At 43.1% G+C, this 62,798-nt stretch overlaps 1 long non-coding RNA gene across 1 annotated transcript; it reads right to left on the minus strand.

The window, feature by feature from the left end:
- Positions 1–17,433: 17,433 nt before the first annotated feature.
- Positions 17,434–37,449, minus strand: LOC119087899. The gene is made up of 3 exons (XR_005091416.1): positions 37,378–37,449; positions 19,707–19,793; positions 17,434–17,522 (listed from the first exon to the last, which is right to left on the minus strand). It is a non-coding gene; the product is annotated as an uncharacterized LOC119087899 (long non-coding RNA).
- Positions 37,450–62,798: the final 25,349 nt, after the last annotated feature.

Raw genomic sequence — 62,798 nt, forward strand, 5'->3', positions numbered from 1 at the left:
TTTTTTTTTTTTCTTGTTTGTTTGTTTTTGATGCATATCATCTTCTCTGAAGTAGATTGGTGCTGCCAGGACCAGACATGTCTCATAGTCATAAAAAAACAGAAAGAATCTATGTTATTAAAACATCTTAAATGCCATATTCTGTAGATCTCTAAAGTGTTTGAAGATGAACTATCTAAAATATATCTGCTTGACCTTAAAAACATACTTAATATGACTACAAGTTCGATTGTAACTACTAACTTGCATTTCTTTATTTCCTAATTAGTTGATAATATTAACTTTCAAGGGCTAGCAGTTTGCATTACATTGTTAAATGAGTTGTATAGGTATAATACCTTGAACAAGATTAGAAATATATGTAGAGTATATTTTAACAAAATTAATCTCAACTTTGTATCAATACACATAATTTGTTTACAACATACAAAAATCCAATCCAATGTAAAATATTTAAAACTAGTATTTGCTTTTCAAAAGTAGATTCAATAATCTACTTTTTTATCTGATCATTTCTATATCTTTTTTTCAGATTCAATGATCCACCTCTTAGCTATATCCTCTTTTTTCTTTTTCTTTTTTTTTCAAACAAGAATCCTGAATCTAATCTCCTTTGTTTAGCTTTTTTCCTGACCATTATCAGCTAACAACTTGTAACCAACCATCCTAAACAATGACAATTATCCACAACGCATTGAAAGGCCAAAAGTCACCTACCCCACCTCTTGGGAATGCGGGTGTTGTGGTCTTAAAATTACTTTCTTCTGTCTAGGGGTGATGGCATCTTTAGGGGATCCTGAAAAGAAAAATTTTGGGTTAATTGTCAAGTCCTGAGGGAGGTAGCTGTATCATTTTTTTGTCCAGTCTTTGCATAATGGGAAAGTGCAGGGCTTGTCTCAAGTCCTGGCTAGAATAGTCTGTGAGGCTGGATCATCTCAGCTAACCATCTTGAAATTGTCCTGAATAGTTTGTAGTCTAGCTTTGAGTGATGTTTATCAGTTTAATGGCATTATCATAGTCCATGTGGAATAGTCATTGTGGGGTCCCATCATCTTTTTGGAGACTTCAAAGTGGCTGTTAGGCATGATCATGGTTCACTGCAGAAAATCTCTTTCATGGGACTTTTTTTTCTGGATGATTTGTCCTTTTTCTTCAGATGTCTCATTTATCCAGTGTCCTATAGATTCCTTAGCCTTCATTCTTCTGAAAGACAAAAACAAAACACTTCCCCAACCCTTTTGGCAAGTTCTATCTGATCAAATGAAAATCATTTGTTAGCTGTATAAGTTAATTTAAATTGAATGGTCACATTGGTTGATGAACTCTCACCTCTTACTAATTAAGAGGTCTCCCTTGTTCTGGTTTCTCTTGAAAATTTTGTTTTTATCTTCTATAGCTATTCTATCATCCAGAGAAGTATTGTTTTCTACAATAGGCATTAGGTTCTTTAATTGTTCTGGGAAGAAGTTTCTTCCATGATGGCAGGAAAGGACTGAACCAAATTTGACATGGAGGTCTATCTGTGAGAGACACCTCAGGGAGTTTCTTGATGGCAAAGGATTACCTTGACTGTCCCTTGTTGATGTACATTCATTAGTCCAGTGTCTGCCTTTACTACACCTTCTGCATAATCCAGAAGGGAGGGGCATTCTATTGGGATTATTCCTAGCAAAAACATTGTTTCTAGGAATGCCCTGTTTACAGTTTCTTTTTAAGTGACCTTGTTTACTGCAATTGAAACATTTGACATTTTGATTTTTCTTCAAACCTCTGGAAATCACCTCTCCTATCCAAGCATTATCATGATCATGAGATTCAATATTTATTGTATCTCAGATCCATTCCTCTAAGGGTACTGATCTTGCCTTTAATGGCCTAATTACCATTTTGCATTGTGCATTAGCATTTTCAAAAGCTAGAGATTCAATTATTATTTGCCTAGCTTCTGAATTTGCTATCATTCTATTTACTGCTGAAGTCAATCTTTGTAAGAAATCAGTGAAGGTTTCTTTTGGACCCTGCATAACTTTTATAAATGACTCAATTTTCTTTCCCACTTCTTCAATTCTGTCCCAAGCATTCAGGGCTGCCATGTGGCATAAAGATAGGGTGTGGGCATCATATAAAGATTGTCTTTGTATATCAGCATAATTGCCTTCTCCAAGAAGTTGATCTTGAGAAATTTCCATACTTCTAGGTCCACTTCATTGTTCAATAGTCTTAGCCTCATCCTTCTACCAGGTCCTCCATTGTAATTGGGGACCAGCCTCTAAGACTGCTGTAACCAAATCTCTCCAGTTAAGGAAAAATTCTATTACAAGTTGACCATGAGTTTAACATCTGCTTCATTAAAGATGAGTGGATGCCATATGAGACTATTGCTTCTTTGAATCTCCTCAAATCTAACATTTGCCCAGGAGTCCAGTCAGCTGGTACACAGCCTTGAGGATATCTATCACTGGGTAGTTCCTGTAAAGTTACTGGATAGATTAAAGTTGGCTGTTTAAAAGCCTTAGGCTGTTTCTCTGTAACCTTATAATGCAATGTTGAGATTGGTTCTCTTTTAAATTATTCTTCTGTCTGGGTCTGAATAGCTCTATGATCTGTTTTAATAAGCTTTTCTAAAACTTTTATCTTGGCACTTGTATTAACCAACCTTTTTAATGATAAAACAAAATGATCAAATAAAACAATATTTATAATTGACATTACATCTATCCCATCAACATTAATTATCCTCTCATTTAATTGTTCCATTTTCAGACCATTTAATGTATAGTTAAACAGAGATCAAATACCTACCATTGTAAAAATGTTTCCCCCTTTTTAATATGGGGGAAAACTTTCTTTTAACTAATTCCTCCCTTTAAGGAATCTTAATTGACTCATCAAATCTGCTGACAGTGACAATTCAGATGATGGTGTGGCGGCAGCCCAAGGAGGGGGCCCGGAGAAAGCCAAAACCCACCAGGAGAGGAAAGCATTGAAAGATCCAGTGGTCTGCATGGGGGAAGTGTGCAAAAGTGACTAACTCCTGTCGTTTCTGGGAGCCCAAAAACTTATGGAGTTTGCTGCAGAGAGGCTGTAACAAAAACTTAACCAGCAGTTTAAGGAGTCTGGCCCAGGTGGGGTGGAGATTCCAGCTGTGTGTAGCTCCAGCCTGAGCCTGTGGCTTTTTCTGGAATTTGTGCCCCACAACTTGGACACCAGATGTAACACTGGGATTAAAAGTGTGTGCCACCACTACCTGGCATCTATGTTTAATCTATTGGTTTTTTCTGTCCTCTGATCTTCAGGCAAAGTTTATTAGGGTACACAATATATCACCACATTACACTAAAGTAAACTCACCTAGAATTATTTTATGTCATTTTTATGACTGTGTTTTTGTCATCCTCGTTGATAGTTGCTGTATTAGTTACTTTTCTTATTGGGGTGACAAAAATCAACTTAAGAATGGAAGGGTTTATTGTGGCTTGCAGTTTAAGATGGGACACAGTTTATCATAGTGAGAAGTCATGATGGTGGAAGCTGAGGCATGGGCACAAGGAGAGGTGCATGCAGGTACTCCATTCATTTCCTTGGTAGTCAGTCTGAGTCCCTAGCCTATGATGAAGTGCCATTCAAGGTAGGTCTTCCCTTCTCAGTCAAACCTTTCTAAAAACACCCTTATAGACACACCCAGAGGTATGTTTCCATAGTGACTCCAAACCCAGTAGAGTTGGTAATTGTGATTACCCATCACAATAGCTAATGTTTTTAACATTATGTTAAAAATAATATTATTATATAATAAAATCATTCATGTTTTAAACACTTTCCATGTGTTAATCATAGATGTTAAATTACTAAGATTGTGGCTCAGCAGTTCTAGCAGGCCTAGGCTCAAGCCCCGGTACTAGAAAAACAAACAGATGTTCACACTCCATCAAATAAAAAATAAATTTTACTATTATCCCATCTGATAGTTGAAGGCAATTGAGGCCACAGAGAGATTAACCTTTCAGTTACACAATGAAGAGGTGGTAGACACTGAGACTTCATACCGTATAGTCTGGTTCTAGAACTTACTGTGTCCTAGGCTCTACTTCTTCACTTAAACCAACAACTTGATGGTAGACATGTTGCTTTCTTGAGTTACCAGCTAGAATGTGGCTCAGGAGAGTTAGCCCAAATTCCAAAGCAGTTCTACACAACCCTGAAGCCCACACTCCTTGTGTTAGACTGGGCTACATCCTGCCTGTCTCCGGTCTCCTAGCTGTATGATACACTCTTCCAGTGCTCTCTGGGCTGCCTTGTCAGGCCTAATATAGTCAATATAAACGTAGGAATACAGAGGGTTCTTTTCTTTCTTTTTTTTCTCATTCAATTTGTAAAGATGTATTTATTATTTTATGTGTATGAGTGTTTTGGCATGTAGGAATGTGCACCATATGGGTGTCTGGTGCCTGAAGAGGTCAGAAGAGGTCAGCAGATCCTCTAGTAATGGAGTTACAGAGGGTGGCAAGCCATCATGTAGGTGATGGGAATCGAACCTGGGTCCTCTGCAAAAGCAACAAATGCTCTTAACCATTGAGCCAACTCTCCAGACCTTTCTTCTCTTTTCTTTTTAATTGCTAGGGGCACAGCTCGGGTCTTCACATGTGCTAGGCAAGGGCTCTGCCACCTTAAACCTATTTTTTTAAGTCCATTTTAACCATGAAAGTTGAGGAGCAATGACCTCACAGGCATTCCTGAAGTCCTCCCACAAGCCGGGCAGCACTGTTCCAGATGTCTTTATAGCTCAAATCCCTGAAGCATCATAGCAACCAGTGAGGTTGGCATTATAGTTGCTTATTATACACTGTCACCAGAGGCAAAAGAAGTGAGGTCAGAAAGGCTGGCAATGACCTCTCTCCATGGCTGTTTCTGCTCAGGAGGATGAACCAAGAATAGACTGTTCTGTGCCCTTCTTCAAACTCACTCAAGTAAAAGCCAGTTCTGATGAGCAGCATGGGAGAGAAACCGAGGGAGGGCAGGCAAGCTGCTCACAGGGGAGTGTGACCCCAGCAATACCCAGAGGTAGAAAAGCAGAGAGAAGACTTTGGTTACTGTTCCCCAGGGGTTACAGAAGAGCTCTAGAAACTGAGCTGGAGACTCCCTGAAGGGTCCCCAGAGCAACTGTACTGATAACTAATAGAGAGTGGCAGGGCCTAAGGCGTGAAGAAGACACCAAGGCACAGATGGTTTCTTGACTGGAAGGGACGCAGGTACAACAATCTCCAGGGACTGGGAAGGGAAACAGATTGCCTCAGTCTTAGTAATACCAGCCCTAGCTGGCCATGGATGCTCCACCCTGCAGTGGCAGGGGTGTCCCAGAACAGAGAGCAAAAATAGGTAGTAATTTCAGGTTACATTTGCATATAAGAGAGTCCTCAGGAACCACAGATGACTTTGGGGATTCATTTCTATGGCTCTCTGAAAGGCCATGGCTCATTAAGGACTGTTAGTTACTGTGAAATACTTAATGGTGCATTATGTCTTAAGTGCCAATTTTGCTGTCACTTAATTGAAATTTATTCTAACATATCTTCATCTAAGTATTTGGAAATAGGATGGGCAAGACTGAGAAAGCAGCAAAGGTGTAAGTTGAAAATTGATAATCCATGTATACTATAAAGAAGATGCATTAAGACTCTTAGAAAGGTCACCAAAGTTCTATTCATGAGCTACAGAACACAGCCCAGACCCCCCAAATGAGGCCATGTACTGTCTCTCCACTGTTAGAAGTGATGATTTCAACAGCTCCCAGCTGCTACCTTCTCTAGAGAATTGCCCTCAGCCAGGAGAAACACTACCCAACCCAGGAGGTTGTGAGCCTGTAGCTTGAGTTTTTCTGCCTTGCCCACAGTCAGGACAAATCTTTGTCTCCCACCAGTCCCACAGCCGCTCAGACCCAACCAAGTAAACACAGAGACTTATATTGCTTACAAACTGTATGGCTGTGGCAGGCTTCTTGTTAACTATTCTTATATCTTAAAGTAACGCATTTCTACAAATCTATACCTCGCCACGTGGCTGGTGGCTTATCGGCGTCTTCACATGCTACTGGTCATGGCGGCGGCTGCACTCCACTGTTAGAAGTGATGATTCCAACAGCTCCCAGCTGCTACCTTCTCTAGAGAATTGCCCTCAGCCAGGAGAAACACTACCCAACCCAGGAGGTTGTGAGCCTGTTCATGGGTACTAATATCTATGAGCACAGCATTCCATGTGTTATAAGATTCACAAATGCCCCAAGGGAGATAAATTACATGATGCAATTCACGTATTGGAGATTTCTCTTAGGACCTGGCTAGAGCTAGACTCTAGACAAGGACCATTGCTTTGTGTAACGTGAGCTATATTGTTGAAGGATCATTGAAAAAAGAAGGTGGGTGAGCTTAATAATCCCATTCACTAGGGTACCACCATCAGGACTCAATTATCTCTCCAAAACCCCACCTCCTGATACTATTACATTGACAACTAAGTTTCAACCAGAGACTTTGGGTGAACATTCAGACCATAGGCATGAGAGGTTTTCTATCCACTGGAGCCAGGCTCTATTGATCATGTATTGTCCTATGGAGTGTGTAACCCACTGCTTCCAGTGAATACCAGCACTGGCTGGCCACAGGTATTCCAACCAGCAACAACAGGGATGTGCCAGGACATGGAGCAAGAGAAAAGTAGTAATTCAAGGTTACACCTGCACATTTGGCAACTATGGCAAGAAATGGAGTAAAATGAGCCAAAGTATTATGGGAATGCATAGAGGTGTACAATCTACTTGGAGAAGCATCAAAAAGAGTATTTACCAACTGGGCTGGAGAGATGGCTCAAAGGTTAAGGGCGCTGGCTACTCTTCCAGAGGTCCTGACTTCAATTCCCAGCAACCACATGGTGGCTCACAACCATCTATAATGAGATCTGGTGCCCTCCTCTGGCCTGCAGGCATACAGGCAGGTAGAACACTCTATACATTAATAAATAAATCAATCTTTTTTTAAATAAAAATAATACTTACCAACATGTTGATGGCAGCCACCCCAGAAAGAAAAATCCTTTATTCTTTTTATTATACTTTCCTGTTTTGTTTTTATTTTTTTAATACACAACTTTAAGAAACTATACCAAATGAATAATAAACCATCTTGTTTGACTTCTTCGTTTTGCAGATGAACGCATGGGGCTAAGAGTGGCTCTCATAGACTCATTTGGAAGCTATGTGCAGTGTGAGTGCAGCACTATGACCTGCCGGCCCTGGGATCTAAGTGATGTTGTCCACAGATGAGCAGCAGAGGCACGGAAGCTCCTGAGAGCGCTTGTGCAGGATTTCATTCTGTTAATTGCCAAATAATGCTGCATCCTGTAGGCAGCATATCACTTTTTGTTTAGCTACTCATCAGTGATGGACACTTGGGGGTTGTCTTCATTTGGGGCTCTTATAATGTCTAACTTTACTCTCTTGAGTATGGCTCTCTAATTGTCCCTGGGTCATTTGTCAAACGGACCACTCCTCTCCACTAACTTGCCTTGGCAGTCTTGTAGAAAACCAGTTGACAATAAACACGTGAGTCTTATTTCTACTCCCCTGTCCTATGTGTCTATCCCGGGTCATCCATTGGCCTATTCTAGCTTGTGTCCGACCATGCTGTTTTGATGACCATTGCTTTGTGATTTTGAAATCAATGTATGAATCGTAACATGTCTTTTTGAAAATACATCTTTTTATTTCTCTCCAGTCTGAGGCTAAAACTGGAATTGCTGGATTTCATATGATTTATTTTAGTAGCAATTACATAATAGTTTAATTGTTGTGGAATATCACTTGGACTATGTGATGTGTTATATTTGTTTATGCTGCAGAATATTACTATAACTGTGTAAAGGTGTGTTACATTTGTTTCTGCTGCCTTTGTTAATGCAAGATACATGATACATGATGTCAAGATGTGTTACATTTGTTTCACCTTGCCTGCCTAAGGCACCTGATTGGTCTAATAAAAAGCTGAACAGCCAATAGCTAGGCAGGAGAGAGATAGGTAGGACTGGTGGGCAGGAGGAGAAATCTAGGCTTGAGAAAAGAGAGAGAAGAAGAGAGAAAGAGGAGACACCCTGTTTCAAAAAAAAAAAAAATCAAAGCAACCAAGATCATATATGCCTGTACTATAGTGCAGCTCTTTTTAAGTTATAAAGTCACCAAATCTTTTGGAGGTAACTGCTATAGTTTTTATCACATGTTGAAATTTGATGCTCATTTTGAGATAGTAAGAGAGTGGAAAGTTAATTCAACCCTAGTACTTAATGATGGAGCCTTGAGAAGTGATTAAGATTAAATAACATTGTCCGGGTGTACCAGCAGAGGTGCATAGCCACACATGCACTCTCCGTCTCTTACCATGTGATGCTCTGTGCTGCCTCAGGATTGTGAGCAGGAAAAGTCATCACCAGAAGCCCCTAGACTTCACACTTTCCAAACTCTGAGCCTCTGTTCTTTATAAAGTAGCCTGCCTGGCATTTCATTGTAGGAGTAAGAAACCAGCTAGTACAATGTGATCTCTGAAATGCAAAGTCCTGGGGAAAGGATTGAAGTTGCCTTAAGGGCTCGCCCTGAGAAGTCAACATCATCTTTCTATAGAAGGCAGCATGTAATTCGTGATCTACCATTTGCCAAGGCTGCTAGACCTAAATAATCTTTGGGCAAATCAGAACCTTGTTTCTATGATGCGATGATTGGCCATGATTAGTAGTGGATGGACCAATCAACGAAGAGCTCGTCTTCTAGTGACCCAGCCCCATGTTCAGAGTTTGGTGGGTAAAGTCAGAGCCAGGCAGGACTGGAGTTCAGCTTCCACAGCTCACTCTTCCAGGTGGACAACTTCACCTGGGAGCCCTGTCAGAAATTGTCCTTCTGGAACCATCCTGGCTGTCAACCAAGGACAAGAACTGATTTCAAACGTGGAAAGAAGTTGTAGACAACCCCAAACATTGGGGTGGGTGCCACAGAAGACTGGCTTGATTTGTTTGTTTTAGAGACTTTTGGATCCAAGATTGGCTTTGAATTCACTAAGTAGCCAAGAATGACCTTGAGCCTCTGATCTTCCTTCCTGTTTCCTCCTCTTGAGTGTCAGGACTATGGCAAACCTCCCACTTGTTCATGTGGTAATGGAGATTGAGCCCAGGTCTCCATGCATGCCAGGTAAACAATCTACCAACAGCTCTATAGCCTATCCACCTCCTCTCTGGCCTGCCTTTGGCAGCTCCTACCACAGTACAGGCTGCCAGACTTAGTATGTGTCTTCTCAAAGTAGAGCCTGAGATGAGGGTTTGAGTTTAGTTGACCAGCTTTGGAGCTGATCCAGGAAGACCATAAGTGATCAAAACCAATCACAAGAGAACCAGCCTACTTCAGTGAATGGGTTACTGCCATGGGCCCCTGGAACTCAGTCCCTCTGAGAGCTTATATGGAACTGTCTTTCTGGGAAGCAAGGATGCTAGGATGTTTTCTCACTAATTATTATCCATCATGGATTGATGCTCATTTCTAGGATTTTAATTCCATAGTATGTCTGCTCTGCCCCGTTTGAGCATTGATAATAACTTCAAACGGAGAGAAGCAAGTTTGCTAGGCAAGGGAACTGTATGCAGGCTGCTTCTGGAGTGAGTTAAGGGAGCGTGGGCCAAGTCCTGGAAGCATGTGTCATATTCTTTAAATTCGGGATGAAGAGTTTCCCCACCCGTGACAGGCCCACTGATTGAACCTTTCCTATTACAGCAGAGGAGCCAGTGGGAACTGTGATTTCTACCCCTCTTCTGTCCCCTGGGAGGGAGGGGGATGGGTTGAGAGAGTGGGAAAACATTGATGCAAAAAATGCAAAAGACCTCGGCCTGGAGCAGATTGACTGGGTTTGAATGAATTGCTTGTTCTCAAACAGAAGGAATTTTATTTGAATAGTTAATCCTCACGTGTTGCAACAGCCCAAAGATCACCCCCAGATGATTATTATTTGCCCAGAGTGCTACAGGCTGGGGAAATCTTCATGTACCTCTTTTCCTTTTAAACACCAGATCCTGTAGCCCGGCCAAGATATTTGAAAACAAATTGTAAGCTCCATCTGCCAGCTGGGGGCATGCTGAGACAAAGGAAAGAATCTTAGTGGCAGCCCTCACAGGCCAGGAGACCCTTAATCCAGGCAGACAGATTTTAACACATTCCTTCCCTGTTAGGCAGACATTCCTCCATCCCTGAAGATGTTACATCCAACAGATGTTGTCTGTGGCTGTCAGTTTTTCAGTTTAGATTTAGCTATAGTGTCTATGTGGTGGAGTCTCCTAGTATCTGTCTGAGGATCAGCTCTAGGACCCCCTTGGATATCCAAATCCATACATGCTTAATCCTTTGAATAAAATGGTGCAGTGTTTGTATAGAACCTAGGAACATCCTCCAGTATACACTAAATCACTTGGAGGTTATTTATAATGCCCAATACAGTAGGAATGCCATTCAAAAAGCTATTGTGCCGTATTGTTAAGGCATAATGACAAGAATAAAGTCTGTATGTGTTCAGAACAGACAGACATTTTTTAGAATTTTTTTTGAGCTGGTGGATACAGAGGGACAACTGTATCAGTCTAAGCCAGCAGAGGAAAAAAGCTCCCCAGGGGTCCATGGTAATTCTAAGCAAACAGGTGCTGAGGCTGGAGGGAGGCGAAGGAGCCCTCTATGAGTCCACTGAATGCTGTGTGCAGGATTTCTTCCAGAAGACAAGGAGAATTTAAGAAACAAGAGCATGTCTGTACCACAGAGAAACCCTCAGGGTTACAACTCATTTTGAAAGAAGCCCTTTACTAGCCAGACAACTTCTTGAGTCTCAGTCAGTGACATCCACTCGGTGTGGTAGAAAATGATGCAACAGTGCTGAACTCACAGCCTACAGGGCTCAAAGGTGGAAAACTCAATGGTGCTGTGTTTTAGATCAAGGTCTGGGGCTTCGGCTGGCATTTTAATCACCTACTTAAATATTACAAAATTGTGAAGGGAAACCTCACACAAGAGATTGTTAAGTGAAATCAGTCAACTATAAAGGATACTGTCATTTTCTAAGGACAGAAAAGTTATGTTTAGCCTGGGACGAAGTTTTAAAGGATGTTTATATGAGATACAGTTTTTTAAAAAAGTTATTACACATTTTCAGACAGACATCCATGTTCACTGTCCATCAGAGTGAAAAGTTGAATTCATTCATTCTGATTTAGTCATTTACCAAAGATCTACATGACTGCTCTATCAGGCACCTTGCCGGACCCTAATGATAGAACTTCTGCCCCTTGAGGTCACTAATCATGGATACTGGTGGTTGGTGAGATATTGCAGATGGCAGATGAATTTCTTGTGTTTGTTTGTTTCTTAAGACAGGGTTTCTTTGTATAGCTCTGGCTGTCCTAGAACTAGCTCTGTAGACCAGGCTGGCCTTGAGCCCACAGAGATTCACTTGTTTCTGCCTCCTGAGTACTGGGATTAAAGGCATGTGCCACTGCCACCCCCCCTCCCCCATACATAAATTTCTTAAAAGCATAAGTTTAAAGAACAATAGTATTTTAATAGCTAAAAATCCAAAAGGTCTAAAGCAAAGATGCTAGAACTGAGTTTGAAGGAGGAGCTGGCAGGTTTGCGAGTGTCTACATTTGGAAAGATATCTCTCCCCCCATACCGGTCTTTGGGTGAATCAAGCTTCTTTCACATGTCAGGGGTAAGGAAGCTAGTATAGTAGTACATGTCTGTAGTCCTACCACTCCAGAGGCAGAGGCAGGAGAATCAGGAGTTAGAGGCCACCAAAGAGTGAGAACATCACTCAAAAGAGAGAGAGAGGGGTGAGTAAGGACTCCTCACTCATCTGGATGCTGCACACAACTTACATAGAAGACTTAGCACCACGATAAATACACCCTGGACACGACCTGAGCTGCTCTGATACTCACAAGAAACTCACACAGCATGGTGTTTGGCACTAGACAATGGCCAGTCAATATTGATTGTCTTCTGCCACCACACAAATACGCATTCATAACAGGAAGTCCAAATCTAAGTGGTGGCAATGCAATGAGTAAGAAAAAAATATTAAGAGACCTATTTGTGAGTTTTTAACAATGAAAAATGGAAATGATTAAGCCTCTGATTTCAATTCATTGACTGTATTACAATAATACCCACCCCTACACACACACATGAATATAATAATCTAAATTTTTCCCTTACAGATACATCTTTACTGATGGATATTTTCACTGTCAAGAATAGTTTTAATTTGAAAACCACTTTTCTTTTGAAAGTTCAAGAGCATTAACCCATTGCTCTTTTGGTTCTAGTGTCTTCTGTACTTTCGACTTCCAGTCACCTCTACAAACCTGCTGTCGCTCTCAGACCCTCTACAGCATCATGTTAATCCAAGGATGTGAGGAGAAAGACCACCAACCCAAATCATCATGGCAATTAAAGCAAGCAATTAATTAAAGCAAGCAATTAATTAAAGCTTTTATTATTCCTATGCATTGACTGCTTCCCTCTAAGGCGGGGTTCAAGAGGTCAGCAATGGACTGGGAAAGATAAGGTTTTTTATAGCTCAGGAATAGGGGATTTCCAAATGGGGGATTTGGCAGACAAGTAGGTTGGGTTACAGAAGCAGGACATAACAAGGGGTCATAGCAACAGGTGGTTATAATAACCTTTTGAAACAAAGATAGGGTTACAAGATGGTCATAAAAACCTCTTAAAAACAAAGGTATGGTTACAAAGTGGTAGTAACAATTTTTTGAAACAAAGACATGGTTACTATTTCTTGGAACAGGCAGTGCAGAACCATTTGTAGTTAAGGTTACAGGTGGGCGGGCGCGGCACTCCATTGTGCTACTTGCATTACATTTTTATTTATTTTGTGTGTGCATGCCCATGTGAGTGTGTCTGTGGGGTGTGTTTATGTATTGGCACATATGTGGAGGTCAGAAGATGACTTTGGGGAGTCCGTTCTCTCTTTCCACCATATGGATCCTGGGGATCAAACTCAGGTCATCAGGATTGGCAGCAAATGTCTTTATCCTCCAAACAATTTATTTTTTCATTTTGAGATGTATGATCCAGATGGAATTTATCTTTATGTGTGATGTAGGGAGGAGCCAATGATTTTTTTTCTCCTATGGGTAATTAGTTAACCTATGTTTGTTTGTAGAAGATACCATCTTTTTCCTATTGAGTTCCAGTGATACTCTTCCACCAAAGTCAAAAGTGTGAGTGTGTATGAGTCTGCTCTGGGCCTTGGGCTCCACTGATCTGTTTGTCCATCTTGCATCTTTTCCATGTGGTCTTAGAACACACCAGTAATTAGGTGAACTTTGTTTTTAACAATTCCCCTGACTATTCTTGATTCTTTGTATTTCCATAGGAATTCTCTCTCTCTCTCTCTCTCTCTCTCTCTCTCTCTCTCTCTCTCTCTCTCTCTCTCTCTCCCCCCTCCTCTCTCTCTCTCTCTCACACACACACACACACACACACACACACACATACACACACTGCTTCTGCTTTTACATTTACATTGAATCTTTGGATGACTAGAAAGAATTAGCATCCTTACAACATTAGGAATTCTCTTAGTTTCCATGGTCCTTTGTGTAGGACTCTTGCATATCCATATTTTATTACTAAATATTTTATATTAAATGGTATTAGAAATAGTACAATTCTTTAAAAGCTCACATCTGTTCCTTGGTATTGCCTTGGGAATAAGGCTGGTTGGTCTTACTAAGCCCATTTATTAACTATAATTACCTGTAAACTGCTTCTGCTTTTCTTTGTATCAGTTGTGTCATCTGTTTTATTAATTCTTCTTGTTTTTTCTCTTCCTTTCCAACATCCATAAACTCCCTTTTTCTCTCCAATTTGCACTGACCAGAACTATCTTACACTACTAAAGAAATGGGGTGCCAGCAGGCATCCTTCTTTGATTCCCAATTACAGAAGGAAAGCTCTCAGGAACTCACCATTAACTGCGAGGCTTTCTGTGGGACATAGATACATACACATTATTAGATTAGAAAAGTTCTCTGCAAAGGTTTTCTGTCGATTGCATAAGCCCACTGACACAGAACGTTCCCATAAATCAGGTGAGGCAGATTTAGTGCAGGAAGCAGATTTAGTACAGCAGATAGACAACAAGGATAAACAGACACTCTCAGGATCCATTGCAAACCAATTCTGCAAGGCCCAGGCACCGTAACTGAGTTTAGCATTATACCATCTGTAAATGTTGGAAGATTTCAACAATGAAGCCCTCTCTTTTGATGTTTATTGAGAAGTTTTCAAAATTATGAATTTGTAGCTCAGTTGGTAGGGTGATCGATTACCTTTCATGCATGAAGCCCTTCATTCAATCTTGAGCACAGTATAAAATAGGTAAGATATGTACTGTATCCCAACGCTCTTGGGGTAGAGGAGGGAAGACAGGAGTTCAAAGTAGTCTCCAGCCGCATAGTGAATTCAGTGCCAGCTTGGGGCAAATGGGACCCTGTGTTAAAAACCAAATTATGAATTCCACTTCTTTAATAGATATAAGAAGATATTTAAAATTTCTGTTTTTCATGTATTCATTTTCATAGTTTTTTTTTTTTTAATTTGTACTATTTCTCTAGATGTATATTGGAATAAGTTGTTCAAAATATTTGCTTCTGGCCTCTTTAAAGGCTCTCTAGTAATAACATTCTGCTTATTTTTTATTAATTCTTTAAGAGCTTTGACTTTTGTACATTTTTTGTTTTTGTTTTTGTTTTTTGGTTTTTGGTTTTTCGAGACAGGGTTTCTCTACATAACTTTGAGCCTTTCCTGGAGCTCACTTGGTAGCCCAAGCTGGCCTCAAACTCACAGAGATCTGCCTGGCTCTGCCTCCCGAGTGCTGGGATTAAAGCCGTGTGCCACCACACGATCATATGCATTCCACCAACTCTTCTCAGATCCAACCTTCATCCCTGCCCCATGCAACTTTGTGTCTTTTTCTTTTTTATGACTTCTAGAGCAATGCCTGCTGTCCAAATATTCTTGGGCATGTGATCTTCCACTGGAGAGTGGTCAGTGTATCCCAGGACTCTTAAGACTCTTAGAGGAAACCGTCTCTCCTATGCCCAGAAGCTAGCAATCGCCATTCCATCCATGCCATGGAATAGGATTGTATGCTGAACTCCCCTCTCCATGCAGGGATTTGGTCTGACTTGGATTTGCACAGGTTTTGTGCATGCTGTTGCAATTGATGTGACATCCTACAACTGCCCTGATGTGGCCAGATGTTTCCATGTACTCATCCACCTCCTCCAGTTCTTACAATCATTCATCCTTCTCTTGCACAATGATCCCTGAGTCTTGGGGGGCAGGGTGTAATATGTATGTTCCCTTTAGGGCTGACCAGTCAGTGGTCTCTTATTCTCTGCACTTGTGAATCTCTGTGTTAATCACCATACACTGGAAATAGAAGTTTCTCAGATGATTGTTGAGAGACACATTGATCTGGCGGGGTGGTGGGGGTGGGGGTGGGGGTGGGGGTGGGTGTTAGCAAAAGAGTGGAGAAAGGCAGTGGTAAACACGTTCCTTCTCATGCTTATTTCAAATGAGCTGCAGCATTTCTCTCTTCTTGATAAGTCTTGCTAGAAGTTGAAAGCTTTTTAATCATTTTCTTCATTGAACTAACTGTTTAATGGTTGGTTTTCTTTTATATCTCTTTCTTATTTAATTTCTGGTGTTGTCTTTACTATTTCCTTTCTCCTATTTTCTTTAGTATTAATTGAAATGTTTCCCCAAACTATAGGTAGAAACCCCTTTGGAGTTATCTCTGCTTGCAGTAAGTTTGGGATGCCGGCATTTTCGTAGACTTAACGATCTCATAGAAGGTTCCAGTTCATTGGATACCTTTGCAAAACCATTCCTCTTTTACACCAAACTCATGTGTCTATTGTTGTTTTCCCTTTGCGCTCCTTTATTTACAGAGGTCATGGATCACCTTACATTTCTGATCTTTTCAGAGCATGTTGTTCATTTTAATAATAGCAAGGTTTTGTTTGACAGCTTGGCTACTTTTCTCTATTTTATGAATGTATACTCTTTCAAATTCAGTCTTAGATTCTGTGTGTAGGATGCCTGCCATGGCACACATGTGGAGGTCACAGGACAATCTGCAGAAGTCAGTTCACTCCTTACACTGCCGTGTGGGTCTCAAGGATGAAGCCTATGTCATCAGGCTTGGTGGTGGATGCCTTTACCTGCTGAGTCCATTTCGCTTGTCTGGATTCTGTGCTCTTAAGTTACATATTTATAGCAAATACCAACGTTTTAAAAGTTCATTTATCTTCTTATTCTGTACCTTCTGTTTTGCACATTTTCTTTCCATTTTCCCCCTCTCAATCAAATAGTTTGAGCTTACTTCTTGCTAGTTGAAAGTGGGATGCCTTCATTGTTATGGCTTCATATTCCACTGAATGATTGTGCCATAATTTGTTGAGCTAATCAATTAACTAGGACATGTAAAGTCTTTCCAATTGTATTAAAAAAAAAATGGGTAACCTTGTTCACACTTCCTAATTCAAGTCTGTCTTACAGGTTTTTTGTTTTGTTTTTTGTTGTTGTTGTTTTTGATTTTGTTTTTCTGAGTGACTTTGGCTTCTGGAATTAATAGACTTTTTCCTAGGTTCTGTGTTAGGGTCAGGTGTCCAGATGCATTCCCTGGGATGAGGCATTGTGTCAGTGTCAATTAAAGACCGATGGAAGGATGAGAAGCAGGACATGGAAGAAAACACGCAAGGTGAAGTGTCAAGCAAATTCTCAGCAGAGGTAACCTTGCTTGAGTCCAACCTGGGAGGTATAGAAACAGTATAGGTCCATTTTCAGCATGTCCACAGCAGGACAAACATACCACCATTCTTACAGCCCTGTAAGAGTTGCCCTACACAGACAAAAATTCCTGGTACTTCCACTGACCAATGATGTAAAAAAGTCTTAGGGGCAGCCTATGGACAAAGACATTTGCAATGCTTGGGGGAGGGGCAATGTACATGAGAAGACCTGGGCAAATACAATTGCCTGCTGCTGTCTACTGCTCCTTAACCCCATGCAAGCCATGAGGAGAAACAGAAGCAAGGGATGCTGATAGCTTTGATCTTCTGGCTCAAAAACCAATGTTGGCCTCCAGGCAAGTCCAATCACCGCCAACTTTCCTCCTCATCATTCACAGGTAAGATGTTCTTAGGTAAGACTCCCCATTTGTAACCGAGAACCATGATAATTCATACAACACAAAGCCTGACCCAAAGTCTATCATGCAAATTCCTGCCATCATTATTGTTCAGCAGAACTTTTCCCAGAGTCCCAAAACACATACCTGGAGGAATTTGACCTGCTCAGATAACCAGGACGAAGCACCTTACAAAGCAAGGATGCTGGTATTTTCCGTTTTTCATAAAGTGCACACCTGGAAAGAGATTACCTTAATCACAAGCTGTTCTCCTCAGGGTCTACACCTGCCTGATTATCTTTTGAAAAATGGGACCCAGTTTCCAAGGTTCAGGTTTTGGAAATGTACAAACCAGTAGTGATTGCACATTGGAATTCCACAGCTATTGATTGGTTCTGCAACTTAATACACAGATTACAGTTAGCATAAAAGATTTCAATGTGCACAAACTCATTGGTAAAAATGACATATTAAGGAAAAGATTACTTGGAGTTTGCTGATTGTAGAAGCAGCTCCTAGACATCCTTGCAGTTTGTTATAGCCCCTTAGGGTGAGAGGGTCTTGAGATAAGATGGAAAGGAAGAAACAGAACCTAGAACAAAGGTTTGAGGTTCGATGGTTTATGCAGTGACTCTGAGAAGTAAGAGTCAGAAAGTGAAATGGAGGTGTAGAAGAGCCAGAAAAGACAGCATCTATGAGTTTGTTATTAGTAGGCACAAATGGGGTTTGGTGGTGCTGGAGACCCTCTAAGAGTGTGTGTGTGTGTGTGTGTGTGTGTGTGTGTGTGTGTGTGTGTGTGTGGTGTGGTGTGGTGTGGTGTTAGTATAATGTACACTACATCAGTAAAGTGTTACATGCTGTTTTAGTTTGAGTTCACTGAGAAGCTGGCTCTGGAAGTGGAGTTTGTACACACACACACACACACACACACACACACACACACACACACACACACCAGATCTAAGCATGCTTTTGTGAAGTATCCTCCAATACTTTTGCCACAAAATGGCCTGGTCTCCCTAACTCTATGACAGGGAGGGAAGAGAATAGAAAACATTCCATGGGTAAGAACATGTGTCTTCATGTCTCCTTCTCAGCGAAGGAGAAGGGGATGAGATCTACATGATGGACTGGGAATGGGGGGTGTGTGTGGGGGGGGTGAGGAGTAGGGGTTGAGAACATATGGGAATGGGAGGGTCGAGCTGGAACAGGGACAGAGTGGGAGGGCAGGGAGGGAGATACCATGTTAGATAAGGACATCATGGGAATAGGAAAAGGCAGGGTGCTGGGGAGGCTCTCAGGAATCCACAAGGTTGGCCCCACCTTGGTCTGCTGGCAGTGGTCCAGAGGGTGCCTGGACTGGTCTACTCTGGTGACCCGTCTAGCGAATAACCTAGCTGTCATCATAGAGCCTTTGTCCAATGACTGATGGAGGCAGATGCAGAGATCCATGGCCAGGCACCAGGCTGAGCTCCGGGAATCCAATCAATGAGAGATAGGAGGGATTCTGCAAGCGGGGGATGTCGAGGTCATGATGGGAAGATGCGCAGAGATGACCGGCCACACTAGTGGAAGCCCATGAACTGTGGACTGGTGGCTGTGGAGCCCCCATGGGACTGGACTAGGCCCTCTGGATACGGAAGACAGTTGTTTGGCTTGAACTGTTTGGCGGGGGGGCACCCAGGCAGGGGGATCGGGATCCATTCCTAGTGCATATGCAGGCTTTTGGGAGCCTGGTGCCTGTAGTGGGATGCCTTGCACAGCCTTGGTGCAGTGGGGAGGGGCTTGGACCTGCCTAGGTTCAGTGTGCTAGGCTCTGCTGACTCCCCATGGGAGACCTTGATTTGGGGTATGTGGGGATGTGGGGTGGCTTAGAGGGAGGGCTGGGGGTGGGAGGAGAGAGGAGGTGGGATCTGTGGGTAGTATGTATAATGAGTAGAAAATTTCTTAATAAAGAAAAAAAAAGAACATGTGTCTTTGCAAATAGCTAGAAGGGAAGCCATTTCCAACAGAGGTTGCTGCTGTTTCTCACATGGTATAAAAATGCCTGCGTGGAAGCATGAAGCCGGAAGTTCAGTCATGAAAAGCTTGTCCATAGAGAGAAAGCTCAGTTGGAAACTCCAGCTGGCTGCCTCAGTTTCCCCAGCCAGTTTCTTCTGGGCATTTGTAAGTACCTGAGTTTACCGTCGTTTGCTTTTCAATCAGTCTGCTCCAGGCCAGATGTCGTGAACTCCTGCTTTGATGTTTCCCTGTATACTTCCTCCTTCTATCTGCTACTTGCCATTTATTCATTTAGTTTTGCTTTCTGTGCACTTAAACCTACTCATTCAAAACTGACAGTATGGCTGCCATAGATCACCCTGTGGACCATACAGAACAGTGGGCTTCCCATCACTCTGACAAAGAGCTGAGATAACTTACCCGCAGAAACTGGTCCGGCTCATGGGTTTAGAGATCTCAGGCTGTCATCAAGTGCTTCTGCTGCTTTTGAGCCTGAGGCAGCACACCCTGGTGGGGAGCACAGCAAAACCACGTGTAACTGGGATGGGAAAAAAGGAGGAAGAAAGGGAGCTGGAACCCCATGATCCTCTGCAAACACATGGCCTTTAAACGACCAGACTTTCTTCGGACCTCTGGAATGTTCCACCATCTCCCACTAATGCCACACTGGAGAACAAGTCTTTAACACATGGCCCTTTTGAGGGGCATTTAAACTCTGCGCTCACTTGAGTTTGTGTGTTACAGCCATGCCATAAGGCCCATGTGGAGTCAGAGAACAACACGTGGTCATTTTTCTCTCCTTCACCCCTGTGGATTGCATGGCCTGCACCCCCTCACCCCATACGCCATCTTGCCAGCTTTCTTTTCAGGAAGAATCTTTTCTGTTTCTTCTTCCTTTCTTTCCTAGTTGAGCATCAGACTCAGGTCCTCACACATGCTAAGCTTGGTTGCTCTCTACCGCTGAACCACACCTTAGCACTATTTCTCTTTTTTAAGATTTATTTCATTTTTAACTATGTGTGTGTGTGTGGGGGGGGTCTGTGTTGGGTTATATCCTCATGAATGCCTGTGCCCATGGAGGCCGGAAGTGTGGGAGTCCTTGGAGCTGGAGTTGCAGGTGGTTATATACTGCCTCATAAAGGTGCTGAGAACTGAACTCAGGGCTTCTGTGAGAGTAGTACTGGCTCTTAAATGCTGAGTACCTCTCCTCAAGAACTATTTCTTAATCCAGTTCTGAGCCACGTGATAAAAACCATCAGAACTTTTAACATATAACACAACCCGAGTCAATAATCTAATGTGTCATAATTAATATCAGCACCAATACAACATTTTGATCACTGTATCTATTACAAAAAATAAAAATCTAAAGGGGTTAAAGCCATGCAATAACTATGCCCTTGAGTTTTCCAGGCCATTTCATAATTAAATTCCTCTTTGAAAGAGATCTCTATTGCATGCAGTTCAGACCTTGGTAGGTGGCAGGGGTGAGATTTTTTTTTTTCTCTCTCTCTCTCTCGAGGTCACCAGTGCTTTTAACCACTGCCTAAAGTGTGCCCGGTGTTGATTACCATACCTCAGATTAACTAGATTTAGCATGCAGCAATCACACTCCATTCAGCAGGGCCCATCTCTGGTGAATTGTGGACATTAATGACAGTTGCAAGAGCTCAAATATTATATAATCACTAATTACATTCTACGCAATTAGTAGAGGCTCATCAGTGTGAATCACTAATGGCTGATCACCCCGTTCTCTCTGGGAGGAAGTAGACGGGCTGCATAATTTTCTGATTGTATTAGCATAGGCACAAATGTTATTAACAAACTTTGGTGATCATGAAGAAGCTGAGTGGCTGTGTTGGACAAAGGCAAGAGACTCCACCTGATGGGTGCAGACACTTCATTCTGAACCTCAAAGCTGTGTGTTTATGATTTGGGGGTGCGTCTCATTCACCCACCAGCTTCCAAAAGGAAAACTGACACAACATCCTAGCCAGCAAGCTGATGAAGGATGAATGCAAGGCCATCTAAAGAAACAAACCAAAAACGGCAGCCTGTGGACCTGCTTTCTTAAAATGGGTTCTGAAATCCAAGTTTTAGGAATCTCTGGGATATATCCAAATCCAAAGCCAGTGGCTAAAAGAAAGGTATACTTCCAAAAGACTAGAGCACTTATGTGAACTTTATTTACCCTCCACATGGTCAGTTACTTTTTTACTTTGCTAGCATTATCACAACACAATTCAATAGACTAGGTGGCTTATGCAACAGAAGTCGGTGGTTGGCGTTCTCGCCTGGGGCCACAAGTGGCCAGGCTTCTTGTCCCTGTGGCTTTTCTTTGTGTACAAGCACCTCTGGAGCCTGTGTGTCCAAATCCCCTCTCGGAAGAAGCTACCATTCAGATGCCTCATTTCTGCCCTGATCTCATCTTTAAATACCCTTCTCGGAACACAGACAGCCCCATTGTGAGCTGCTGAGGGCTGGGCTTCAGCATGAATTTGGCAACAATGTAATTCAGCTCATAGCTGGAAACAGTCCAACCCAGGAAGTTCTTGCTGGAGGATTGGGGAGAGGCTTGATTAGGGCCATGATGGAAATAGCATTTGGAGAAAACTGATAGCAGCCAGCAGCCACATGCAACAGCCAAATGTGTGGTTACTATGAGTGAGGATGTGATCTTTATTATATTTTCCATTTTAATTAATTTGAAATTTAAAACTAAAGTTATGTGTTATATGTATATATATATATATACATATATATATGTATATATATATATATTTTTTTAAGATATTATAGTATTGTTTTTTATATTAAATGTTATTTTCAAGATATTCTACAGCTCATGTGTTGTTTGGGTAAGGTTAAATGTTATTTTAACCACTGAAATTGTAATGTCTAAGTTAAGCTGGGTCACCAGTGTCGAATACACGTTTAGAATTCAGAGACAGAACAAGATGGGAAAACAAAACAAAACAAATATACAAACAAATAAACATTTTCACATTATATATGGAAATGAAAACTGTTTTAAAACTATTGTGGTAACTGAACTATACTTTTAAAATTGATTTTACCTGTTTCTTTTTGGGGTTGACAGTGTAACAAAAATAGTGAGCTACACATCTTCTCTCTATATGTCTACTGGACAGAACGGAGGTCAAGAGCCTACTAGCATTCACCAGAGTTGGGTCAGCACACAAACTATGGCTTCCTCTTGCCAAAACAGTTAAGGTTCTGTGTTCTTTTGGGTCCTCTGTAGTTAGATTAAAATAACAAAACCATTTCTCCTTAGGTGTTAATATATAAATTGTTTTCCTGTTAAGTTTTCTTACTAATCATTTTTTTAATAATAATTGTTTAAATACCAGAATTTAAGTGTCAGAAAATTTTTCTCCATAGTGAAAAAGGTCATATGTTATCCTGGTATTCTGCTTCCACCAAAAAAGCACTAGCTTAATTTGCTCCCCACACACACACACACACACATACCATACACACCACGCCATTGAACTTACCTCCTCCCCAACTGCTAGGAAATCCCTGAGTAAGGCAGCGGATACCGTTTATTTAATACACATTGAACACCTTTTTCTAGTTTCTTTTTTCTATAGCATGGTAAGGCCAAGACGGTCCTGTGGGACCTTCATTTCTGGAACATCTTTGAGATACAGTCTTTGCTGTGACAATAAAGAGTCTGGGGGATTGTAGACACCACATTCCAGAGTGTCATAGGACTATTTTGAGGATGCATTTTTTCTATTATGAATTAAAATCACAAACTGAAAAATCACATTAAAGATGAAAGCACTGACCATTACAGCACCAAGGATTAAACATTTGAAGTTCAAACAATAATTGATATTAGATCAAGATAACTATTGGTTCCTTCTGATCTTTTTGTGGAGTTCTTGTTTGTAGGTTTGTTGCTGGTTTCTACTTGTGATTTTGAAGATTAAATCCGGAGCCTGGTGAGTGCTGAGCACTTGTCTGCCACTGAACTGCACCCCTAACCTTTAACCTCTTCTTATACAGCTTAATCCCCAATGTCATAAAGATCGAGTAACAAACAGCAGATAGAACATGGGGACATCTGACCCTGTAATTCAGCTTGTCCTTACCCCACGCACCAACACATGTGAAGTTCCCATTCTTAACCAATGCTAACATAGAATGTCAGAAAGTCCCTAAATGACCAGAGAATTGGTCCGTTATCACACCCTCCCTCTAAAATACACACCAAGGGGGGCAATCAAAGAGATACTTTTCCCCTTATCTCTTTGTTCTTTATGGCATCAATGAGCCTTGAGAAATAATGAAATCAGTGCAAACATTCATTGGAAGGATGCTGCCTGCTTTGAAGATCACTTGCTACCTAACTGCCTTGGTCATTTACATGGAATCAGGAGGATTTCAAAGAGTTTCTCACCCTTGTTACTGGGATAAAAGGGAGACTCAGGTGGTGTGTGTGGGGGGGGGTTTAATATTTGATGAGGCTTCCATTTCATAGGATTCCCATGTGGATTTTATGTTTCTACCTTTAATTGAAGTGGTTCAGATTGAATCAAAAAGGAAAAAAAAAATATTTACAGTCAGAAAAGTGACACATGAGTGTCCAGCTCCATATACATAAAGCAAGACATTTTCTAACTGTGTGGTCACTGCAACATATGCTTAGTGGAAAAGAAGGGATGTAAAGTTGGTAATGGTTCCCAGAAGAAAAAAACACAAAGGGCCCATGGAGGAAGAGAAGATGGAGAGCTGAGTCCTCATCTATCAAGTTTAGTAGAAAAATGTAGAAAGAAAAAAATCTCAAGACCCAGAGAGTAGTCATATTAATTTCTCATGCTGCTCACCCACTGTCACCTGCCTCACAATCCCCACCCCACTGCCCAAACCCCTCATTCTCTTTATTTTCCATTTTCTATCCCAGGATACTTCCCTTGCAAACCCCAGAAGACTTTCATAATGACACTTAGTCAGCTCTCTAATGGGTTCCCTTGTTAGCAGGTCCAGTGGGCACTTCTCTACAATGTCCCTAGAGTTCAGTCTTCTTGTTCTATTCACTCTCATGGGTAATGCCATCATTAGCCACATGTCCAACGTCACATACATGTTGATGGTGAACAAACCAGCCTGTCCTCTCTGGTGTCACTTCTCTGCCAGTGACTCGAACAGTTCAGAAAATGGGCATCTCAAACTAGTGAATCCAAATCCCAACTCTCCATCTTCTCTCATGCAGGCTGCTCCTCATTCTGTACAGTATTTGTATCTGAATGAATGGCTGATACCTGTTACCTAAGTGAAGAATAAAGGCATTGTTCTAGACAACCATGAAACACAAGAGACAAAATACACTAAAGCAGACAAAATCCCCAGATGGGAGCCCTGAAAACTAAGATAAGAAAACTTTCAAGAAACAGCAAGCACCAGAGAGAAATAAATAACAGAATAAAATAGACAGACCAAATAAGCAAGAGCATCAATACCTAAAAAGACACATTTGTCTCAACTCACAAATGATGCACTGGATTGTAGAAAATTCAAAGATACTTATACTAGAACAAATAGAATAAGGCTGTTAGAAAAGTTCCATATACAAGAATAATTTTATTTCTGTGCACCATATAAATAAATGGAAAAATGTTTGTGTGCATATATGTGCATGGAATAAATATATGCATGCATAATGACATGTATGTGCCTGTGTGTATAAAAGGTGGATGGCATCAGGCATCTTCTTTGATGTCTCTCTACCTTATATATTTGACTTGGGGTCTCTCTGTTGAACTCAGAGCTTGCTGACTCAGCTAGTCTATCTTGTTAGCTTGCTCTGGGGATCCCCTGTCTCTGCATCCTGAGGGGTGATCAACAGGCTGCAGGCCCTCCGGGTACTACATAAGTGCTAGAAATCCAAACTCTAGTCATCATACTTGCAAGGCAAGCTCTTTATCTACTGTGCCATCACCCCATTCCTAGAAAAAGGATTTTGAAATGTCATTTGCAATAGCATAAAAACATCCAATGCCCAGAGATGAGGGTAACAGAGTTGCAACGTGTTTCCAGTACTGTAATATCACTTTGAAAAACTGAAAATCTGCTGGATGGTGGTGGCACAGGCCTTTAATCCCAGCGCTCGGGAGGCAGAGCCAGGCAGATCTCTCCAAGTTCAAGGCCAGCCTGGTCTACAGAGTGAGATCCAAGACAGGCACCAAAACTACACAGAGAAACCTTGTCTTGAAAAATCAAAAAAAAAAAAAAAAGAAAGAAAGAAAGAAAAACTGAAAACCTGAATAAAAGAGATAAAATTTTCAGTGCTTAGAAGCCTCAATATTATAAAGATGGAAATTCTCCCCCCACTGACCCATTTACTCAACATATTTCTAGTCCACATTCCAGCAAGCTTTATTTAGAAATCAACAAACTGATTCTTAATGTATATGGAAATGTGAAGGACCCAAATTAGTAGAAACAATCATGAGAGAAAAAAGAGCAACTTAGGATAACTTTTGTTTCTACCAGATTTCAAGACTTAATGTGAAATTATACTAGTGAAGATGAGTGGTACTGCTTCAAACACACACACATAGACCAATGTAACAGACCAGTATCAAGTGTAGAACTACAAGTGTCTAGTCCATTCGCTTTCAACGAAGATGCCAAAATCACCCAAAGAGGAAAGGAAAATGTTCTGAATTATAGCATGGAGAGTGGGAGATAAATCACATAGGTCTGTCTGTGTAGTCACTTTATGTGGGCTTTACTTCCATTCATGAGGACGGAGCTCTCACACTTTAATCACTTCCCTCCAAAGACCCCCACACTACTTGAGGATGAAGCTTCAGCATGAATTTTGAAGAGACACTGTAGCAAGTAACTTTTCTCTTGTAATGATTAGACAAAAAAGAGAAAAAAGACTAAAGTAACTCAAGGAAGGAAGAGTTTCTTCTGGCTTACAGTTCCAGAGGACACAGTCTATTGTGGTGAGGAAAGCATGGAACAGGAACAGGAAGCTAGCTGCTCACATATTCATCTATCTACAAGACACAGAGACGGGGAGAGAACAGGAAGTGAGCCCAGGCTATACACCCCAAAAGCTCTCTCCAATGATGGACTTCCTCCAGCCAGGCTCCACCTCCTACAGGTTCCATAACCTTCCAAAGAGCTCCATCAGCTGGGGACCAAGTGTTCATGAGCACATGGGGGCAGGGCGCATTTCTCATTTAAACAATCACAGACACAAACATTCAAACCACAGAGATGTCACTCAACACATTCTTTCTCAGCTAAGAGAGATGCTGTGGTGTGCTGCTTGGGTCTCTGTCAAGACTCAGAGGCACTCATTCTTTAGTGACTAAGTTGTAATTATAATTTAATATCAGAAGTCAGCACTTGAAACTGGACCCTGGGTGCATAGGGGATCATACCATTGTTTTTACTTGTGTCCATGGTCAAAGCTTCCATAATAAAAAAACATACAATAATATTGTCCTTGTTTGATTCTCTGTTGCTGTGATAAAAGCATGACAAAAAGCAAATTGGGGAGAAAAGGGTTTATTTTAGCTTATAGGTTATATTCCATATCCAGAGAAGCCAAGACAGGAACCTAGAGGCAGAAACTAATGCAGAGACCCTGGAGGAACTTATCGGCTCACTTTTGTTAGGGTATTTTTTTTATCACAGCAACAGAAAAAAAACTAATATATTATTCTTACAAAATTCATGCTGAAACTTCTTCACCAAGTATTAAGAGGTGAGAGCTAGTCTGTCCTCACCAATGGAAGTAATGCCACATACAGCTGTCTTCCTCTGCTACTTCAACTATACAGCCCAGGCCTACCTGCCTAGGGAGAAAACTATCCACGGTGAGCTAGCTATTAGGCCACTCACTAGTTAAAGAATATTAATGCGAAACTCACAATTAAGTAATGGTAGGTCGCAGGGTTGGGGAAGGTGTAAGCAGTCCAACGTGTCCGGACTCTACACAGCTCTGCACGGCGCGTCCCGCACGAGGAGCGCACAGAGAGAGCGCTGGCCATCCGCTCTCGGTCCCCGGCGCCCCCTCGCCCGCCTCGTAGGCGTGACAGTTGCCAGAGTCTCAATGGGGGTTGGAACTTCCAGAACCAAGTTGGAATGGCTACCCACTACAAGGCCCTCCTACATTAGTTAGCAGTTAAAAAGATGCCCACTCACTTTGCCTGAAGGGTAAACTATAAAATACATGGCTGTGTGTGAGCAATGTTTTTCACACAGTGCCAAGCTTCGAGTGCTTTCCACGAGCCCTCCTTGCCTTCAAAACCAGTATCATGTGGGAGACTATTGCACAATATTTGACAAGCTCTGCTGCCAGCTTGTTGGCTTTCTGTCCCTCCACTAGCCCAACCACAGCTTCTGTGTGCTGACCCTTGTAAACTGAGCTGGAGTTTTTTCTGTCTCAAACACCCAGACCCAAATAAACAGACAAAAGCTTATATTAATTACAAGTAGTTTGGGCTTATTACTAACTAGCTCTTATATTTAAATGAACCCATTTCTATTCATCTATGTATTACTACTTGGTCCATGGCTTTACCAGTCCAACACACCGGGTGAGGTGCAGAGGAAACTGGCAAAGCCTTCCTCTGGTCCAAGAGTATTGACAAAGGATTGACCAGTATCTGCAAAACTAGTCATTGCAGCTTCCTGCTCCCAGATGACTGTAACCTGAGACTGCAGTCCCACAGAAACCACCTGCTGAGACAAGCTGAGCCCCCCTCTTGTGATGTGCATAACAATGCAATGAGGTTCCAGAGCTTGCTTAGATGGTGCCACTCCATCAGCATGAGCATAGCCCACCACCTGATTCCAAGCTTTTCTGTATGTCTGCCTGCCTGTCCTTTTCTTTATTCCCTCATTGCCCCAGTCAGGTTTCTAGACCAAGGTATGCTGGACACGGCACACTTCCCAGAATATTTTGCCTCGATGATGCTGGCCTCTAATTAATCACAGAAGTCTTTGTTTTTAGCCCCAGATAGTCAACATCAACTGTCACAATGAAACACGAGTAGGTTTCACTTGTTCCACAGATTGCTAATGCAAACTATCACATGAACAACCTAATAGGGTCTTTGCCTCCCTCTGAAGCTTCACAAGCCAGGCCTCAATCTCTGCATTTCAATCAACATTTTTTTTTTAAAGACAGAGTTTCTCTGTATAGCTCTGGCTATCCTGGAATTCACTATGTAGAACAAGCTGCCCTTGAACTCAGAGATCCTTCTGCCTCCATCGACATTCTTATCTTTCAAATTCCCACTGCTCAATAGCTTTCCCAGCCAAATGCTTCTACAGTCCTTCCCCAAACCAACATGGTTAGGTCTGTCACAGCAAAATCCCACTCTCTGGCACCAATTTCTGATCTGTTATTGTGATAAAAACACCATGACCAAAAGCAATGTGGGAAGGAGAGGATTTGTTTGAGTAGACAGGTTACAGTCCATTATCAAATGAAGCCAAGACAGAAACTCAAGGCAGGAACCTAGAGGTGGAAACTGAAGCTGAGACCCCAAAGGAGCACTACTTACTTGTAGATGGACCTTTCTTTTTGGGCTGCCAGCTCAGAAACAATGACAGGGAGACTTGTTATTGATTATGAAAGCTCGGCCTTAGCTTAGGCTTGTTTCTAACTAGCTCTTATAACTTAAATTAACCCATATTTTTTAATCTATGTTTTTCTACACACTCATTACCTCATCTCCATTATGTCCATCCTGGTTATTCCACGTCTGGCTGGCAACTCTGCCTTTTTTTCCCCCCAGAGCTCTCTGTGCAGAATTCCTGCCTATACCTCCCTACTTAGCTATTGGACATTTAGCTTTTTATTAAACCAATCACAGTGACACATCTTCACACAATGTAAAGGAATATTCCACAACACTCACTAACTTGCTCAGTCCATTTTCTGAAGATTCAATGGTATACTTATTTATGTTCTTTTAAGTATTTGTATTATATTCTTTCATAAAGTAAACTACAGAATACATGGTTTTAGCTTGCCTTAATCTCATGGTTGATGGTAGAAGATGCAAGACTCCTGTCAGAGGTACAAACTTTATTGCTCATAGAAACCATGAATTTCCAAGTTTACAAATGTACATGTAGTGGGTAGCCATTCCAGCTCGGATCTGGAAGTTCCAACCTCCATTGAGACTCTGGCAACTGTCACGCCTACGAGGTGGGGCGAGGGGAGGCGCCTGGGGACCCGAGAGCTGGATGGGCCAGCGCTCTCTCTGTGCGGTCTCTTCCACAGGTATTCTACCTAAGGTGGATTCTGAGAAGGGTTGTTGCTAATGTCCCCTCTAAGATCATTGCCTGACAGCCCACTGGTAGTTTCTGAGAGTACCCGTTTCCCTACAGCCTTGCCAGCCATGCACAGTTGTTCACTTTAATTGCTGTTGTTTGGAAGAGAGACATGGTATTCTATTTGTGTCTTCCCAATCTCTAAGAAGTTGAGCATATTCTCATACCTCATTTCCTGGGCTGCTGGGTATTAACATTTACATGTCAGGACTTGCAACGAATGCATTTTGTGCACAACCTAGCTTTATCTTCACAACCTGGGCCAGTCAGTTTACCATTACAATAATAAATACTTGAGATAATCAGCTTAGAAACAGAAAAAGTTGCTTTGGACTCACAATTTTGACAGTTTCAGTCCATGATCAGTCAGTGCTATAGCTTGGTTCTGGGGTAAAGCAGTATATATATCATGGTGGGGAATGTGTGGTAGAGCCAGCTGCTTGCCTCCTGGCAGGCAAAAGTAAAGACAGCGAGGCTGAGACAGAGATAGACATACCACAGTCTCCTTCAATGGAACACCCTTATTGACCTAAGACCTTCCATGGGTCCCACCTATTAAAGATTCCATAACCTCCAAAAGCATCATGGACTAGGAAGCAAACTTTTAAATTTTTTATTTATTTTTTATTTACATGTGTGCTTGAAAAAGTGTATGCACAACAGGTGCATGCAGTGCCTGAGGAGGCCAGAAGAGGGCATCAGATCTCCTGGAGTCGGATTTGCAGGCAGTTGTGAAGTACCTAATGTGAATGCTAGGAACTGAACCTGGTCAGCAGTAAGTGCTCTTAACTACTGAGCCATCTCTCCAGTTCTAGCTTTTAACACAGAACCTTTGAGGGACATTTCAGATCCAAACTATAACGTAACCCATCCCCTGTGTAGTAGGGAGGAAAGAGCCACTATCACAATCTGAGACCTGAAGTTAAATAATTGCTTAAATTTGCACATTGAATGTTGGTGAAGTGGGCTCCTCTTAAAAAACTAATTTCACAATATCTGTTCTCTTCTTAGCAAAATAATCCTCATTCTGGTAGCAACAACATGTACAGCCTCAAATCCACACTTCCCAGCTTTTCTATAGATAGAAATAAGTTACAGGCACAAAGTGAGGGCTGGAGGTATCCCACAAAGCTCCTCTAGAGGAGCGATGGTTCCTTCAGCTCTTTTGCCTTTCTAGCCTTCCTTCTTCTTCCTTCAGATGAGAAGACTGAGGCTACAGCAGCCACTGTACAATCCTGAGGCAACCTTGAGAAGGAACTGAGATTGGATCAGAGTGATGGAAGCCAGGTGGACTAAAAATACATACGGAACCTGGGACCCAGACATCATAGCAACTATTCTTTTCCACTCTAGATGACTGACTTTGTGCTTTCTTGTTATAGGAGCCAGAGTACTCTGCTCTTCTGTTATCATTGAAATGATGATGGAGGGCTGGAGAGGTGGCTCAGAGGTTAAGAGCACTGCTTGCTCTTCCAAAGGTCCTGCCTGAGTTCAGTTCCCAGCAACCACATGGTGGCTCACAACCATCTGTAATGAGATCTGGTGCCCTCTTCTGGCCTGCAGGGGTGTGTGCAGACAGAACACTGTATATATAATAAATAAATAAATCTTAAAAAAAAAAAAGAAAGAAAGAAAGAAAGAAAGAAAGAAAGAAAGAAAGAAAGAAAGAAAGAAATGATGATGGAGCCAGGACTTTGAGCAGGGACAAAACCATGTAATTAACCCTTTAGATATGTTGAGGAAACCCCCCCTTTTTTTTTTTCAAGGCAGGGTTTCTCTGTATAGTTTTGGTGCCTGTCTTGGATCTCACTCTGTAGACCAGGCTGACCTCGAGTAACTCTTTTTTTTAGGCAGGAATCTTGATGTGGGACTCTGTCCTCCAGGGATGACATGGCAGTTGCCCTTCAGAAATCAGAACAGCTGTGGTTTTGCCCACACAAGACCTTCATATGTGAGGACTGTTAACATCCCTTGGTAGAGGGGGAATCAGACCCTCACTTGAGACTCCAGCCACTGCCTCCTGCCCCACCCTCCCCTCAACCAGCTGCAGGTAATCCTGCCTCAGCTATATTTGATGTTACAGTAGGCAGGAGGTGGAGATGACTGGAGATGGGGGACTCTGGAGATTCAGTTTTCATGAGTGTCACTCATGCTAAGGTGTAGCTTTTTTGGTAATGCCGTTACTTGAGTCACTCTCCCAGATACCCTGCCCCCTCCAACCGCACTGGCTCATCAAACTGGACTTAGATGGAACGGCTTCTTTGGAATGCCATTGCCTTCCTCTCTGGGGTGAATTGAAATAGACTTCCCAGAAAAGGCACACATGTCTTCATACAAAAGGGATAGGAGGTTGTAGAAGTCCTCATCAGTGGCCAGTAAAAACTCTTGCCCTGGCTTTTTTCTTTGTTTTGCTTTTTGAGACAGGGTCTCAGCATATAACTCTGACTGGCCTGGAACTCACAATGTAGACGAGGCTGGCCTCAAACTGGCTATTCTCTTTTAGGACAGTTGGAGTCTTAAGTCTTGACTCCAAGTAAAAATAATTTCAGTCTCCTAACAGCAGCAGAAGATGAAAGGCTTGTGAACAATGACCACAGAAATGAGCTAGCACTGCACAACTATTGTTACTGATATCTACTCAGGAAAGTGTGAGTTTATAGAAAAAACAGTGTGACAGGTGTTTAAAAACAGAGTTCTGATCCTAGCTTGACCCTTGTATTTGCTGTTGATCTTTAAAGAAAGAAATCACATGATTTCTCTGTCTCCCCTTTCTACAATGCTAATAACTCTGTCTTTGTGCCATAAGCTTATAATGAGAGGCCGATGATGAAGTACAGTACACACAAGCTTTTCAAAACAGCATCAGTGCTGCTCTGAGCATGGAAGGAATCATTATATGAATATTGAATTCCTAGTGTATGTGTTCCCATCATGCTCAGAGAGCCTGTAGTTGTCATTATCAGATTTTGGTGACCTCAATTCTCTCCCTTTTTCACTGTTCTGACTTGGGAGAGCCTCTGAGACATGGGAATAAAGTCACAATGGAGCGCCATTGTCATAAGGAAGAGCAGGTGACTGTGAGTGTGGTGTGTGTGTGTGCTTGTACACACATGTGCGTGCAAGCCTGTTTAATACTTAGCCTATTTCTCCTTCAGTTTTATATATTTTATGCAAAGAATTGCTGAATATTCATTGATCCATCTGGTACCCCACAAGTACGCTATTAGAAATGCATTACTTATCTATATTTTTGAAATGTTGAAATAATTCAGTGTTGATCCTTTGTGAGATAGGTTTGCTACCTTTAAACTGAAGTGACAATGACATCCAAGCAGGCTCAAGTTGTACTCACACCCTTGATGCCTCTAACAAACCAGAGCCTGCATGTGAGAATCCTGTGTGTCACTATTAAATTGGAAAAGGCCTGAAATATCAAAACCTCACTTCTGGTAGGGAAAGACAGCGAGAAAAGAGCAAAGGAATGGTTATTCATGAATCCCTGACAGCCTGCCACCATGAATAACAGCGTCCTCGCTCTCCTCTTCTCAAGGCTCGTAATTTTTTTTCCCCTGAAGGTGTTTTACCCACACAGGAAGAACTGGGCTGGCGCCATGTCTAGTAAAGATGATTTTTAAGGCCTCTTAAAACACACCAGCCCGTGCTCAGGTTACAAGCCTTTCTTTTTTTGCATACAGCAACGTCCAATTCATCTCGGCTGCAGGATAAGATCGACCACAATGATTCACCACATTTGCCTGGGTATTGTGACAGTCTGGTGATATTAGGAGAACTCACTGATGAGGGAATGTCTTTCTAAAAATAGCAAGCAAAGGAGTCCAGCTTCAATCTTTTGCAACCTTAAGCTGGGAGAGCCCATAGCATGGGTGCTATGGATAGTTGGAAAACATGGGTGACTTTGCACATGAAAGGGTTGGGATGTCGTTTGAAAGAGAACACAATGTGTAGAAAATGACCAGGTAGAGTGCAGCTTCTGCTGCAACCATGTGATGATGTGCTGGCCAGGGTTTTTGTGTGTTTGTTCCCTCTCTCTCCTTATGAAAGATATTTATAGACTCCTGGTTGCATTTGCTTCCGCTTTCCCACACAGTTATCTTCTTGGGCGTGGATTAAATGTAGATCTGGGTGTTGAAAGACATTTACATAAGTGCTGTTTGTGAACACCGAGGCCAGTACGTCTATTATCGCCAGAACATTTAAATCTTAATGACTGGCATTGTTGCCTAAAAGACGTTGTTTTTCCTGCTGAGAAACTGCATTAGATTCAAGAAAAGGAGCTCATTTCCATTCTCTCGGCAGTCTCTCTAGAAATGACATGCAGTGCTTGAAACTGTTTATTTCCAAATTCAGGCCTCCCTCGCATCAGTCATCAGCTTCAATTACCAGTTTTCCGGAGCCGAGCCATCAGGCAGTCTGACACCGGGGTCCGGCCTAATTCCCACCTTCTCCAGAGTCAAGAGCATAATGTGCGGATGAAAAGGTGCAAAATAGCCTGGACTTCATTAGCATGCAGGGCCTGGCTGTTCATTTGCTGGCTGCGAATGGAAGTTCTGACACTCAGAGCTTGCTGCAAAATGAGAAAAGTCCTCTTCAGGGGAGATGGGGTCCTTGGTGGTGAGAAAAGGTCATCAAAAAGCCAGCCGCTGCCCTTGCTCCCTGCTCTCCATGACTGCTTATTGATTCCAGGAACACCTCATTACACGCTGGATCAACATATTATTGCCATGTTCTGGGACTGAATTGTTTACAAGTGTCTTTATCGCCAGCAAAGGCCTGCCCAGAGATGCGTGACTACACTCATTTGGCTGTGACCCGCCAATTATGTGTTATCCGATATGTTGCTGGGTATCTTGATCTTTGCCCGGGTCTTCTCCTGGCATCAACACAGTCCCATTTACTACTTCTTTCTACCACTCTTTGGGAAAGTAGCCATTAGCCTGTGTGTGTGTGTGTGTGTGTGTGTGTGTGTGTGTGTGTGTGTTACCTCTACTACAGGAAATAGAAACATCTTTGCTCAATGTCTTGCTGTATATGAGGACCCCAGTAATTTTACGAAAAGAAATTTTCCTCTCTCTCTCTCTCTCTCTCTCTCTCTCCTGCCCCCACTCCTCACCCCCCCTTTTATGGCATTCAGGAAACCCATACAATCTGCAATCAGTATGCACGGCAGAGAGTCTAATGCAGCCTGCTCCCAAGCTGCCTCTGCTTGCATATAGGCCCTACGAGAGAGCTGTCATATTTTATTTGGGCAGAGCCACTGCAAACCACTGCACAGGACCATTTTAATCTTTCATTACAGACACTTCTATGGCTCCATAAAAGGAAGAGTGGAATAGCAACTCGATTAAAAACTCAGTGAAGAGATTGTGCAAAGCCTTTGCCTCCAAAAGTAGAGATAAAGCCATTGCTTCTGAGTGCATTCAGCAAGAACACTTGATTTCCCTTTCCTCCATTGGTGACTAAGGACAGAACTTCATAATCATGTTGAGAAGCGACAACTTTCTTTCATTTTTATGAATACTAGTTAGAGATTTAACAACTGCCGAACACTTGGACCACCTCAAGCCAATAGTGCTTAAGGGGCTGCTGTTCTTACATTTCTAACTGCTATCCAGACCAGCTCTGAGTTTTTCACAGAAGCAACACAGGAAAGCAAACTCCAAGACATTTGTCTCTACTTTTCCTGGAAGTACCCGTCCTTGGAAATGGACACATGCAGTAATGATCAAAATGGCACTCAAGAATATAACTACCCTCCGAAAGGTTACATCTCTGAGCGCATTCATTTCTTGCAGTTCTCCAGATAAGTGTGTTATTTATCTTTTTTAAATTAATGTTCTCCAGCCACTTTTCCCCCCTCTCCAATTTTTTGAGAGTTTTGCAAAGAGATGGAGTTCCTTTTGTCCTTTCTGAAATATCTCAGTCCTGGCTTTCTGACAAATGGCTAACTGAAAAGGACATACAAAGGCACCCTCGTCAGAGTGCTTCAGGTAAATTGGAGTCAATGGAGAGATGTTTGCTTCGCTCGCTGGCATTTAAGCACACTGCAAATTCTGTAGTGTCATCAGCCAACAAATAGCCTTTGGAAGAGGAGATGTTAGGAAGGATTACTCACAATGTGTTTCTGGAGGGATGATCGCACAGAGGAGGAGTTTGGTCCAGGGATAATGACGGAACAAGAGGGAGTGTTTGCAGAGGTTCCCAGTGAGGAGCAAAAGTCAGTGTGGGAAGGACTCGGAGAATTACAAAAAAATGGTGACTCAAAAGACAGGATTATCCACAGGGAAGGGTTTCTTTGATCATCTTAGAGGGTAATGAATGATGTAGCAGAAAGAGTGCTCGGTCATATGTAAGTGAATCTTCTAGGCAAAGGGGACAACTCCAAACTTTATACCAGGTTTGTTATTTCGACCATAAAACAGAATTCTTTTCTGTTATGGTTTAAGTGTTTTGTCTGCTTTATGAATCCCCTCAAATTGGCACCAAAGTTTCTCCTCAAGTAACTGGATGGCCACTACGGTTGCCTGCTCTGGTTTTCTCTTCTATCTTTGGGAGCCTCGGGTATCTACTTACAATTCTACTGCTCGGACCTGTATGCACACAGACTGCAAGCACAGTAATGCAGTGAAACAATCAGAAAGTAACAAAAAAAGACCCTCACTTTCAAAGTCATTTATTAAACACAGCTTTGTGCCTAGAAACAGTGTATCTTTACTTACATATTACTCTCAATGGTCCTGTGAGTTGAGTGTGGCTGCCCTCATTTTTCAGCTGAGGAAATGTCTTCACACATCAAATAGAGGTTTTCCAATGTACTCAATATCACACAGCTAGAGACAGAGCAATTTAAACCTGGGTGTGATCCTTGCTAGACCCCATTCCATTCTACCTCCTTAGACTCCTCTACAAACTTCCAAGAACCCCAAACAGCACATTTTCTGCACACCAGCTATGAGTGCACAAAATGGTGCTGGCTGTGCTGATGAGTCTTTGACTCAGCTGATATCCTTAGCCAGGGGATTAGCTGAAGCAATGCCTTTTTGATTGATACAGTAAATTTTCAATATAAAATGATTGTTCAAGCCATTTACTTAGGAAGTAGGGTGGAATTAGCAGGAAGATCATGGTCAAGGAACTACATAAATATTCCCAATCCTAGTCAGTAGGATCAACTGAGGAGGTCTTGTCAGTCTTTGGTACTTTTTGTCATCCCAGTGGACTGCAGATCTTCCTTTAGTGATTGTACCAAAAAGAGGAGGAGGAGGGAAGGAAGGAAGGGAAAGAGAGAGAGAGAGAGAGAGAGAGAGAGAGAGAGAGAGAGAGAGAGAGAGAGGAAGAAAGGAAGGAAGGAAGGAAGGAAGGAAGGAAGGAAGGAAGGAAGGAAGGAAGGAAGAGTGTGTGAAAGAAAGAGGTGGGAGAGAAGCCCTGCGTACACCCTAGGGACATGATATCCCATTTTCCCACAGGCTTACTCTGTCTTTGGAAACCTCATGATGAAGAGTTGAATCACAGCATAGGAGACTAGAGTCCAGAGACTTGAGGGATATCCATCAACTGACTGCCAAGCCACACAAAAGTCTTCATTTGTTCTGAAATCTTCCCTAGGTTCTTATTTCTGTGTTTCTCTGCTTCCCATGGGCTTAGGTGCTACTTTCTACTGCCCAGGATAATAAATAATTTGGTATGTCTCCTGACCAGACTGAAATGAAGGGAGATGAGTCGTCCATGGGAATACCTCATTCTCAGTTCTCCATTCCTCAGCGCCAGCAACCTGGATCTTCCAGAACATTGACTTGGCTCTTTCTTCTGGAAGAGAAAGAGAAACATTGTTCTCATCAGTTAATTAACACTAAGACACAGATATTTAAAGTTATACCCTCCCTGACCCATTTTTTTTTTTTTTTTTTTTTTTTTTCCGGAGACAGGGTTTCTCTGTGTAGCTTTGGAGCCTGTCCTGAAACTCACTCTGTAGACCAGGCTGGCCTTGAACTCACAGAGATCTGTTTGCCTCTGTCTCCCAAGTGCTGAGATTAAAGGCATGTGACACCACTGTCAGGCACCCTGACCCAGTTTTCTCTCCAACAGTTATTTAAATTTTTTTAAAAGGCTAATGCTTGAGCAGGGGATAGAACATTATGGTGGGGCTGTTAGTATCTAGGAAGAAGTTTAGGCCTTCCAGGTGATCTGTTCCATTCACAAGCATTTCTGCATGTAGATTTCTGTGTGTCATCCAGGTCTCATTTATGCCAGGAGGATTTTTAAAAATACCTAATTTTAGAATGTAGTTGAATACTCTAGAATAAGATACTAGAAATGAGTTTTACTGCTCTAGATGTTAATATACTCTCCTCTGCCTGGCTCTCACGTTGTGTCCTTTGTATGTGTACAAATATTCACGAAGAATCCACCATGTGATTCTAACTGTTCAAAGTGTCCTTGGAACACTAACCTCCATTTTCTGTCCTAGAAGATCAACAGTAAGTTGTGACAAAGAATTTCACAAGACAATAAATAATTAAGGAAGACTCAATAAGTACAGCTGATAAATACCCTTAACAGTTTGGGTGAAAACATGGACTAGAAGACCTTTGTGGACTAGCATAATGGGAATGTCTTCCTTTATGATGCAGGATAGAAATGTGTCCTAGGGATTGGGATAAGTGGAAAGAGGGGTGCATGGGCAAGGTGGCCAGTACCCAAATTCCTCCCATCTCATGAAACTCCTCTCATCAGAGAGTGGAGCCAATTGCTCTTTAATCTAGACCAACTTTTTGACTGTTTTGACCTAAAGAATGAGACCAGAGTAACATTTTATGGACCTTGGACTGTCTGGGCCTTTAAAAGACCTTCATTTCCCACTGCCTTTCTCTTACAATCTAGTTGCTGTGCAGGTGAGATGTCTCTGTTAGGCCATAGGATGATTAGAAGCCATATGAATATAGGCTCTGGGGAATGAGAGGTCATCTTGGAATTTCTACACAAACACCGACCCTCCTTGAAGAAATGCCCAGCAGGTTCTTCCTAGATTTCTGACCCACAGAAAGTATTATTTTAATCCATGAATTCACAGTGGTTGGTTAGAAAGCAATAGGCAAGTGATTCAGCATTAATAAAGGCAATTCAAGAGTAAGTAACTGATTTCCCATGAAAAGACAGAAGAAAAATAAGAACAAACTCATATGAGAAACTCTTAAGTTTGCAAACCAGTCCATCTGGAGGAGGCATTTCAGATTGGCAGCTAGAAGAATACATATTAATGTTGAACCCAAATAACTTTAATACAGGAAGTAGATCTTAAGAACATCTATCCAAAGTCCTCTGTGGTAGGTGCTATTCAGTGTCCTGTCTGTACTCCTTCACTTTTCTACATTAGTGTGTAGCAGTTCAGTGGCCAACCCCCAGCACCTTGGTTTCCCCTTCTGCTGCTAACCTTGTTGGGGAAGTCATGCTCACAAAGAATAGCCTTCAGCTAATGACAGAGGGTGACTGGAGCATACACACTCCAACTCATATGGACTCACAGTCTCCCTAGTCTTCCAAAGAATTAAAGTCTAGTTGCCCATAATTTGCTTTATAACACACTTTAATGGAATTCTCTCCTGATACCAGAAAGTTGCTTTTCTTCCCATGCTGTTTTCTGGGCTCACCTTCTACAACAGTGCTTGCTTTTGAAGAAATCAGAACCAATATATTCTCATTCCCTGGTTAAGAAAACCAAAGCTAAGCCAGGCGGTGGTGGCACACACCTTTGATCCCAGCACTCGGGAGGCAGAGCCAGGCAGATCTCTGTGAGTTCGAGGCCAGCTTGATCTACAGAGTGAGATCCAGAACAGGTACCAAAACAACACAGAGAAACCCTGTCTCGAAAAACAAAAAGAAGAAGGAGAAGGAGAAGGCCAAAGCTAGGAAGAAGATTGCTTTGAATACATGCCATAAAACTATGAAAGTTTTAAATCAAAATAGAAATTTATTTCTCCTCACATAATATTCCAGAGTAAAAGAGATGACTCTGATCCAGGAAGACAGCATGGGATCCCAGAGCTTCTACTATGTCATTCATTCCCAGACAGTAAGAAGAAAGAGCCGGGCGGTGGTGGCACACGCCTTTAATACCAGCACTCGGGAGGCAGAGGCAGGCAGATCTCTGTGAGTTCAAGGCCAGCCTGGGCTACCAAGTGAGTTCCAGGAAAGGCGCAAAGCTACATAGAGAAAGCCTGTCTTGAAAAACCAAAAAGAAAGAAAGAAAGGGATCTATGTGAGATAACAAGTATGCACACCAATCTGCTTATGTCTCGTTAGTGAGAACGTAGTCTCCTGGGGCATATATAGCTGCAAAGGACACTAAGCTATGCAGTTCAGCTGGACAGCCATGTATATACTACAAGAAGAAAATAAATGGTAAAAAGTGGCAGGCTTGTAGTCTGTGACATAGGAAATTAGGCAATTACTCAAGTGCCTGCAGTTAGTGAGTAAACAAGTAGAACCATGGGCTTCTCTGCCCACAACTTTTCCTTTGTATTTCACTTTGATTCCAGGCCTGCTATAGAAAGTCTCAGGCGCCATGTTGGTGGATCTGGTATTATGTGGATCTCTCTCCCCTCATCACAGAGTTAGTAAAGCAGAACACGCTCCTGAACTCCCTTTTGGGTCAGGTTTACTGAATCAGACTTTCAGAGCAACTCAAGCAACAAAGGAAACTCAAAGACGCCTATTACCCACGGCTCTTCCTTTTAAGCAGAACCATGTTGGCCTTGGCTCTTGGCATAGATTCTTTCAATGGTACCCCTTTACCAAGGAGCTCTATTGACTTATGCAGAACCTTTGCTAACAAGTTTACAAAGCTACAGTCACAGTGATGTGAAGGGAGCCCCTGAAGAGTAAAGCTGGATCTGCCTAACTACAATCCTGGCCAGGATAGAATGGGAAAGAACCAGGGATCTAACAGACATCCTTGGTGACCAGAAACTTTTTATAATCATCTCTGGAGTACCCAGGCTTGCTTCTGTGGTTTCCAAACATCCAAGGCCCACAAAGATACAACCTTTTGAACCAGTATCACAGGTGGAGAATTTATGTAGCTAACACAGTTCATTTAGGTATGAAAATAGGAGACAATGAGAACAGACCACTTTAGTTAGGTGATACTGTTCGTAGCTTTTCTGTATGTCTACATTTTTCAAATTTAAAGTTTTATAAATTTTGAATGTTAAGCTAACCAGATATATAAAAATTGTATTTACTCATGTCAACAGAAGTATTTAGAAGAATATGTTTATAAGAAGAATTTCATGATTATACACTATTTGTAGCTTTAAAAAAAAGAGAGAAAGAAAGAAATCCTAGTCGAGTGTATCTTAAAGATCCTAGGTTTGCTTCCCAGGACTGGGGGCGCGAGGGACATCTTTTATCTAAATAAAGAACACACTGAATCTTTAAACCATCATTCGGCCTCCTGGCCATTAAATTTTCCCCAAGACATACTCATGTATTTCCTTTTCCAACTTTGGTAAGAAATTATCAAATTTGTGCTTTTTAAATTTTTTTTTAAACTATACTCATTCACTCATTCATTCATTTAGAGAAAGAGACAAGGAGAGCATGTGTGCCATGGCATTTGTGTGGAGGTCAGAGGACAATTTGTGGGAGTCAGTTCTCTCTTTCTCTCACCTGTGGTTTGAGGATTGGAACTCAGGTGGTCAGACTTGGTGGCAAGTGCCTTTATCTGCTGAGCTATCTTGTGAACCCCAAGAGTTTTCTCCTTTAAGTCACCAAATATCACTCATTACAACAGCCCCAATATTTTCAAGTGCTCATGAACATGAGGAGGAAGAGTTACCTCTGACTGGAACTCTACGAAGGAAGTTGGTTACCTGCAAACAGACTGGACCGAGTTCTGGTTCTGCTCAAACCTCCCTCCAAAGATATAGCTAAATCAGCAGACAGTTGGCAACGTGCGTTTCATCACCTAAGAGCCAAGCATTTATGAGGACAAGCCTTCCAAACTCATTAACTTCAATGGTGTCCAGAAAGCTTTTCTGAACAGGATTTCATTAGTAGGAAAAGAATCCCAACTTTTCATGTTTTATGTCTTTACTTACAGAGTCAAAAATATAATCAGTCATCTGCCTTCTTATTTACTAACCATTTTTCTGCCCACACTGCTTTAAAAAAAAAAATTGTCAAACGCATGTAAGAAAAATAAATAGGGAGTTTAAAAGAATCCAAAGTGGGTAGGTTGTGAGCATAAAAATGAGTAGCATCAGAGCTGGAGATTAAGCAGTTGAATATGTTGGTATTTAAAATTAGAATGGCTCCCCAAAGAATTGGTAATGCTCCATTTAAGAAAAGAGATGTTTTCAAATCACTCTGGTGACTAGAGAAGTCTGAATCAAAGTCAGAAATTAATAAAAAGATATAGGCAGATACCCTCCAATTATAAATAACAGTGATGATTTGTATGCATATAAAAGCCTGCAAGACCCCACTGTATCTACAGTTCTGTAGAGAAACCTAATGTAAGAAAAAAAATGTTTAAAATAGAAATAAATGTGCCTAGTAGATATACTATTGTCCTATTTGTGTGACACAATGACTTGTTTTCTGGAAAAGTAATTCTTCAATGGAGCCCAGGCAAGCATTGTATTCATTGTAATGTTGTATATTTAGACCTATAGCTTGAAGGGTTTGCCTGCCTTTAAAGCTCAATGCTACCAGGGGCTCGTTAGAGCAGAAGGATAAAGTCTATCATATTACTGCCTCAACACTACTCAGAACTTCTGGGTAGTTTTCAGTGGCTTCAAGTACTTAGATTGTCAGCAGTGTAGGAAATAGAAAGTGGAATACTGAATGTATGAGGTGTGTACATCAAACATATGGAAATGTATAGACAAAGATAAAGACTCTTGTGGAACACCCTGTTAGATTGAAGTCACTGCAGAACAATTCCAGGGTAAATACAGATTCGCAGTAAACAGCTGCAATGCACAGGTTGCAGGAATTAGAGCAGTCTGAGTCTCATTCAAGATCAAATGGTTCCTTTCTAGACTTTGTATCAGGAAGAGGCTTTGCTAAGGGTGGCAGGAAGATAATAGGACATAATGACAGCCATGACATCTTCAGTGTAACAGTGAGGGGTTAGTGTCTAAATTCAGGCCGGGTTTGACATAGGACAGCATCATCTTATTATGGCTGTTTCTCTAGCTGGGCCAACTCGAAGCTTTGCCGGGGGGCCCTCTCCATCTGTCTTGTACATACCTGGGCTTTATGAGAAGCTGTTTTCATGATACTGGAGAGTGAATCATGGTGGGAAGGAGGGGGTGTGTCCAAAGAGGAGCATAGGGACAAATCCGTCAAAGCCTAGAGGAGCCAACATAACTTACTTACTTTCCAGTCCTCAAACTTTTGTATGCATTTTAAAATAAATAACACTTGTCTGTAGAGAGAAAAATAAAAGATACCAGAAGCAACATAGTGGAAAATTAGTCTCCATCTGCTCCTCCCGACACCTTGGTCTTCTAGTCCATCATCCCCCCAAATCCTTGAGTATTTTTTTTTAATGTACAAGTCCAGTCATTCACTTGTAAAAAGGTTAAACAAAGCATCCTGCACCTCTCTTCTGTCTCCCCAACACCCCTTCTTTCCTACACACACAGTATGTCTTCACTCTATCCAACCCCTAGCCTGTTTATTTATCACAGGCAGAGTCTCTAATAGATGACCTGCCCTAACCCTGAACACCCAGGCTGTGTCTTTTTTTTTTTTTTTTTTTTTTTTTTGAGGGTTAGGATTATTACTCAATGATAATGACTTATTTTACACATTGTCTTCTGCTGATGTTTAAAAGATGGGACATTTGTCCTGGCGGGAGCCTGAGCCCCTCCGAGGACTTCAGGAGACCCTGCCAAAACGTTTCCAAACTGAATAGTCATTGGGCAGCCAGATAATTCAGAAACTATTTGTATGAGCTGTTTATCAAATTATTAACCGCACAGATGTTGTTTGGTTGAAGAGCAGCTGAATCCCCTCTCTGGCAGCCGCGGAGACAAAGGTCTTCAGGAATAATTGGAGATGTGCACGGAATATTAAATTAATTTACTGCTCTTAATTCTTATGCAAATTCTGACCTCTGATGGCGCCTATCAATTACCCCGCGCTCAGTGAAAGCGAAGGCGACAGTTTCTTTTCTTTACTTTGCTTTTTTTTTTCTTTTAAGAACTCGAAAAAGGAAATATTTGCAATAAGCAAACCGTAGGAGCTCTGCGTAGCTGGAATTGTTTAATTGAATCTCCAAGTTTTAGGGATGTCTGTGGAGGATAAAAACCCCAGGGCGCAGAGGAGGGGTGCGGGGGGGGGCGGAGGAATTTGGAAGTTTGGTTACACCTCTGCCAGAGGTTCAGAAAAATACAGCACCAGTACTGTCAAACAAAATGTGAATTTGCAGACTGACCAGAGCCTTAGCGCTAGCGTCCCGGCGGACCTTGGTAGTGGATGGCAAGGCAGGGACAGAACAGCGCCGTTCTGCAAATCCACAAACGCAATATCCAGCGCCTAGGCGCCTTTGCGTGGGCGTTTGCCGGACTGCTGCCAGCACCGGCGGTGGTTCCCTTTACTGTTTAATTGTTTTCTCTTACTGCCCTCAATCAAAAACACTTTAAAAAATTGTTTGAGAACCCAGACCTCTATGAGACACTCCCACATTCAACTCCACTGAAATCCCGGGTGGGCCGAAATAAGATGTAATTGTTTCCTGCGTGGACACCCAACTCGTTTCCCTGAATTGAGCAAATGCCAGGGCTTTGTCTGCGCCTGTGGCTTAAACGCTGTGTGGTTTCTGCGCCCCGGTGGTGGGCTGTAAAGACTGGGATCTCCAAGTCTTTCATCATCGTTCTAATAAGGAAAACCAAATCGGGCGCATAATGTCATCAGCCCTGGCCCGACCTTGCGGGGACCTCCGCAGCCCGAAGATGTCGCCAGCGGCCCCCGGCGCAGCCACGACCGTCGCCTTTCAGCTCCTAGCGGTCCCCACAAAAGCCAGACAACAATATCAATTAATCATGCAGCGGGCAAACAAGGAGATTTATTCCGCGACAAACAGCCCCACGGAGAGCCGTTGAATGGGCGTGATTAGCATGTGAAAAGACGAGCAAAACTCCGTGGTTCAACAGCTAAAGAGCAATTTGATGGGACTGGGATGGGGAAATTACTTGATTAGCGTCCGTCGGAGGAGAGCACGGTTACAGCCCCTCGGCCTGGAATCCAACTGCGGGACAAAACGCGCTGGTAAATGCTGTGACTTGGAGGGACAACGCGCGAGTGAGGGTGGCACGGGGACCGGCCCTGACACGCGAACGACCGCGCGGGGCGGGGGGGGGGGCGGTAATAGTGGGCAAAGGGGCTGACCTACTTAGCCACTCCCCAAAGCAACTGGAGCCGCGACAGCTGTCCCACTGCCCTCACCTAGGCTCGCAGGCCTGGACGGGGCGGACGCGACTTCCCCAGCTGGTGTCGCAGGTCGACCCTAATTCACATTCTCTGGACTCCGGCGTGGGAGGAGAGTGTCAGAGGCATGTGTGGAGAGAAAGGTCCTTCCACATCCTCCTGGGAGTCTCCTCCGGGTCCCCCGGGGAGCAGTCCGATGCCCAGCAGCCTGTGCCAGCGCGCAGCTGTTCCAACACAAGCTCTGAGGTTCGGTTTGCACAGGCAGTGAACTTTGGATCGCCTTAAGATCGCTTTTCCTGAACCTCGGAATTTAATCGCTGTGTTCCAGCCTCTCTTAGGAAAACTGTCCTTGTGGCCTTAGCACTTGGGGGAAAAAATTGTTCTTGGGTTGTGTAGTCCACCCGGAAGAGATGGGGAGTTGAAAGGGGTTACTCCAATTGATGATGGCCGGCCAGGAGGCTATTGGGGTGGGCGAAGTGAGGCTCCAGGGCCTGCACGACCGTCTTAGTGTTAACGATGGTATAGAGCAGGCGCCAGAACTCTTCCTGGGATCGATTGGTCAGTCCGGCCTGCCTTGGATCCGGATACCGCAAGGCTAGATCTGGTGGCGTGGGAAACTGAGCCCCACGGTTTTCTTCCCAGTTCCAGAAGGCAGCATCCAAGGCTAATTGCCCAGATTTTTATTTGGGTACCTTGGGCCTCCTGGGTAGACTTTTATTGATGAGCAAGAAAAGTGACCTGACAGAATGCTATGGAGAAGGGTTCTCAGGACATGGCCAAGTGCAGAATGAGAGCACAGTGAAGTCCTCTGCTCTCCCAACAACCCAGCTTACGAATCTTAGGTAGACAGCCCACGTTTTCCCAGTTACCACCAACCCTGCCCCAAGCGCCTGCCCAACAGGGAGGAACTAAATACTCCTGAACAGTCCCGAAGGGCCCACAACTCCCTTCTCCCTGGCTCCTCCCATTTCCACCAAAAAGGAAAGGCTCTCCAGCAGGTCACTAAGGGCCTTTTCTAACTGGCCTGCAAAAGGCTCCTTCTTGCTCCTGCGGGTAATGGGGGTGCATCAGGGAGAGCTCCGGGATCCTGCCTTCAGTTTATCTAGGAGAGAAAAAAAAAATCGAATCCACCTTCCTGAGGTATATAAACACAAAACTAACAAAGAAAGACTCCAAAGGACAGATTTGCCAAAACTCTGTGTGTCTTAAACACACTCTGTCTCCTGGCATGAAGGAGCCAAGAACCAAGATCCCAATTTTTATAAGCGCATGGGGTGGGGATGGATCACCCCCACCAGCAGAACAATTGCCACTCAGTTGAACAGTGTCCATTAAACCATAGCAAAATGGTCAACTTCAGAGGGCTTAATATTCCCTGAAATGTCTGGGGTGGTGCGTGCGCGGGCTTCTGGTCTTCTCGGCTCTCCCACTCCTCCGCTAGGCGCTGATGCCCCAATGCAGCTTCCCCCTCTGCCATCTAGGCGGACTCTTGGGGCCGTAGATCCCCAACTGGCTCTAACTGCGAGGGAAGGAGGGGCAATGCTAGAGGACGTGCGGTTGTACCCGCGGTACCCTCAGTGGTGGCCCTTGGCTCTGGGAATGAGAGACCCGGGGAACCGGAAAGGCGCAGGCGGGGTAGTTAAAGCCCAGACCTGCAACAGTTCTCAAGCACGCTAACCATGCAAGGCAACCTAGCAGGATGTACAGAACTCGTTGTTGTCTGCACCACACCATCTTCCTCTGATGAACACTAATGCACTTTGTGGTTCGAAGCGCTTCCTGGGTGACTGAAACTGTGCATTTTAATTCCAAAGTCAAGTGGCGGAGCCATCTCAAATTTGGGCGTGGGGGTGGGGCGGGAGAGCACGGTGTCGACTGCTCAGGGTTGGCTTTATAGTTATTTTTGTAACTTCTGCCCGGTACCCACTGTATTGGCCTGAAAAGCAAAAGAGGCCATTGCAATTTATTCCAATGGGCGGTTTTTAAGAAGCTGGCAATTTGAACCGGCTGGGTGTTATTTAGTGCAATATGAAATCAAATGATCCTATTTCTCAAATAACAGTGTCTGCGAGGAGAAGTGAATCCTCTGAAAGGGTAATTGTCTGCTGATGGTGTTTTCCATTATACCCGATCTTGGCCTAAATGATGTTGGGCAGCAGGGCGGAGAGTGCGGGGTGAAATCAATGCACACCGACTCGCGCTCCGGTGGAAGAAAAGGTCCCTCTAGATCGCTTACCTGCCAGTCCTGCGGGACAATGCCGCGGATTGCACCACCGATTTGCACTACTGTTCTGCAGATCTCAAACTGTAGATCTCAAACATCATCAAACTGAAGTGATCTTGGGGATAAGAGAATAAAACTAACTCTCTTTTCGAAACTTTAGGAATCCTTAGTATCTCAGCATCATTGAGTCAGCAGATAACCTGGGAAATAAAACCCAGTTTGGCCATGTTTCCACCGCCCTGCCCCAAGTTAATATTTAAAACACAGAGTAGTTCTTTCCAAGGCAGGTTCTGTCTAGGGCTCTAGGCCTCTCTCTGCTGAGTCTCCCCCAGCCCACATTAGTTTCTGGGAAAGGCCTGGCTTCCACCAGGCACTGGCTTAGTTACTCAATAGCGGGCAATAGTCTTGTAGGTAGAGAAAGGCGGGCACCGGACTTTAGAAACTATTCTCTGTAGGTCCAAGCCATTGTTTCCCATAAAACCTGATATAGGATTAACTGGAAAAAAAAAAAAAAAAAGCACCAACACGAAACAAATGGAAGGAAGGGGTTCAGGAACTGGAACAAAATTGACAGGCTGGAAACTACTTGTTGGCCTTAGGGTGTGTCAGCACCCCAGAGTCAAACAAAGGCGACATTCTGGGCCTGCCTGTCTTATCTACTGAGGCAACAGCGTTGACCCTAAACCCTCCTTAATTATTGTGAATACACCTTGAGGGGAGTGGCCTCTTTAGAGCCTGAGCCAGGGCAGAAGAAGGAGCGGCCTTGGGGGAAGATGCATCTAGGTTTTAAGCTACTTAAGCCCAAGGACCAAAGCAGCTTCCTGGCTTCCCCTTCCACCCCTCCCCCCTTCGGAATTTTTCTTCCCTAAGGAAGACTATCCTGAAATTGTGTCGAAGTCTGCATCTGTTAACTTGGAGGCATTTCAGGCCAACTCTCTTAACACCGGTGCAGAGGGCTTGCTTCTGCTCCAGATGAGTAGGTTTCTTTTCATTTTCTTTAAGTATATATAATGTGTTGTATAAACATGTGCACGCACAATAAGAGAGACGTACATGTACATACATGCATACGCACACTTTTCTATATTGTGACTTCTATTTACAGGCGTGTTTAGTTATTAGTGATTTTCTCCCCTCCTTGGTGCTATTTTCAAATGCTCAAAGAAATTAGGTGTGGGGGAGCTGCCCTAGAAACCTTCCGATTTTTTCCCTGAAGGAGAAAGATGCAGCCACCACTGCATCCGAGGCCCAAAGCACCGAGACAGCAACGTGCTTTGCCAGTATCTCGCCCTTCTCCAGGCTTGAATGAAAGGAGCTATCTTGGTTTCCACCCGCGGTTCCCCCCACCCCACCCCCGGATACCATTTCTGGGCTGAAAATTTAGCATAGTTAGAGGCCCTCTGCAGCTCTGGACACAGTGCTTTAATTTTTACCTTTCTACTTTGGCGCTTAACAAATCTCTGGGGTGCAGTTTCTTAGGGTCTGCTCCAGGGGAGCCTGCCCACCGCTGGCTGAATAGTAAAGCTAAAATATGATGATAAAATGTCCCACCAGCTGCCTCTCAGGACCCCTCTGAGGCTGCTGTCCCCAGCGCGGACACACAGCTGGGCTGCCTTGCAAAGGCCACTAGCTACCTGCCTTCCCAGGCGGAACTGTGTAGCTGCAAGCTGGGCCGAGGGACAGCCCCCGCTCGCCCTTTTACTTAGCGCCGCGGCTCTGCGCTCGCTCTTCTCCGGAGGTAAGTGGTAGCCACACCCGAATCTCAGCTGAACCTCTTTTAAAAAAACCGAAGGAGCCCATTTCCCCCACGATTTCGGCTCCGTTTCCCCAAACAATTAGAAACCCCCAGTCATAGTTTTGCTGGAGTCTCTGCCCTTCCCTACACCTCGGTACGTTGGAGCGGTTGCGCACACCTTCCGGATTGAACACCCGGCTGATGATAACCCCACTCGGCACTGGACTGGGCCAGGGTCTGCGGGCTCAGGAAGAGTGGCTTTGGGTGCACCCACCCGACGGTCACCAGGCCTGTGTACAGGAAAAGCAAAAGTCCAAGTGCGTGGGGGCCGGGGCAGGTGGAGACCCAGAGCTCCAGGCCCCGCGTCCCTTCTTTCCGGGGACGTTGTAGCCCCAGAAATACCCTAGACTGCGGCAAAGGGAAGGGGATTTAAGATCTGACAGTCCTCTGCCTAAGGCTGTTTTCCTGCAACCAGCTGCTTTGCGGTGGGAAGAGTGGGCGGCTTTGACCTACGCTGTAGAGTGTCCACAACTCCCCTCCCCGTGGCAAGCGACCCCTTCCCCCACCTGAGTTCCTCCTCCCTCCCCTCCCTAAACCCCACTGACCTTGAGAAGGCGCCGACCCAAGGTGGCAGAGCCACACCAGGCGATGTTCGAAGCAGGAGTGCACGGCTCCAGCGCTGCCCGTACTCCGCTGGCTGATCCGTGTCCCCCACCGCGGTCGGGAGTGTGCGGAGCTCCCCTCCCCCACGCCTTATAATTTAATCACATGAGATATTAAATGATCAAGCCGCTCATTAATCATCACTCGAGTTATTGGGATTGAGCACGGCGCCTTGTGTTTTGACAGCCCAGAATGGTTCACCCGGCTCCTGGTGCGTCTGAGCTTGGGGGATGGGGACTCTCTAGCCACTCTTAAGAAACACACGAGCGAGCCCCACGCGGACTGTTGGGACCTCTTGCCTAGGAAAAGATTTGGGAAGGCGCAGTCCCAGCTTTATAGTTCAGCTGAGAGTTTGTCGGACGCCCAACCGAATCCTTCGCAGCCCATTTTCTTGAAATTTAGATTTTAATCTGGGTGATTCATGTAGACGACAGTCGACTTTAATCAACAGTGTCCTCATTTGCAGTTTTTCAGAAGGATGAATTTGACTGAATTCCAGCGTCTTCTTCACTCGCTGTGGGATGGTGTGAAGTTGAGGTATTTGAAATACAGATGGAGCCGTATCAGTGAAGACATTTCCAAGCATGGCTTCTGTAACTCTAGTGCGATGAGGCTGTCTTGTTTTTCTGCACACTACAAATAAAGGGGAAAAAAATTAAATGTTTTCCGTTAAATACCTATTTGGAGGTTTCATCTTAGAAACATAAAGTCATTTTGTTTTTAACATACAGTTATTTTCAGGCTCCCCCCCAACTGGATCTTTTTTAAAAAAATAAATAAACCAATCATCGTTACATTATGATTTAATTATACACACAAGAAACAAGTGCCTATCAAAAGTTGTTTTGATGCAAAGCAATGTGGCCAGTCCTCAGCATCTAGGCTTATACACCCACAGAAAGAACAATATACTGTACAGAAAGAAAGTCATCCCCACCTTGGGAAGGAATGACTGGGATACCAAACTGTCAGCCAAATATATATATTATTATATTATCTGTTCTGAAACCCCCTTTAAAAAGAAATCTAACCCTCATATCCAGCTTCTTCTGACTCAGCCTAAGCTAAGGCCAGAGTGCCAGGAGGGGCCAGTTTCTCTAGGAGGAGGCTACGGTGAAGCTCAGTTATCAGTTAAAGTTTTCTGAGCAAATCTCAGATCCAGCCAATTTATTTTCTCTTCAAAAATATAAAATAGGCCAGATGTTGTGGTGCTTGCCAGTAATCCATACCTGGGAGGTAGAGACAAAAGAATCAGGAGTTCAAGGTCATTCTTAGCTGAAAAGCTAGTTTGAGGTCAACATGAATTTCAGAAGACCTCTCTCAAACAAACAAAAAATACCTAAAATACATCAATAAATAGAAATATAAAATAAAACAAACACCAAACAAGAATATGCTCAAAATCCTTAGAAGCTAAATTACATTTAATTTGCCTACCAGAACATGAAGCCAATTTAGTAAGCAAATAAATATATAAATCCTGATCCTATGGTTCCATTTTATCACAGAATATCATCAACAATATTAAATGTGTCTAAGACTATTCATGAGCTATTTTCTCTTCTGTTAGTCCGTTGTTTGCATTTTTCTACCCTGCTCACTAGCACACAAAGAGATAGGTATCAAAACTCAACACACACACACACACACACACACACACACACACACACACACACACTGCTAGGTGAAATTCATAAATCCTACAGAAGCTAGTGCAAGGGAGAAAAAAAAACATAATATGGTATGAGGTTTTTTTTCATAAGCCAGTGGAGAAAAAAATATCTTGACTATCTTTATCCAGGCAGTGATGCCTGCGGGTTCTGCAATGACAGGGACATGTGTTGTCAGGGACTAAGAGATCACTTTGTATCCCGGGAGTTAAAGTGGACAAATGCCCATATCAGAAGACTTTGTTCTAAACCCGGAGACTTTGAACATAACCTGAATTAGCGAACTTGATATTATCCTCTTCTGAAATGTGGATTGAAGAATTATACTACATAAAAAGCTTTCAAAACAACGAAAACGCAAAGTTTAGTTGACTAGAAGCCTAAACATGGGGGAAAATAATTCTATTTATTTGTTTGTATTGTCATTTGGTGTGGGGGGAATTTTTGTTGGTGGAGCTGTTTGTCACATTTTTTACTTATGTGAGACAAAGCTGGCTTAGAATTAATGATTCTTCTGCCTCTCTAGTCCTGGAATTAAAAGCCAGTGCCACCATGCCAGCTTATATTGCTGTTTTTGTACACATTACCAACTGTTCCTGGAATGCTGGAGGTGTGTATGGGGAATACAGGCTTAGCACGGGGACTTGATGGCGCCTGTTCCCAGCTCACAGCCAAAGCAGAAATCACTCCTATTTCTCACTTCCTAGCCCAGTGCTCTTGCTTAAGAAAGCGAGTTGTTGTACATTTCAAATTAGTTCTGTTTTGTAAAGCTCTCCATCCCCCACTTCTGTTTTCTGAACCTTTTTCAGAATGTTCAGAAGTCAGTTATGGAAAAGCACACAGAACATGCTCAGTCTCTAGGAAATGCTAGAGCAGTACGTCAACGTTCTCTATAATCCAGTTCCTTCTCCAGGATCACCATGCTAAGCTTCTCTCTGCTTCTTATTCTAAGTTCATCCCATAAACATAAGTCTGAGGAAGAGAGCTGCAAAGGGTGTCACAGGAGTGCAAACATCCTAAGGCTGGACCAAGACTTCGGCTCAGGTTAGTACTTCCGGCATGTGTCCAAAGTCCTCCACTATCTAGCTTTTAAGTGTGTCCACCAAGTTCCTCAACCGAAATCTTGGGTGTAGAGGACACCTGGGTGGTTTCTGGTTAAAGCAATAGATTACAGAAACCCCATAATAAGTCTTCCTAAAAATATTTATTTTTATCTTTTGTGTCTGTGTGTTTTGCCCGCATGAATGTATGGACATCATGTGCCTGCTGAGGCCAGAAGAGGGTCGTGGATCCCTTAGAACTGGAGTTACAGATGATTGTCAGCTTCTATATGGGTGTTAGGGACAGAACCCGGGTCTTCTACAAGCGCAGAAAGTGCTTTTAACTGCTGAGCTGTCTTTCTAGTTCCCATAAGTTTTGAAAACAATCTTAGTCCTCTGGATTTCTTTTTTAAAGTTTGTTTTGTGAGTTCTTGTTTGTTTGTTTCTTTTCTAGGGCTCTGCATTTCTATATGAATGTTATAATCATTTTGTCAATATCTCAAAAAACAAACCCTGCTGGGAATTTTATTAGGATTTCATTGAGTATATAGTTTAATCTGAGAACTGCTCCCTCAGCCATGTTACATGTCCTGATCAGCATTTTCCTCAATTTACTTACAAATTCTTTAACTTCTCTCTGCAATACGCACAGTTTTCAGCATAGAGAATTTTTACATTTTACACCAGGTTTATCCTGAGATAGCTCACATTTTTCAATGCTATTGTATCCACCCCATCTAGCGTTGCTGTGACAGACTATCAGAGGCCGAGTAGTTTATAAACAAAAGAATTTTATCGGGCTCATGGATTCTAGAGGCTGGAAAACCAAGAGTAAATGGCTGTGTCTGATGAGGTCCTCGTGTTCGTGGTGACAGAGCAGAGGACAAGCAGATGTGCTAAGGGGACAGCGCAGAGTGGTGTGACAACCCACTGTCAAGGTCATCTTCTAATGCCAATCATTTCCTGAAGGTGGTACAGTCTCTCAACACTGGTACACTGGGGAGCAAAACGACAATATGAGTTTGGGAGGTTTGCAAACCAGCGCATACTGTAAGTGTGGTGACGACCAGTTTTGACTGTCAAGGTCATTGGATTGAGAGGCCTCTGAGAGGTTAGCAAAGCTTGCTACTGGACTTAGCTGCAAGAACAGTTCCAGAGAATGACTATAGGAGGAAGACCCAATAGGCTAAGCGCCAAGATGGAATAAAAGGCGAAGGAAGAATCCCACTAGCATATCTCCTCTGCTTCCATGAGGCAAGCTGTTCCGAAACTGTGATCCAAAATATATCTATCTGCTTTCTTTTGAACTGTCTCAGGTATCTGTTAGGGAGATGAAAACTTGACTAACACAGTGGTATTTAAAACATTCAGCCTGCCCCGCCCCCCTTATTTCTTGCTGTTATATATAAATACAATTGTTTCTGTGTATTGCTCTTTCATCTCCCCATCTTCTCAGCAAGTTAGGAGAAGAAACCAGAATGAGATTGCTTGGTTTTCATTTCCCCCATACATCTGTAGTTTAATTTTTTAAATTTTATTTACTGTGTGTGTGTGTGTGTGCGCGTGCGTGCGTGCGCGCGCGCGCGCGCGCACACGTGCACGTGCACACCACAGCACTCATGCAGAGGTTAGAGGGCAACTTCTGGAGTTGGTCTCCCCACAGTACGTTCCTGGGATCAAACTCGGGTCACGAGGCTCGCCTGGCACAGCCCTCTCACCCACTGAACTGTCTTGCTGGCCCTGGAAATGTAATGTAGGTTGCTATGGGTTATCCTTGATTTCTCTCTCTCCAATGAGACTTTAACAAGAGTGTAAACGCTGAGTGTTAGGAAAGAAATACAGACTGTGTGGTGCTTGTAGCTCTAAGTGTGAGGTCCTATATGCTAAGAATACAGCCCGTGGGCGAACTGTAGAAAGCACCATGTCCATATTAGTGTTCTTTGGCTCCTATTCTAAGCTCTCTATGGAAACTTACTTTGTGCCTAGGGCTAAGCACTCTTTGGGCCAAGTACTAAAAAGTCTTTATTTGTTGATTTATCATGAAGTGCTTCGTTAAGGACACAAAGGCTAACTCGTGAGCTAGTGTGTATGCTGTTCGTAACCAGCAGAGGCTGTCATTGCCCATCTGCTCTTGGTCCACCCTGGAGATTTCATTCCTAGTTTCTGTGTGACCTGGGTCATCCTGCACCTCTGTCCTTGACGGTGTTCATGGAGCGGGATGGCTTTGAGAGTACATAGAAAAATGGAAACACTTGAAAGCTGCCTCAGCCCAGACAGGCTGATACAAAACGGTGCAGTTTGGGTACCTTACCAATACCAGGAACTTGTTTCATAGTTCTGGAGGCTGGGAGGCCTGCAAATTTGGTTCCTTGAGACAGGTCTCTGCTTCATGGATGATGCCTTCTTGGTATTTCTTCACAAGGAGAAAAGGCGAACAGGGCAAATGGCACAAGAGCTCTTTTAGAAGGGCCTTAATCCTGTTCACAAGAGGTCTGCCCCCATAACCCAGTAATTTCCAAAGGCCCCGTCTCTTGATACCAAAGTTTTTGTTGGAGACTATATTCCTTTCTGCTATGTATCCTAGACTGGCCTTGAAGTCATTCTGTAGCCCAGGCTAGCCTCATACTCACAGCAATAAATACTCCTGTCTTGGCTTCTTGGGGGCGGGGTTGATAGACATACACTACCTACCCCACATGCACTGTTGTGCTGAAGACTGTATTTCAACCTGTAAGCTTTGGAGGGACACAAGTAAAAAAGACCATAGCTGGAGAAAATTCCCAGGAGTAAAGGTATCAGTGAGTAATGAGGGTGGGTAGGTAGACTGAAAAGCTTGCTCAGAGTTGGGTGTGTAGCTCAGTGACAGAGCATATGCTTAACATGCACAGGACCTGGATTCAATCCCCAGCACCCAAAACAGAAACAAAGGAAGCAAGAGCCTACTTCCTCAATCTCCAGCCAAGATGATTCGGTTTGGTTGTACCTAGGCCTTCAGAGGCTGAGCCATAGCTGCCCATGGTGATCATATTCTCAGTAAGGTTCCTAATACCTGCTTTCGTCCCTTGTGATTCACATTCTCTCTCCCTCAACCACTTCCTGGAATCTTCACCAAAATAAATGAATTATGCCCCTAAACCTGGTCTTGGGGATATGATTTGGGGAACTGAAATAAGGACAGCTCTTTGCAAAAATGATCTAGCTGATTAGTAGTAAAGCTAGTATATGGACTCACATCTTCAGACTCTACATTTTCTCTTTTAACCTTACCAAACGTGGGATGATGCACTCAAGTCAACGATGACACCATGTCCGGAGGCCTATGGTTGATACTCACGATTCAACACTAACTTTGTTGGGCATTATGGGTGTGGTGGCTTGAAAGAAAATGGCCCCCAAAGGGAGGGGCACTATTAGGAAGAGAGGCTTTGTTGGAGTAGGTACGGCCTTATTAGAGGAAGTGTGTCACTGTGGAGGCGGGCTTTGAGGTCTCAAATATGCTCAAGCCATGCCCAGTGTCTCAGACCACTTCCTGTTGCCTGTGAGTCTAGATGTAAGAACTCTCAGCTCCTCTAGCACCATGCTGCCTTGCTTCCCACCATGATGATAACAGACTAAATCTCTAAACTGTACTTGAGCCACCATAATTAAATGGTTTCTTTTATGAGTTGCCATGGTCATGGTGTCTCTTCACAGCAATAGAAACCTTAAATAAGACAATGGGTCTCATTGTAAGTAGCCTCCAGTGGCCAAAAAAAAAAAAAAAAAAAAATTCAAGAGAAGATTCGGGTGTAGGTCTCAAAAGCCATTTAAGGACAATGGCTAAAAGGTAGAGGAATAAGGCCAGGCAGTGGTGGTTCATGCCTTTAATCCCAGCACTCAGGAGGCAGAGCCAGGCGGATCTCTGTGAGTTCGAGGCCAGCCTGGGCTACCAAGTGAGTTCCAGGAAAGGCGCAAAGCTACACAGAGAAACCCTGTCTCAAAAAACAAAACAAAAAAGATAGAGGAATAAAAATGGTGTAGGACGTTGGAAACAATCCCATGGTACCAGAGGGAGGAGCTTTCGGCAGTGGAGCACAACTGTAAGCAGGATGTGATGCTACAGGTTTCAGAAAGCCCAGAGGTGCTGCTCAGTAGCGTTTACTGGAAACACGCTTCTGTTACTGAAGTTGCTAGGGTCAGACCCTGGAACCTGGCAACCCTAGTGAACTAGACTTGTTAACCTGTCCTCAACATGCCAGTGAAGGAGACAAACAATAGTGAAACGTCAATGAAGGGACTTATTTGATGTGGCCACATCAGAAAGTGGGACGGAGCCAGTGCTCTCAAGTCCCGGTTCAGATAGAGGGCAAGAGGTATGTATAACTAAGTATTTCTGGTAAAAGTGTGATCCTGCCCACCACTGACCCATTATTGTCTCTATTGCAAGTCTCTGGAAAGGTGGTCTGACATGTCAGAGCTGCCCCTCTGGTTGGCACCAGGCTTCAGGCTTGTCTTTCTCCCAGCATGAGATTTTGGGGGGTGGGAATTCCAACTTCTTGGGGACCAACGATTTAATAAAATGATTGCTAAAGGGAGTGACACAAGTGTCTCTTTTTAGAATATCTTTGCTCCTGACACAGTGATGCCGTTGTCACAAGCACAGCACATGAGCGCAGCTGACAAATGGCCCCTTGAGTAGTGCAGTCATGGGCGGGTTGTGGTATTTTACAAAGATGTCTACCCTGGTGACATTTCAAAGCTGAGTTTGAAAATGTAATTTACTGCATTAAATATCACTGTCAGTATCACAGTACATGAAGCAAGCACACGCTTATCAAGGGAGGACTGGTTAGATGAATTGTCTTAGGTAGTACCCATACCAGGAGATGCCTCACAGCTGTTTAAAATGGGCTGGAGATATGGCTCAGTGGTCATGAACCCTTGCAGCTCTTGTAAAGGACATGGGTTCAGTTCCTACTGCACACATCAGGTGGCTCACAGCCATCTATAACTTCAACTCTAGGGTATCCAACACCTTCTTTTGGCCTCCTCCAGAACCTGCCTGTGGCACACACACATGCAGCTATGTACACCATAGGCACGTAAGAAAAAAATCAATCTTGATGTTGATGTACAGACTGATGTCTATATATCTCTCCAAGATACATACATTAGCTGAAACACAAGACACAAAACAATGAGTGAAAAAAATAGTGGAGCTGGGCTGTGGTGGCGCATGCCTTTAATCCCAGCACTCAGGAGGCAGAGGCAGGCGGATCTCTGTGAGTTCGAGGCCAGCCTGGTCTACAAAGAGAGTTCCAGGACAGCCAGGTCTGTTGCACAGAGAAATCTGGTCTCATAGTTAATGGAACTGGCCAGATGGCTGAGCAGGGAGGGGTGCTTGCCATCAAGACTGATGCCCTGGTGTGATCCCAGGCCCCCACGTGGTAGAAGGAAAGAACCCATAAGCTGCCATCTGACTTCTATAGGCATACTGGAGTGTGCACTCCCTCTACTCTCAAAACAAAACAAAACAAAACAAAACAAAACAAAACAAAACAAAACAAAACACCCTGAATAAAAAGTCTTTAAAGTAGTTTCCTATCTATCTATAGACACAAACAGATACGTGTTTTGAATAACTCAAGAAGGCCACATTAAGAAAGCAGGAGAAGAGAATGGAAGCGTTGCTGGCCGGGATGAGAGGATTTTTTTCACAACTGAATTTGCATGATTATTGCTTCCGAAACAATAATGAAGAATGGGAATCCTTGGAAGCCAGCCTCCATAAAAAAGCAAAACCTAAGACACTGTATGATGCAAGACCATGAGGTAAATAAGGCCCACCCCTTTGACCCCACTCTCTGCCTCCCACAGGATTTTTTTTCCTTGCCTTCTAAAGAAACAATGGCAGCTTGTGTTGATTGAACAACTCTACTGGGCATAATTCTGAAAACATCACACAGTTTTCACCGCATTTAATCTTCTCAACAGCCCTGAGAGAGGAGGGCACTGATACTGCCACCGTTTTATAAGTGACAGTTTTGGGACACAGCAAAGATAATCATTCTGCCCAAGGCACACAGTTTGTAAGAGCAGGCAACATTTTACCACATTGATGATGCACCTGAATCAAAATTCTCCACCTCTGTTCAACTACTCCTCAAGGACACAGCGTAAGTACTTGGAGTAGGGAGACTGTCCTCTGTGTTGTCACCACTGAGATGCCCCAGGAATGAATGAAGCCTACGTTTCTACAAAGACTCATGGATAATTGAACACAAGAGAAGTGCAACATTCTCCACCAGTGCCTTCTCACCCCGTAAACATGAACATGTAGCTATGAAATTAAATGGTGTTTATTATGCAAAAACTCTTTAATTTTAACCTGCCTGTGAGTGCACCGTCATAAGAGAAGCCTAGAGTGTCTTTTGTTTCCAACCCTTGTAGTTAGGAGTACTTGTTGAACCCTGATGAGAAGTGCATCCAAGTGGCAAACAATTATGAAATCCACCAAATGGTTTTTGAGGAGAATCTTGGCATTGTAAGATCAATTCACATGTGTTGTCAACACCTACAACCCGTCACTCACACACTCAGGGCTGCAGACCTGTCCCTGACTGGTGCACAAAGCCATAGTCCAGCTCCTCAAGGGGCAAAGTGTACAAGGATTTGATGCTTCAGGTCTTGCTCCTCAGAGGGCTCCTACAGAGGCACAGTCATGGAGAACTCAGGGGAGCTGATTCAAGGACTTTATTGTAGACAAGGGCTATGAGACAAAGTGAGTCTATCTTTTTCCTCTTTACTTTAGCATTTCATTTTCCTGTTACTATTCTCACATTCTATATTTTAGCTATTGTTTAGCTTTCTGGTAGCTCAGTAATTTACAAGTTGTTGGTTTATCTGATTCAAAACAAAATGAGGAAATTATTCATTAACATTTTTGTTTACTAACATTGCCAGGATTGAAACCACGGCCTCATATATGACTTCTTTGTTCTTTTATTAAACTACCAATAGCTTATCGTCTCAATGTCTCCAAGCAAAATGCTGTTAGCAATCCCACATCTTTCTGTATTAGTCAAGACTCACTGGAGAAACAGAACCAGCAGGAGATACATTGGGAGGTAGGGTGGGAATTGGTTTACAAGACTGTAGGGGTTATCAGTCTTATCTCCTAAACCTTTAGCTGTGTAGATGAGACCCATCCAGGTATGCAGATGCTGTGGTTTAGATACAATTTCAATGTATCCCCCAAGTGTTCATTGCTGTGGGATGGTCTGCATGTCAAATCTGTTGCTCTGATTGGTCAATAAATAAAACACTGATTGGCCAGTGGCTAGGCAGGAAGTATAGGCGGGACTAACAGAGGAAAAAAGAAAGAACAGGAAGGCAGAAGGAGTCACTGCCAGCCACCACCATGATAAGCACCATGTAAAGACACCGGTAAGCCACAAGCCACATGGCAAGGTATAGATTTATGGAAATGGATTAATTTATGCTATAAGAACAGTTAGCAAGAAGCCTACTATGGCCATACAGTTTGTAAGCAATATAAGTCTCTGTGTTTACTTGGTTGGGTCTGAGCGGCTGTGGGACTGGCGGGTGACAGAGATTTGTCCTGAGTGTGGGCAAGGCAGGAAAACTCTAGCTACAGTTCATGTGCTGGAAGCTAAGTCTTCATCATGGTCTTTGTCTTGAAGTGGTACCACGTTTCTCAGTTCTTGGATGGCACTTAATGCAGAGTAATTACTTAGTCACTGTGGGTGCTCCTTTCAGAAGAAGTTGACAGCTCTTGTGGGACCTCGGGCTGTTCTCCGGAGTGTGCTGATCTCAAAACTGCCTGGACCCTTATGCTGTCTCTTGCTTCCAGTGTCAACATGTGATCTATGTCATAGCTGCTTCATCATTCTAATGTCATCTGATGATCTAATGTCATCTAGGTCCTCGCCAGAGACCAAACCGAGAGGCCATTTGACCTCGGTCTTACAGCCTTCCAAAATACAAGGTAATAAACCTTTCATTTATAAAGTATCCAGTTTTGTCCATTTTCTTATAACATAGAAAATGAACTAACACAGGGTCATCTGCTTTACTCAATGTCTCCTGATTAAATAATTAAACACATCTAAGAAAACAACTTTCACAGCAACATCTAGACTTGTGATTGATCAAATTAGCACCAAGGCCCAGCTGGCTTCTCATATAAAATTAATCATCATACCTCCCTTCTGGACCCCATTGCCTTTCACCAAGGATATCTCACCTATAGTTCCTACCTTCCCACTTTCTGGCACCATGTGTCCTCTCTCTCTCTACCATGTTTATTTATCTTTCCACTTTATGTCTAGATCCGTACTGTCCACCACAACAGCTATGAGGTACATACCAATTTATATATTAATCATTACAATTTCAATTCCTCAGTTGTACTAACCACCTTGAATTGTGAAGTAGCCATATGTGGCTAGTGGCTAGCATATGGGATAGAGTTAAAGAGGATATTTCCATCATTGCGTAAAGTCTCATGGGACAGAGTTGCTTTAGATAGTTCTTCACTATATACAGCCTTGACTTTGACTTTTTTTTTTATTATTATTTTTTGAGAGAGGGTCTTGTTATGCAGCATAGCCTGGCTTCAAATTTAAAATTATCCTATTCCCACTTTGGAGTAGTGGGACTATGGACACATACACATGGCTGACACTAACTGTTAATCTTTCTTTTCTAGGTTTGTAGTCTCTTTACCATCTAGATACAGAAATACTCATTGAGTATTTTATGGAAAAATAGTTTAATGCATTTGTGTATGAGTCAGAGTATGTAATCTAGCTGCTGAAACAAACAACCCCAAAATGCCAGAGGGGCACAACACAAGGGTTTGTTTATTGCTTTGTTCACTTTTCCTGTGCTTTGCATTCATTTGCCCTTCCCTTAAATTCTGGGGGTACTCCACTGGGTACTCTGCATCTGTCCAGCCAACAAATAAAAACTGGGAGGATTGTGCCGCTGCTTTGGAGCCAAGCCAGGAAGCTGTATATAGTTAAGGCCATGTTTCATTAACCAAACTTGGTCCTAAAGACCCTAACTTCTAGAAAGGATGTTGTTTTTCTGAGTGCCATGACTAAGGGGAGGGTGAAGAGGCAGGGGTGAATAAAGCAATGGTGTGTATGAAGTGTAACATCATAACATGTAGAAAACACATTCTATGTAAATACATTTTCTTCACCAACAACAATCATGTCCACATAAGAAAAACTCTGGCTGACATAGTGTATATTTTACACATCTCAAATGCTGTGGCTTGGATATGGTTTGAGTGTGCCATCCAGGGTTTCATTACCAAAATTTAGTGCCTGTTGTGAGGTAGTAACAGAGTAGAAAATTGATCTGCTATGGTGTTTAAAAGTAGGGCCTGGGGGAAATTATTTGTTTTAAAATCATTAAGATGGGGAAAACTCTGTGTGAATATCAAGACTGGGATACAGTGTCTCCCAACCAAAAAATGCCAAAGATTGTCTGCTGTGGGACGGTCTGTATGTCAAATTGCTCTGATTGGTCAATAAATAAAACACTGATTGGCCAGTGGCCAGGCAGGAAGTAGGTGGGACAAGGAGAAAGGAGAATTCTGGGAAGCAGAAGGCTGAGGCAGAGAGACACTGCAGTCGCTGCCATGACCAGCAGCATGTGAAGATGCTGGTAAGCCACCAGCCATGTGGCAAAGTATAGATTTATGGAAATGGATTAATTTAAGCTATAAGAACACTTAGCAAGAAACCTGACACGGCCATACAGTTTGTAAGCAATATAAGTCTCTGTGTTTACTTGGTTGAGTCTGAGCGGCTGTGGGACTGGCGGGTGACAAAGAATTGTCCTGACTGTGGGCAAGGCAGGAAAACTCTAGCTACAATTGTCTCCAATCCACCAGAATCTAGAATGAGGCATGGGGATTTTTCTTGCCTAAGGAAGGAACCAGCCCTGCAGAGAATTCCATCTTGAACTTCTAGCTTCTAAGATGTAACACAGTGCATCCTATTGCTTTAGCCTTCTACACTGCCATACTCGGCTTTATCAGCGCTAGTGAACTTATACAATACTCAGGCAGTTACTGAATTAGCTATACAAAGTATGGAAAAAATGGAAGAGAGGGCTGGGGAGATGGTTAAGAGAGCTGGTTGCTCTTGCAGAGGACCTCAATTCTGTTCCAAGCACCCATAAGCCCACAACCGTCTGTGACTCCAGCTTTAAGGGATTCTCACACCCTCTTCTAGAGTCTGAGGAACCCCTCCTCCAATACACATGTGCACATATGTGGAAATTTAGTGGTAGAGCATTTATCTAACATGCTCAAGGGCTCAATCAAAGGGGGGGAAGGACGTGGTATTTATCTTTTAAAAGGTACAATTC

Source organism: Peromyscus leucopus, chromosome 4 (genome assembly GCF_004664715.2).
Source record: "Peromyscus leucopus breed LL Stock chromosome 4, UCI_PerLeu_2.1, whole genome shotgun sequence".
NCBI lineage: Eukaryota > Metazoa > Chordata > Mammalia > Rodentia > Cricetidae > Peromyscus > Peromyscus leucopus.